The sequence below is a fragment of the Nannobrachium achirus genome (genome assembly GCF_963921795.1).
Source record: "Nannobrachium achirus genome assembly, chromosome: 20".
Classification (NCBI taxonomy): Eukaryota; Metazoa; Chordata; class Actinopteri; order Myctophiformes; family Myctophidae; genus Nannobrachium; species Nannobrachium achirus.
In genome coordinates this window covers 8373639-8445727 of record NC_137827.1, presented here as the reverse complement: position 1 = coordinate 8445727, position 72089 = coordinate 8373639, and the positions used below count along the sequence as shown (strand labels likewise).

The 72089-nt window shown below is 43.2% G+C and overlaps 3 protein-coding genes across 3 annotated transcripts; all 3 read left to right on the top strand.

The window, feature by feature from the left end:
* Positions 1-9399: 9399 nt before the first annotated feature.
* LOC308305902 (CD166 antigen homolog) lies at positions 9400-13013 on the top strand (the record flags this gene model as incomplete). The annotated part of the gene is made up of 2 exons (XM_080750798.1): positions 9400-9431; positions 11999-13013. The coding sequence occupies 2 exons, from the start codon at positions 9400-9402 to the stop codon at positions 13011-13013; spliced, it is 1047 nt and encodes a 348-aa protein (XP_080606924.1).
* A 12416-nt stretch (positions 13014-25429) lies between these two features.
* On the top strand, positions 25430-43665 carry LOC308305775 (RING finger protein 17-like). The gene is made up of 9 exons (XM_080750645.1): positions 25430-25599; positions 28686-28997; positions 30077-30275; positions 30432-30579; positions 30913-31025; positions 31467-31557; positions 32333-32460; positions 40978-41045; positions 42322-43665. The coding sequence occupies exons 2-8, from the start codon at positions 28715-28717 to the stop codon at positions 41012-41014; spliced, it is 999 nt and encodes a 332-aa protein (XP_080606771.1). The 5' UTR covers positions 25430-25599; positions 28686-28714; the 3' UTR covers positions 41015-41045; positions 42322-43665.
* A 14664-nt stretch (positions 43666-58329) lies between these two features.
* On the top strand, positions 58330-63414 carry fam241a (family with sequence similarity 241 member A). Its single transcript, XM_080751390.1, has 2 exons — positions 58330-58538; positions 61788-63414. The coding sequence occupies exons 1-2, from the start codon at positions 58428-58430 to the stop codon at positions 62145-62147; spliced, it is 471 nt and encodes a 156-aa protein (XP_080607516.1). The 5' UTR covers positions 58330-58427; the 3' UTR covers positions 62148-63414.
* The last annotated feature ends 8675 nt before the right edge of the window (positions 63415-72089 follow it).

Sequence of the window (72089 nt, the reverse complement as noted above, 5' to 3'; positions counted from 1 at the left end):
CAGGGGGCGCTCTATGGAGAATTGAACGCTTCAATGTTGACCAAAGGGTTCCAGTGTGAAGGCAACGAGTCTGTTCTCCTGGACTGTAGAACCTCAGACTCAACTAGAAACACCTGCTCACCTGACAAGACTGTTGGACTCACCTGCTCAGGTAATAATAGTTAAAGAGTGCAATGTTCTATTCCTCCCAATAAATGGTCATTAAAAACACATTCCAAGCCACGGGGAGCCCCTTAATATTAAAACCGTACTATATCGGACTTCCTGGGGGGGGGGGGGGGGGGGGGGGGGTCTCAGCCGCTCGTCTTTTCCCGTATTTTCCCGTATTTACCGAAATAAATGATTTTCATCCAAAAATCGGCGATCGTCTAACCTTCCCTAGTCACCACTCGTGCATCGATAGCTCATGGCTGGTCTGACATGAAGCAGAAGTGATGTCATGGCCCTTTCCTTCTCCAAGGCACCTTCCCCCATTCGGTTACTGTCTGTACATGAGTGCTTCTACTGCAGCCGTGCTGGGGGCTATGCTAGCGAAACTTTTCAGTTCTACTCTTGAGTCACACGTGGATTATTTGAGGGGACATTTACGTGAACGGATCGCGCACGCGAAACGCACAGGGACATGATGCGTCAGCCGAATCTCCCACTCTAAGCCAATGCAGATTGAGAATTTCACTGGGAACTGGGGTGAGTAAAACAACCCGGATCGCGGCATGATAATGGGGGATGAAGACCACGTGATATAGCACTGGATGTCTGGTAAAATGAATGCGGTTCAGATCATAATATAATAATAGAAATTTCACGGCTAATCTACCAACAACCATTCTATTTCGGACGGCAAAGAGTTAAGTAATATTATATAAAGATCAAATTGGCTAAAACACGATGATCAGGTATTATGGTTATACTAGGAGGAAGATTTGTTTCCAAAAAAGTGTAAAGTAAGTGTTAAAATTGTGTTTTTATGTGGCCACACCCACCAGTTCAGTAAGTATGCCTGGTTGTCAGTAGGGTTGTTACGATACAATTACCTTCCTTGCCGATACGATATCCGATATCCAAATTCTGCTTATCAACCGATACCGATACAGATACCAGAAAGCCACCGACCGGAAGTCAAGGGTTGACGTTCCTCTACTTGACACATGCTATGCTTTGACTGTTCACTATCTGCTTGTTACAGTCTCTCTTCACATGTCTCGTCGGTCAGACAGTCACAGGGACTATAGTATTGAACCATGGCACACGCAACATGCAGGCGTTTTTATGTATGTATAAAGAGTTAAATAGTCGCAACGTTTTATTTTTTATTTTTTTTATCCTACTGGAAAAGAACACTTAATTAGCTTTGACTGTGTGTGTGTGTGTGTGTGTGTGTGTGTGTGTGTGTGTGTGTGTGTGTGTGTGTGTGTGTGTGTGTGTGTGTGTGTGTGTGTGTGTGTGTGTGTGTGTGTGTGTGTGTCTGTCTGTCTGTCTGTCTGTCTGTCTGTCTGTCTGTCTGTGTGTGTTAGAGAGAGAGAGAGAGAGAGAGAGAAAGAGATAGAGAAGGAGAGAGGGCGACGCTGCGCTGCTGTTGGTGTTTTTTAGACAGATATCTTGGGTTGTTTATACAGCTAACTAAAGACTGTTGTGTCCAGACTCCTCACACAAACGTGCACTTGTACATTTGAGCCACAATAAAGCAAACTCCACATGGCCAACGTTGCCTTTACTTGCCAAAGTGTCAACTCCTTACCCCTGTATTCAGGGGTGTCACACCACATTCTGGGTCCTTGGTTTCAAGGCCCCCCACCTAGGGCCCAAGTAACCCAGTCCCACTCTCCCCTCTCTTGTGACGCCCCTGCCTGTATTGGATCGGTGGATAGACTGGCACACTCGCTGATTCCGATATGACCAAATAAGGCCATATCGGGCACTTTCCCGAAACCGGTATCTCTAGTTGTCAGGTGGGTGGTGACCCAGCTGAAGTTAGCCACACCCACAGTGTTGGGTGTATGGTAAAAGGGGAGGGGATTTGTTTATGATGTCATTAAATCTATGTTTTGTTTTGTTTTGTTTTTTTGTTTTTAGTTTTTTTTGACTGGGCCTTTTTTCAGTGGCTTTCAGCTTTCAGAAAGACATTTTAAATACACAGGGAAGGCAAATTTGCACATTATAACCACACCCGGTGATGTTAACTTCATAGACACAACCTCTTTAACTTTACAGTATGTTAACCCATTACAAAGACTTTTGCAGTGGCTATTCAAAAATAGCAGTTATACAAGCTCAGAGTGTGTCACTTCGTGCCGTGCTGTGAGCTTGTAGGTCTGCTATTTCTGAAAATCTTGAAAGTTTGAGAACTGGAACGTAAATGAAATGCTCCTCTGTGCAGACCCTGTCAGGTTGGTGGGAGGAACCAGTAACTGTACTGGTACACTGGAGATGAAACACCAAGGAGATTGGGGACTAGAGTGGAGACCAGTGGATGATTCTGACTGGACCCTGAAGTCATCATCTGTAGTGTGCAGACAGCTGGACTGTGGCTCTGCTGTTTCAACCAAAAGGAGTTCTGGTTCTACAAATCAACCTTTATTGAGGATTGTATCTTCATGTGTTGGATTTGAATCTTCTCTGAAGGCGTGTGTAACAACAATGACTTATACTTATACTTCAACTCACAGACTGGAGGTGGTCTGTTCAGGTAACATAAACAATGACTCTGTCTGTCTGTCTGTCTGTCTGTCTGTCTGTCTGTCTGTCTGTCTGTCTGTCTCTTTCTCTCTCTCTCTGATCCAAATCTGAGAAGTGTCTGCAATGTATCAGCCTGAGCCTTACCTGAGACCCAACACCAAGTCAGTATGATCTCTCTCTGATGTGTGCAGCCACGCAAAGTTGATACACACACTATAGTATGTTCGGGTACACACAAACACAGACAGAACACACATATGCTACTGAGAGTTCAACTTGATATAGTTTCAACATAATAACTACAAGCATCACCTACAAAAATGCTCACACATGGTTAGGCAACCGAGTCCTGACTGTCCATTACAGAGACACATGAGCAATAACTTTCCATGCCATAGATAATAATCCAGCAGCAAATAAGTAAATAAACAAGTGCCACAAACACAAATGCAAAAGCATATTCAGTGACTGTACATTGAGACAAAGAGGCATAAGCATGCCATGAAGAACAAAGCCATGATACTGGTCCAGGAGTAGGGATGGGGCCCGAAAACCGGGTCCATTACAAACCCGGTTCTGAATTTATCGAGACCCGAGTATCAATAAGCTTCTGCTTGTCGAGCCTGTTATCGGGTAGGCTAAGCGTCATAACGTCACGTCGGGGACGGGAGGTAGGCTACATTGCGAAAATAGCAGATCTACAAGCTCACAACGCGGTGCGAGCAGACGCTGCGTGAGCTTGTTGATTGGGTATTTTTTTGTTGCATGACGCCGTCGTACTAAGCGTTCTAAATTACACTTTTAAAGTGACAGTACACATTTAGTTTCTTCAGATATTTTCCAAAAATAAAAAGGTTACTTGCCTTCTGTCTTCTTCTTAAAACAAAGAAAAGATAATGGAAAAAATAGATATGCATTACTGTAAGAAAAGAAAAAAGACATGGAAATGTCAGCCTATAGTTTATATTATATTCCTAAATATACAATTTATATTAGTTTTACAGTAGGCTAGTTTTAATAATGTATGAATAGTACTGTAAAACTATACTATATACATATACTATATATAATATATTTAATAAAGCTTCAGAATTGATAGTGTCTCATGTCTTTCCACAAAATAACAGAAAAAGCTCAATAGTGGGCTCGATAAAAGCCCGGTTCGATAAGCATGATCGATAAGGTGCTTATTATCAATAAAGATTAACGAGCTCCATCCCTAGTAACAACAACAAACGTCATAATAACAATAAGAATAACCACAATACTAATCAAAATAACCAGAATAATAATCATAATACTAATAAAAACGTTGACAACGACTTTCTTTAATGTGAAGAAGAATGTTTCAAATATCATATCCCTAAAAATATAAATATTCATTAAATTGTTTAGGCCTACATGTGTTGTTTGGGCATCATTTACTGTTTATTTTGCATCATAATAGCTGAGGACATTGTTTTATCACCCAGCAACAGATTTTCTCACCCATCAACAGGATTCAGATGAGATGAGAGTTACTAACATAATGCAGAAGTTTTCTCTTTCGTTGTCAATGAAAGGAGATCAATGAGTCTGAGCCATGATGATGATAAAAAATAATAACAACATTGTGTTTGTGTTTGTGTGTGTGTGTGTGTGTGTGTGTGTGTGTGTGTGTGTGTGTGTGTGTGTGTGTGTGTGTGTGTGTGTGTGTGTGTGTGTGTGTGGTGGTGGTCTCTCTCTCTATCTCTCCAGAGTCAGTGAGGTTGGTGAATGGGACTGGTTTGTGTTCAGGCAGAGTGGAGGTGAAGTCTAATCAGTCGTGGCTCTCAGTGTGTGAAGATGACTTTGACCAGCAGGATGCAGAGGTGGTCTGTAGGCAGCTTGGCTGTGGGGCTCCTTCAGTCCTCCAGGGGGCGCTCTATGGAGAAGTGAACACTTCAGTGTGGACCAAAGAGTTCCAGTGTGAAGGCAACGAGTCTGTTCTCCTGGACTGTAGAACCTCAACCTCAACTAGAAACACCTGCTCATCTGACAAGACTGTTGGAGTTACCTGCTCAGGTGAAATTAATAATAATCATAACAGCAATCTCAGGTAAAAGCCTTCTGGTACTTGTTGTTCTTCATGTTATTCAACTTTTCCTTGCATTTGAAAGTGCTGGTACATTCTTCCCATGAAGTCAACATGTAGTATCCAGGCACTGTCTTACTCAGGGCCTGTAGTGTCAGTTAGTTTGAACACATGCATTGTGCTGTTATGCATGCCAGTGCCGCCTGATTATGGTTCCCACTTGGAAAGATGGATGGAAACGGTATAGAGCGCTCGTTTTCACCAGCGTCAGCGTTAGAGTTGGGGTTAGTGTTAGGGTTAAGGTTAGGTTTCGGTTTTGGTGCACTTCTGCGCGGCCCAAGTGACTACAATGGAGTGCACCCTACCTCTGGTTTAGCCAATCACAAGCTTCAAAAATGAGTCCGGGGCGTGGTTATCCATCTTTCCCAGTGGGATCCATAATCACGTGCCAGTGCCATGGTTGATGTACATGGAGAGAGTTTGATCCTGCTGGCTTGGTAGAGGAGGATAATTTACCGTCACATTTGTTGAAGTTAAGTCAAAGGACCACACACCACTGCTTTCATGCACGGGGGAGAGGACAGACTTCAGTGAAGACTTATGAGGGGGGGGGGGGGGGGGGGGGGGTGGCCTGTAGCCTTGGATAAAGGCGTTTTATAAATGAATCTTTTTTTTGTCTTGTGTTTTCTCTGCACAGAGCCTGATGACGTCAGTTTGGTGGCAGGAACCAGTAACTGTACTGGTGTACTGGAGGTGAAACACCAGGGAGACTGGAGACCAGTGGACTTTATTTATGGCTGGAACCTGAAGTCATCATCTGTAGTGTGCAGACAGCTGGACTGTGGCTCTGCTGTTTCAACACAAAGGACTTCTGGTTCTACAGTTCAACCAGTATGGAAGATTCCATCTTCCTGTCTTGGAAGTGAATCTTCAGTGAAGGAGTGTGGAACAAAGTCATCTCATAACTCCACTGAGACACTGGAGGTGTTCTGTTTGGGTAAAACATTTACTCAATGACTTAAAAAACTTTGAGCTCTTGCAAGAATTATCTTTAACTACATAAATGTTGAACTTTCTCTCTCTCTCTCTCTCTCTCTCTCTCTCTCTCTCTCTCTCTCTCTCTCTCTCTCCAGAGTCAGTGAGGTTGGTGAATGGGACCAGTTTGTGTTCAGGCAGAGTGGAGGTGAAGTCTAATCAGTCGTGGGTCACAGTGTGTGAAGATGACTTTGACCAGCAAGATGCAGAGGTGGTCTGTAGGGAGCTTGGCTGTGGGGCTCCTTCAGTCCTCCAGGGGGCGCTCTATGGAGAAGTGAACGCTTCAATGTGGACCGAAGAGTTCCAGTGTGAAGGCAACGAGTCTGTTCTCCTGGACTGTAGAACCTCAGACTCAACTAGAAACACCTGCTCACCTGACAAGGCTGTTGGACTCACCTGCTCAGGTAATCATAATCCGTAATAATCATAATGTGCGGTCTTGGGAGTGATAACGCGTTGTTCACACTCACCATGTGTTAAACACAGTGTAGGCAGAGGGAATAGATAATCATCATCTGTTAACAGAACACCATCCATTTACATGGAGGCAGAACTGCAACTGAACGTTTTGAGCTCACAAGACATCTCTGGTCTAAATGGCTTGTTTCTCTCTTGTCTCTACACAGAGCCTGATGATGTCAGGTTGGTGGGAGGAACCAGTAACTGTACTGGTATACTGGAGATGAAACACCAGGGAGACTGGAGACCAGTGGATGGTCAGTCTGACTGGAACCTGAAGTCATCATCTGTAGTGTGCAGACAGCTGGACTGTGGCTCTGATGTTTCAACACAAAGGAGTTCTGGTTCTACACTTCAACCTGTATGGTGGATTACAACTGAATGTGTTGGATCTGAGTCTTCACTAAGGGAGTGTGGAACAAAGATGTCTCTTAATTCCACTGTCAGATTGGAGGTGATCTGTTCAGGTAACTGTCTGTCTGTCTGTGTCTGTCGGTCTTTCTGTCAAGCTAATGAACTACTTGCCTAATTACTGTAGGTAGTGATTCACTTAAGTTTCAGTTTTCATGTAGGTGACACACGGGGGCCTTCCTCCAGTCACGTGGGGGCAATCAAGGCCCAGCGTTTAAGGCCCACCCCCATTCGACCAAGATTGGAGGAAGGCCCCACTCTATCATTGCTTTTTTCTCCTCACAGGAGATAAGGCTGAAGTCCAAATATGGACCAAACACTATAGTAACTAGTTCTATTAGAACATAGACCCATTTTGTTATTATTTGAATTAAATGAAAACCCTTACCCTGCCTTTAACCTACCTATCTACATCAATAACTACTAAAAAGCACACTCACAATGTACTACTATGCTTGTTTTCTTTTGCAGAAATATGTTTGTGACATTGTCATAGTGAGGACAGTCTAGATAGAAGGAATTGAGTCATTTATGTACAGCTGGTCTCTGGTCTGTTTCTATTGAACACAGTGTGTCCTCTTTGTCTGGACAGCTGGTCTCAGGTCTGACTGTTCATTGAGTCTGTATGTTGTAAAGGATGTCCTCAGTTTAGGATCAGACACAATGGTGAAGTTGAACACAGAAACTGACTTTCTGTGTTTAATTTGACGTCTTGTTACCACTTTACAATATGTTGGATCTCTAATTTTAGTTCAATCTCATTGGCTACTTATTTAATTTTAAATATGCTGTATCATCCAACCTTTTGTTACAGATCTGCTGTTTAAGCCAAACATCAGCGTATCCCCCACTATAAATGGGGTTTCTGGGGGGCAGCAGCAGGGGCAGCAGGTGTGGGAAGGTTCCAACTTCACCGTCAGCTGTTACATCCAGCCACAGCATGCAGGAGGCCTCTTCCACCTCACCTTCACTGGATCCAACACAACACACAACCACACCCAGCCAGCTGTCAATCACTCTGCCAACTTCCTGTATTCTGAAGCAGACCACACCCACCAAGGGAATTACAGCTGTGCTTATCACATCGATGTCGTTATAAATCACACCAATGTGTTTTCTCATCATTTCTCCTCTGAGAGCGAGATCCTCTCTCTCACGGTCACAGGTAAACCTCCGTGAAATTACTTTTCTACTCACAATATGAAACTCAACCAGGACATAATATCAAATAAATGTTGTCTTACATGATACAAGTGATGTTTTTATTCCAACATATTTCTCTCACAGTTCCTCGTCTGACATCTGACATCAGAGTTAGAGTCAGACTTACAGTCTCAGTGGTGTTGGTGCTGTTGATGTTGGTGGTGTTGTTAATATACGCCCTCTATCGTCTCTGGAAGGTAATACATCTTTATTCAATACAAGACTGGAATGTAAATGACAGTTAAAACAGAGTTCAATTGTCTTCATACAACAAACAATAGAGAGATAGGAGGATTCTCAACCACAGTGACGCACATGGCCAATAAAATACTTTTTTTTTTCAGGTCACTGTTTGGATTTGCATAGTGAAATCCTTCCTGGGTATTGTTTGTGAACATTAATCATTGAACTACCTTAACGGGCCACCGGTTTATAAATATGAGTCATGCTTTTATTTGTATTGGTTTGATTGGCCACGTTTCTTCTTCTTCTTCTTCTTCCTCTTCCTCTTTCTAGGGACACATACTGTTTTTATTTAAGCAAACCAGATGTGATTGAGTGACCTAATGTCGGGTGTTTCTATGTTTCTCCAGGCCATCACAAGACACAATGCAGGAGAGGGAAACATTGCTAGGGTTCATTATAATGTAAGAAGGGAGAACGTTGAGATAGTTTATTATGATGATGTTGGTCCTGATGCTGAAGATGAACCCAGTGAAGAGGAAGACTACCATCTGTATGAGGAGATAGATGAACAAAGAGTTGCTGAAGAGGCAGAATATCAGTATGAGGAGATAGATGAACAAGCAGTTGTTGAAGCTGGTCCTAGTTAAGAGACCACCAGTATGAGGAGATAGATGATGATGATGATGATGATGAACAAAGAGTTGCTGAAGCTGGTCCTAGTTAAGAGACCACCAGTATGAGGAGATAGATGATGATGATGATGATGATGAACAAAGAGTTGCTGAAGCTGGTCCTAGTTAAGAGACCACCAGTATGAGGAGATAGATGATGATGATGATGATGATGAACAAAGAGTTGCTGAAGCTGGACCCGGTGAAGAGACAGGAGTCCAGGAAACAGAGTTGTAATGCCTCATTCACACATGCAGCTTCAGCTCTAAGGACTGGACTCATGTTTCAATGCAATGTCCACGCACACGAGTGTTTCCTGCTTTCCCGGACACCACAACGCTAGACAATAAAAAGCATGGCTTCAAAATGGATAAAAGCTGAACTTTGATGCTATTTTGAGGCTAGTGAACTACAGTAGCATCCAGCAAATCACTGCCCCCCTCTTCCCCCATTTCTCCTCTCATTACAGAGACAGAACAATGTTCTCTGGTCTGTGGAAGAAGCGGTGAACACATTAAAACCTGGAAATATGTCTCCACATTTTTTTTTTTTTTTTACTTATCATTTTGCTGCTTCTTACTTTGAAGGGATGAATTTTCCTTGCTGCCGTGCTGCTTCCTCCATAGGTTTTTGCGCCGATGGATTTTCACTTTACTTTCTTCAACGTTTACCCCATCTAGTTACGTGTGTAAACATGAAGGTGTCATGGCCGCCACCATCCGAGCGCAGACTGTGCTGTAAACACGCCAGCCTTGGGATCAAAATGTATTTTTTTGAGTAAACAAAGTCTCTTTATGGGAAGATCAATGGATTTGCTATGGAAGAGCTTCACTTCGCTGCACGCCCAACGTGCGTTGTAAACAAATCGCGGACATTACCGATGCGGAATGTACAGCCGAGTACAGTAAGTAATAATACTTTTAATGTATTTACAGTAACAGTGACGAGGTGGTTTGTCAACGGCATCATGATATTAACCCTTTCATTGACGAGCTGACATGTCAACGGCAGCATAAGTGTTAATGTGTGTACATAGAATGATATATTATATTATTCCCTATCGAATCTCTTAGTTTCACCAACATTGTTCCTCTGAAGCAGTTTGTTTCATCTTACGTATTGAGATTATACAAATCAATAGTGGCACTTCTTTCAGTTATGATCATAGTGTAAATAAAAGGGTTTTGTTTAAGATGATTTGTGAGCCCTTAATATATAAAGCTTTTTTCCTTTTTTAATATATATTTAGTATTATTGTTCTTGTTGTGTTGTATTGCGTTATATAGGCCTATGTGTAAACCCTCTAGGGGGGGCAGGTGGGTGAAGTAGGGTCAGGGGTTTTAATAACAAATAAACCCTCTTGATTCTTCTATTTTGAACCTCATGTAACTTATTGTTTTGAAATTGAACTGAAAGTTGTTAAGGTCCATTATGGAAGAGTCTATAGGACCATGAAATATCCTTTGTTTTCTAAAGTCACAAGTTAAACAGTTGAACTGATGACATTATGTAACATTTATTTCTTTGTATGTTGAGAAATAAAAACAAAAGTCCTTGATGGAAATGAAAGATTGTTCTCTCCTCAATGTGATGTGTGTAATAGAGGAAGCTGTCATTTGTTAACACAAACACATCCAACAGCCTTTCAATGGTTTCATACCAGCAGCAGGAGACACACAACAAGCGTGTGACAGTTGAACATATTCAACGGGATGTATTAGTGTTTGATCAAGATCATTTGTGAGTCAGTCCCATGTTTGAGTCTTTTCTCCACTGACTCCTATTGCCTTATAAAGCAGAGGTGTGAGATGATTAGACTGTGGAACCGCCTGACCCAACTGCCAGAAGGGAGGCTTACAAAAATTGTATTTAATTGGAATAGAACAGGTAACTATCCATGGATAAGAGAAGTTTCTTTAATTTTTTCAATTTCTGATTTAAATTTATATTTCATGAATAATCTCCAATGTAATATAAATACGGTTAAATATAAATTGTCAATATTACACCAGGATCAATGGAGGGTGGATACCTGTAAAAAAGCAAAGTTAAGAAATTATATTCAATTTAAAGATGACTATATAACGGAATCCTATGTTTTATTTAACTTAAAGAGAGGACAGCGGTCCCTCTGTGCCCAGTTGAGAACTGGTGCATTACCTCTGGCAGTTGAGGTGGGTAGGTATACTGGTATTCCTGAGGAGCAACGTTTGTGTGTTCTTTGTGATCTGGGAGTTGTGGAGGATGAGTTTCATTTTGTTTTTCACTGTCCGCTGTATCATGTCTTGAGAAATGTCTTATTTGAAAAAATGCAAGCCAAGAATCCAGATTTGTTTTGGATGTCTGAATGTTCCATGATACGCTGGCTGTTCACTAAGGAAGTTTTTGTTTTAGCAAAATTCATAGAGAAGGCATGGCAGTTGCGTTGGAGAACATTGTATCCGTAAATAACGGCATGGACAATCATTACGTTTTTCTTTTGCATGTTTATGGTTTATCTTGGTGTATGTATGTACTATGTTTGTGAGTGTCTTGTAAGCCCGTACGGGCTGGGCATCGTTTGGTGCAGGACACTTTAATAAAAACCTCTATCTATCTATCTATCTACCTATAGGCTCCATCACAGCTGTAGGTTTAAACTACAATTTCACAGTGCACTATCGCTCAGTGTGTTGTGAGCTTGTAGATCGGCTATTCTCATCGAATGTTCACCCCAGAATAGGGACACCACAGTTCATGAGGCTAATTTGTGTTCACATTAGTCTAGAGTCTGCTCCTGTGGAGTGTTTTACTAGTGTCATCAGTTGACTTCTTGATCCTCAAAAAGATATAAACATGTTAGATAGATACCTTTATTATCCCAAGGGGGATAACTACCGTTGTTCCCTGTTGAGCATTTCACAGCACATTTCCTGGGGCACACATGTTATGCATGTCTTATTTTTTTCACTCTAAAAAAAAAACGCCTGCAATGTAGTGCATTTTTATTTTGTTTATTTTCTGTTTATCTCGTTGCTGAGTGAGGTCAGCAGACAAAGTGACGTGAGTGAGATGTAAAAACCTGGGTGAAATGTGCCAATCTCAACAGGAAACAACGGTAGATGTTCTTTCAGTTAGAAAATGATGAGAATGTTGGGGATGATGGCCATTGAGGTCCCCGTAATTGCTGGACTTTAAGCCACACCTGAATATAAGCCGCACCAGCTAAATGTATTAAAACCAACGTATACATATACAGGCCACACTTGACTACAAGCCGCAGGTGTCCTTCCTGCTTCCTCACTTCACACTGACGGGTCAACAGGGAGGACGTAGGCGCCTGTTTCACCTGTCTGTCCAACCACCTGCTGGGTCCAGTGGAGTCCGAGCCATTGGCCTTTCCTGTTCATTATCCAACAGAGGCGGTGAGTCTAGCGGTGACACCTGCATGGTGCATCACAGAAGGGGACAATGTGACGCTGAAGTGCCATGGAGACGGAAATCCTCCTCCCAGTAGCTACAACTTCCACCTCAAGGACCAGACGGTTTTAGTGGAGAATTCTGACAGTTACACCTTGACGGCCGTCACACGAGACAACGATGGAGAGTACAAGTGTTCGCTGGTTGACAACGAGGAAATGGAAGCTTCACAGAGCATTGCTGTTAGCTATTTGGACCTGAGACTGAGCCCCACAGGGAAGGTTGTGAAGACGGTAACGGAGCCCCTGGTGGTGAAGATGGAGATGACTGCTTCAGGCCATGCCAAAGTGTCCTGGACCAAGGACGGTGAGAAGACAGAAGCACCCCAGTTCAGAAAGCTGACCTACGCACATGCAGGCATGTATGAATGTGAAGTCTCCATGGCCGGCCTAACACGTCACCAGTCCTTTAAACTGGTGGTTGAAGGCTCGCCAGTGATCACCAGTCTGACCCAAAACGGTGCCCAGCTGGCCTGCGAGGCAGAAGGAGTGCCCGAACCCGTCTTCAGGTGGAACGTCAACGCCACAAGCGAGTACAGCTCCTACGACACAAAGAACGGCAGGGCCACCAACAAGATCACCGTGGACCCCAGAGTAAACCTAACCTCTGTTACTTGCAGTGCGAGCAACGAGCTGGGAAAGGCTTTCAGGACCATCCCTGTGTCCTCCTTTGATGACACTGTCAGGCTCATAGCTGTCAGCGTGGTGCTGGGAGGGTTGCTCATGGCTGTGCCTCTAGTTGCTGTCCTGGGTCTGCTCTACTGGCTCCTCATGAAGAACAGAAGATCCAGGACCATCCCATGTGGAGGTCGGGGTCCGTGTAGAAACAACGAGGCTCCTGTGTGCATCTGGGACGTGTGACCAGCCAGTGATCAGTCATACAGTGTTGGGACACATGGTGATGGGGACAATTTAGTATTATTATTTTAAAAGAATTTCAGAAAAAAATCCATACATTGCATAAAAAAAATAAAAAAAGATTGTCGGACTACCTTGTATCTCCATATTTCAATGTTTAATTATCGTCATGCCTACAGTGTAATACTACAGTGTCAAACAAAAGTAACAAAAATAGCTGATCTACAAGCTCACAATGCTTTGAGAAGTGACACGTTATTGTGAGCTTGTGGATCCATTTTATTTTTACTTTATTAATTTTTATTTATTGAATATTTCCCATTCTTTACTTATTGAAGTCATATGAAATAAATAATGCCCATCCTCAGTAAGGGCCATGAGGATATTGCAAATGCAAATAATTGTCAAAATACTAAGATGTTAAAGATAAGATATTATTTGAGTCTTAAGGCATATAAGGCCAGGGATCCTTTTAAGTGGTCAGATCCCACTCCCTAATATATATAATGCATTCATATCTATACTATAATTTTGCGAATGTCTGAGTGAGTGAGTGTCTGTCTGTCTGTCTCAGCGTTTCTCCTCGGTGGCTGGAGCAATTGATCTGAAATCGCATCACCATCAGCATATGAACACACCTGACATAACTGTGAAGCCCGTTTGTCACTTTCACAAATCGTATGCTGTATAATAGCATTTTTAGTGTGGTGTGTGCAGGCGGGCAGGCGGGCGGGGGGGTTCTGGCCCTGTTACAGATGTTGTCCAAAATCATGCAGATCGGTACACAGTATCTCTGTAGCCGTAAAAATGGAACGGGTATTTCTTACATTGATGCTCCTACATATTAGCATGCAAGCACCAGTTAAAGTTACTTTCCATCCCTCATATACTGTGTGCACAGTGCACATCCCATAATCCACACACTGCACATCATTTCGGAGCTCATATCTTTGAACGGGTAAGGGCTATTACTATAAACAACTACATATTCTCTGATGACCCAAATGCATCCTGGGAAATATGCAAATGTAGATTCAGCAGACATGCCCCCAGCGTCCAGGGCTGAGTGAACATACATGTATTTTCACTCTTTTTGAAGATTCATTTTCAAAATGTGACATTTCTGTGTCATTCAAATGTACTGTGCCTCTGTACTGTCCCCTCTGACTAAGTCTGTCAGTGACCAGAGTCTAACAACACTTCCACACAGTTTGGTCTCATGCAACTGATGGTGAAAGTAATTATGCATTAGTAGGATCTTCTGGAGACTGTATTACAGTGCTTTTTAGTTTTTTGGACACCTGGCTCTTGTTCTTTGTCCTTGGAAGTGAGTTCATTTTTCGTCTTTTACCGTCCTTGTTTACAGTCAATCCTTCCCTCAGCACAGGCGGAGGAGGGGTGAGTGTTTTGTTCATGAGGGTGGATGTTCTGATGCGCTTGAGGAGCCGACTCATCCCTGTCGAGTTGGAGGTGGAGGGAGCAGCAGACGCAGTAGGCTTGGGCTTTCTGTTTTTCTTTGGTTTTCTGTTTTTCAGTGGGTTTCTAGCCGGGGTTTTCTGCGATTGGACCGTCGGAGAGGGGGATGCAGCTGGAGTCTTCTTTGATTGGACCGTCTGGGAGGGGGATCCAGCAGGAGTCTTCTGTGATTGGACCGTCGGGGAAGGGGATCCAGCTGGAGTCTTCAGTGATTGGACTGTTGGGCTGGGGGATGCAGCTGGAGTCTTCAGTGATTGGACTGTTGGGGTGGGTGATCTAGCTGGAGTCTTCAGTGATTGGACGGTTGGGGTGGGGGATCTAGTTGGAGTCTGTAGTGATTGTACTGTTGGGGTGGGGGATCTAGCTGGAGTCTTCAGTGATTGGACGGTTGGGGTGGCGGATCTAGTTGGAGTCTTCAGTGATTGGACGGTTGGGGCGGGGGACTCTGTGATGACTCCCACCACCTTCAGGCTAACGGGAGCCTCTGCTCTTCCTGCCATGTTGCGAGCATGACAGCGGTACTCTCCTGCGTCCTCGTACGTCAGTCCGTTCAGACTGACGATGGACCAGCGCACCCCCACTCCTGGAGACTCCTGCATGACTGAAAGACAACAAACGTTAGTGATGTGTCGTTCATGAGTGATTCGGTTCATAAGAATCAAAATCATTAGCGAGACTTGTGAACGATTCGCTCAAATCCCTGTAATGTGTCGTTCACACTTTCTTTCACACCCCTGCCCCGCACAGTTCGGGAGGGCAGGCTGTACTCGTGACGTAATAAAAACGCTCCCGCGATTGTGTTTTTCATGGGACGATCGCGCTATAACGGTGAACGTGAACGAATCGTTTGAACGGATCATTACCGTTGAACGTGAACGAAATAATTTGTTAACTGAAATGAACGGGATTGCCCATCACTAAAAAACATGACAACTACAGATCCTCGGAAACCCAGGCTTATTTTGTCGAACAAGCCTGGGCAAGCCCCCCTATAACTACGCTGGTTTGTGACATTTTAATTGTATAAATAAATGTAGCCGTTCAGATATCTTATTTTCAGTATTGTTCATGTGAACTGGTTTGTTTAGGCGTATCCATTATAATTATAAAATCGCTATGATTTATCACTCGTTCAAAGCGGACAGCAGCAGGAGTCATGTCAGCCTCCACGTCATTTCGAGACGCCGGAGGACCGGCAAGATCCGCCGGGCAGCATAGAATGTGCCGCGTTAGGTTAGACTACTACTACAGAGGGGATATCCGACCATTTCAAATAGGCCTGCCATTGGCTCTTCAGTCCAAGCCTTGTCGTGCAGAAAGGGGGGGCATTTGCCAGGTGTGAATTGATAACTTGCTTTCATCCACTGTCTGCCTGTATGTTCTCAATGTGCTTTCTTCTACTATTTGACAATTTGGCCAATGTTTGACCAGTTTTTATATAGGCCTAGTACAGATTGTTGATTTCTTTTGATGTAGTAATGGTCTTTTTCATTTATTTTCTTGTTACTTTTTTGTCATCTAAAGTCCTGACACCCCGCAGGTGAGAACCACTAGAATAGAAGGTAAAATACTGACTAGAAGATAAGTAACAATACTGACTAGAAGCATATACTGTAACAATACTGGCTAGAAGGATATAACCACCATACTGACTAGAATGATATGTAAGGGTACGTAAGGGCGCAGAACAGGAAAAGCACTTACATATTTCCAGTTGCTTGGGTAGCTGTTGGGAGTCCTCTATAGTGTCTGCTTGCTGGCAGCAATCTGTGTGGAGGAATTGAACATAATATAGGATAGGTTATATTGAAAATCATCATCATATCCGGTAACATTTAAACCCTCTATTGGTAAAACGTATAATATACTGTACTTACTTGATACATCTCTTTGCCAAAAAATAGCCGATCTACAAGCTCACAACGCGTCGCATTGCTATGCGTTGTGAGCTTGTAGATCGGCTATTTAAAATAGCCGATTGTTCCCAAGAATAATGGATGTTGGGGATATTTTGATTGTCGGGATAATATCGTACATCACGATGTCTTTGGTCACAATAATCGTGATATGACATTTTCATATGGTCCCATCGCTAGGCGGTAACTAATACTAACGGGTATAGACAGAGGTCTTGCTCCAGGTCAGGGTGGGTGTAGGGTAACCTGTACTAACGGGTATAGACATAGTGGGTGTTGGGTAACCTGTACTAACGGGTATAGACATAGTGGGTGTAGGGTAACCTGTACTAACGGGTATAGACATAGTGGTAGTGGGGTAACCTGTACTAACGGGTATAGACATAGTGGGTGTAGGGTAACCTGTACTAACGGGTATAGACATAGTGGGTGTAGGGTAACCAGTACTAACGGGTATAGACATAGTGGGTGTAGGGTAACCTGTACTAACGGGTATAGACATAGTGGGTGTTGGGTAACCTGTACTAACGGGTATATACATAGTGGGTGTAGGGTAACCTGTACTAACGGGTATAGACATAGTGGGTGTAGGGTAACCTGTACTAACGGGTATAGACATAGTGGGTGTAGGGTAACCTGTACTAACGGGTATAGACATAATGGGGTAACCTGTACTAACGGGTATAGACAGAGTGGGGTAACCTGTACTAACGGGTATAGACATAGTGGGTGTAGGGTAACCTGTACTAACGGGTATAGACATAGTGGGTGTAGGGTAACCTGTACTAACGGGTATAGACGGAGGTCTTGCTCCAGGTCAGGGTGGGTGTAGGGTAACCTGTACTAACGGGTATAGACATAGTGGGTGTAGGGTAACCTGTACTAACGGGTATAGACATAGTGGGTGTAGGGTAACCTGTACTAACGGGTATAGACATAGTGGGTGTGGGGTAACCAGTACTAACGGGTATAGACTGAGGTCTTGCTCCAGGTCAGGGTGGGTGTAGGGTAACCTGTACTAACGGGTAGAGTGGGGTAACCTGTACTAACGGGTATAGACATAGTGGGTGTAGGGTAACCTGTACTAACGGGTATAGACATAGTGGGTGTGGGGTAACCAGTACTAACGGGTATAGACAGAGGTCTTGCTCCAGGTCAGGGTGGGTGTAGGGTAACCTGTACTAACGGGTATAGACATAGTGGGTGTAGGGTAACCTGTACTAACGGGTATAGACAGAGTGGGGTAACCAGTACTAACGGGTATAGACATAGTGGGTGTAGGGTAACCTGTACTAACGGGTATAGACATAGTGGGTGTAGGGTAACCTGTACTAACGGGTATAGACATAGTGGGTGTAGGGTAACCTGTACTAACGGGTATAGACAGAGGTCTTGCTCCAGGTCAGGGTGGGTGTAGGGTAACCAGTACTAACGGGTATAGACATAGTGGGTGTAGGGTAACCAGTACTAACGGGTATAGACAGAGTGGGTGTAGGGTAACCTGTACTAACGGGTATAGACAGAGTGGGTGTAGGGTAACCTGTACTAACGGGTATAGACAGAGGTCTTGCTCCAGGTCAGGGTGGGTGTAGGGTAACCTGTACTAACGGGTATAGACAGAGTGGGTGTAGGGTAACCTGTACTAACGGGTATAGACATAGTGGGTGTAGGGTAACCTGTACTAACGGGTATAGACAGAGGTCTTGCTCCAGGTCAGGGTGGGTGTAGGGTAACCTGTACTAACGGGTATATACATAGTGGGTGTAGGGTAACCTGTACTAACGGGTATAGACATAGTGGGTGTAGGGTAACCTGTACTAACGGGTATAGACAGAGGTCTTGCTCCAGGTCAGGGTGGGTGTAGGGTAACCAGTACTAACGGGTATAGACATAGTGGGTGTAGGGTAACCAGTACTAACGGGTATAGACAGAGTGGGTGTAGGGTAACCTGTACTAACGGGTATAGACAGAGTGGGTGTAGGGTAACCTGTACTAACGGGTATAGACAGAGGTCTTGCTCCAGGTCAGGGTGGGTGTAGGGTAACCTGTACTAACGGGTATAGACAGAGTGGGTGTAGGGTAACCTGTACTAACGGGTATAGACAGAGTGGGTGTAGGGTAACCTGTACTAACGGGTATAGACATAGTGGGTGTAGGGTAACCAGTACTAACGGGTATAGACATAGTGGGTGTAGGGTAACCAGTACTAACGGGTATAGACATAGTGTGTGTAGGGTAACCTGTACTAACGGGTATAGACATAGTGGGTGTAGGGTAACCAGTACTAACGGGTATAGACGGAGGTCTTGCTCCAGGTCAGGGTGGGTGTAGGGTAACCTGTACTAACGGGTATAGACAGAGTGGGTGTAGGGTAACCTGTACTAACGGGTATAGACAGAGTGGGTGTAGGGTAACCTGTACTAACGGGTATAGACATAGTGGGTGTAGGGTAACCTGTACTAACAGGTATAGATAGAGTGGGGTAACCTATACTAACGGGTATAGATAGAGTGGGGTAACCTATACTAACGGGTATAGATAGAGTGGGGTAACCTGTACTAACAGGTATAGATAGAGTGGGGTAACCTATACTAACGGGTATAGACGGAGGTCTTGCTCCAGGTCAGGGTGGGTGTAGGGTAACCCGTGGCGTCACATCGTAGGATGACGTTGCTGCCCAGCGGGGAGGTGACCCTGGTGGCGGCGGGCCGGACGGACGGCCTCGTGCAACGGAGGCGATCGGCCTGGGTCAACAGAGAGCCTGCTGGCTGCCCCGGGGTCCTAATGCAGGTCAGCCGCCGGTCCATGAGGACCACGGGGCTTCCCGGGGTCATGGACAGGGTCGTCACCGTGGCGATCTGGCAGTCACACGACCAGGGGTTGTCGTGAAGACCTGGGGTATGGAATATGGTGATGGGGACTGGATTAGACACTGGAAAGAATGTAGTTAAGGGGAAGACCACCCATTTTCAATATTGAACTATATCATTAATATACCTTAGAGGAGTTGTGTGGAAATACAAAAAAAGCTCCCCCGTTTCTGTGTTGCCTAGAACTGGAGGATTGATTTTGGGGTTTGTATTGTAAAGTACACCGTTGTACCTTTTTGTTATTATTGAAAATGGGTGGTCTTCCCCTTTAAGAGTTGTTCTTAGTGTCTAAACTACACCGTCAATTTTGGATTCATTAGCTTTTAGCTAGCTTGTTTTTATTGTTGATATTATCAAACTTAAAACATATCAGTATTAGTCCCTATTTCCCCAAAGGATATATATTTTTGTTTTAATTTAATTCAGTCTGACCAGAAGCAGGAATAAAAGGGATACCAAAAGCAGAGGTGCATGTGGACCCCTCCTATCCAGTAAATGGAACACCTGGCTTGATGCACCCAGCAGTTCATTCACATCACTGTACAGTGTACACAGAGCCCTGCACCTTAAAGGGTTACTTCACCTCTGGGACAACCAGATCTTATTTTATTGTTGTTTGGGACACGATCAACACAATCCTGAGTAATTTTTGGTGTTCAATCTGTGTTTTGAGATATTTTAGTATTTCAGCATGACTAGTGATGCATGTTGCATCATATGATGCATTTTGCATCATCATGCTGCATCATACGATGCAGTTCATTCTAATGTCTTCCTAACTCACTATACCCAGAACCCTGCACATTAATGTACCCAGCAGGTCATTCACATCACTGTACCCAGAACCCTGCACATTAATGTACCCAGCAGGTCATTCACATCACTGTACCCAGAACCCTGCACATTAATGTACCCAGAACCCTGCACATTAATGTACCTAGCAGGTCATTCACATCACTGTACCCAGAACCCTGCACATTAATGTACCTAGCAGGTCATTCACATCACTGTACCCAGAACCCTGCACATTAATGTACCCAGAACCCTGCACATTAATGTACCCAGAACCCTGTACATTAGTGTACCCAGCACTTCATTCACATCACTAGTGTACCCAGAACCCTGCGCTGGAGCAGCTCTGCTTGCCCTGGGGCTTGAGGGAACCACAGGTCCAACATCTCTGCTGGTAGACTGGTTAACCTGGAGAGAGGAGAGGAGAGGAGAGGAGAGGAGAGGAGAGGAGAGGAGAGGAGAGGAGAGGAGTGGAGTGGAGTGGAGTGGAGTGGAGTGGAGAAGGCCTTTACATCAAATGGGTGTATGTCTACACCTACTGGTATAAAGAGGTACTACATGGAGAGAAAGGCCAATTTTACCATTATGATAGAACATGACATATTTGTGTTAACTTACTGATCTATGAACCAAATCAAATCCAAATGAATTTAGAAAAGAATACATAATTTATGGTGTATTTTGAACATATTTATATAAAAACTGCACGTAGGCCTACTGAACTCATGTTTTGGCTCAGGGAACCAGACGTGCCATTTGAGACCTCACACGCCCTGCCATTGGCGATTCATTCATTCTTTTCAATTCAAGCTCTTAAATGGCACTGATATGATAAGTTACTTGTCAGTATTCTGTTCCTGACAAGTCCTGTATAGCCCTATCACTGCATATTTGTATTATTTTGTCATATTTGTCATTCTGTCCTATTGTCTTGTTTGTAATATTCTTTTCATTATATGTATGTGGCACAATCTGTGGCACAAGTCCCAATACATCAACACACTGCTTGCACCAGTATAAGTCAGAGACAAATAAAAACTCATGAATCTTGAATATGCCTACAGTCCTTTTACACACACTTCCACACACGTAGACCTACCTATTGCTGGACAGGTCCAGGTAGGTGACGTTGCGGAGGAAGCGAGCGGCACGCGCAGGCAGAGCAGTCAGCTGGTTGTCGGGGACGTGCAGAGAATGTTAGAGATGCAGGGGCTGACATTTCTAAAAAAAGCCTTTGAAATATTGAAAATAGCAGACCTCCAAGTTGCGACGCGTTGTGTTGTGAGCTTGGAGGTTGGCTATTTTCGGTGCTTGATACCACACTGAAATAAGCATTATCAAGTCAATACTGGAGATGTGTCGTATATAGGCCTACAACATGGATTTCTACACAGAGAGGGCAATTCTTTCAACATAAGGTGCTGCATTCAAGTTCAGGAGAGTTTGGACATGGCAATTCTCTTGAATGCTGAGGGCATTTGCATTTCTTTCACCATAGTAAAAACTGCATTCATGGTCTGGAGAGGGCACTTTTTACCATTCTGGCTAGCCATCGTCACGAAAAGGGACCGCCCACTTGTCCCTTTTCTGTGAAGCGTAGCGACTCTGAGGCTGTCTCCAGGGGCGTCACACCAAACTCTGGGCCCTGGGTACAAGGATTCACTGCGGGCCCCCATGAATGTTAACTATTGAAAAATAGCAGATATACAAGCTCACAGCACGGCACCGAGTGCCGCGCTGCGAGCTTGTAGATCTGCTATTTTTGAAAAATCGTGAAAATGTGTGCCAAGAAACCTATGTTTCCATGTCAGTGATGCTCAAACTTTTTCATGTGAAGGACCCCCCCCCCCCCCATCTCAAAATATTTAGTTCCAGGGACCCCCCAGAAGCCAAATTTGAGTTACAAATGTTCACTTAAAAAATACATGTATTCAAAGATTTGCGCACATTTTCACGACTTTTCAAAAATAGATCTACAAGCTCGCAGCGCGGCACTCGGTGCCACGCTGTGAGCTTGTATATCTGCTATTTTTAAATAGCTAAAGTTACTAGGGCCCCTCCACCTTGGGCCCCAGTAACTCAGTCCCACTTTCCTACCCCTTGTGACGCCCCTGGCTGTCTCGAGAGATTATTTTTTACAGACAGGTAAAAGGGCTGGGGCTCAAGCCTCCTTAGATGTCCAAGGGCTCTATTTTGATTGTCTTAAGTTCCGGCTCTTATGCCTTAATTTAAAGGCATGTCCATACTGTCTCTGACCACCAAACCTTTCGTTGGAAAAGGTCCGGTTCAACTACAAAATGACGTCACTCGCATCTTCTGAAAAGCATTACGCCGAATTAGAGTTTGTAAATCTGCACGTCTGAAAGTCAGAACTCTCAGACGAAAAGTTCGATGGTTTGAGACAGTATGGGCAGGCCTTTAAGTTAAGGCATATGAGCTGATACTCAGAATACAGCCCTATATGTGTGCTGTGCAGTGTGCACGTGCCTGGTTGTTGTGCAGGGCCAGGGTGCGCAGAGCGGGCGTGGCCCTCAGGGCCTCCCAGGGGAAGCTGGACAGCAGGTTCCCGTCCAGACGCAGCTCTCGGAGGGCCGTCAGGTTGAGGAGGCTGCCGCGGCGGAGCGACCGCACGGAGCTGTAGCTCAGCCACAGGTGCTGCAGCCGGCTGAGCTGGGAGAAGGCTGCCCGGGGCACCCTGGAGATGGAGGTCTTCTCCAGCCGCAGCTTGACGGTGTCGGCGGGGACGTCGGCGGGGACGCTCACGATGCCAGGGCCACGGCATCGCACCCACCTGACAACACATTCAACACAACCAGGTTTAGACTCTAAAGCAGTGAATCCATACGTTTTTTTTGCCCCATTTTTGCCAAGGACCCCCAGTTTAATATGCATTAGAACACGGACCCCTATTTTCTAAAGGCTATATTTGGATTTATTTATTGTTATTATCATTATCATTTTTTTTTCTTGCCCCAAGATTCAAGACAGTGTACATATAGTGGTTCCTGTGTAAATAAGCCGTAAAGCTTACTAGGATCTCCTTTTAGTTGACCTTGTACCAGTGATTTGTGCTGTAATGAAACTGTACTTTTTCCTATTGCAGGAACTTCTAATACATTCTTCAATCAATCAGTGTGCAGGATCTGTCCCTTTTTAGGCATGTGGACATTCCTTTTGTCATATGCACCCTGTTGTTAACTCCTAGGTGTGTGGCAGCCTTCAGACTGAGACAACGATTGCACAAAGTCCAGTGTTGAATGCCAGAAAACAACTTAAACAATTTGATTATTCCTCTCAGTTATGTGCGTGACAATTAACCGTGGCTCAAATTGACGGTGACATCATGGTGACACGGCAGTCCTCCTATACCCATGGACGTGCTGGGCCCCTGATTCAGCCCGGGAAAAAGAGTTGGAGAGGCCCTCATTGCGCGCTATAGAGAGAGATCTCTCTCTATAGCGCTGCTGCTACTCAAAGATTTGTGACAAAGTGACAAGCCAGTGGGCCAATTACATGAGTTATATTTCGTTGTTGTCGACTCGGGTGGAAACCTTGTAGGCCTACTGTATGTCCAAAATCGTTTGTTTTGTATTTATCATTTTAAAAATGATTTAAACTAGTGAAAACAGCTGATCTACAAGCACAGGCGTTACTTTTGTGCAACGGCCTTGTATGATGAAGCAGGGCTTTGCTTTACGAAAAAAGTTACAAATTTGAAACTTGGAGATACGAGGTTTCTGCTCGACAGTGACACAGTGACGATTTACTTTGTTGGCCGCCCAGCCCCCAAAAGGCTAATGGCCGGCCTGGACCGGCCGGGAATGAACCGGCCATTCGGGAGTTGTCCCGCTTTTCCCAATGGCCAGCATGTCCCTGCTCCTACCTGAGGTCTCCATCTGTCCCGTTGATTCCATAGACACACACACACAACGACGGACAACAGTGGGCCGCCAACAAGCTGCACTGCAACACATAGATGAAAACCAACAGCTTCATCCTCTCAGCACGCAGCAGCATCTCTCTGCTTCTCCATCTCTGTTCCCAGACACTCACGGTCCTGTACTGTACGTCTATCCATGCAGCGCTTTGACATTCTAGCGGCCGCGACACATGCAGAGTGAAACCGAAGCCCAGATTAGCTGGGATTATGTCAGTTACAAGCTAGGGTTTATCCTGCGCCTCTCTGCCAGAACAGAAGAATTACAACATCAAGAGGTTGGGTATGCATGGGGCCCTCCATATGCATGGCATGAAATACACCAGTGATTCTCAACCTTTTGAACTTCAAGGCCTCCCGGCTGGATACGCATTAGATCAGACGTTCCCAAACTGTTTTTGCTCGAGACCCAAAGGAGAAATTAGATGTTCACACGGGACCCAAACTAGTGAAAGTGTTAGATCTACAAGCTAGATCTGCTATTTTCACTACTGCTAATTAAACAATTTTTTTTCATGGACATTATTAGATTTGCACATTATGAAATACATTTGGAAAGAAATTATAAAAAATAGTTTTTCATTGATGAAAACATGATTTATTTTGTTGCACAGTAGGCTACATTTTAGATGGGTGGTCAGTGGACAGATAGCCTACTAATTTTGGGGACTTCTTTGACATGAGAATGTTTGAGACCCACTGATTTAAACAACATCAGAAAACAGACCATTTAGAAACAAGCCTAAAAAAATATCATTATCAGTAAAAGATTATCATTAATCAGTAAAAGTATCCATACTGCAATGTAGAAACACTCTGTTAGAAGTAGAAGTATGTACTTGAGTAAAAGTACAAAAGTATTGTCATCAAAATGTACCAAAATGTACCAAATGTTTGAAAATAGCTGACAACGCATAGCGATGCGAAGCGTTGTCAGCTTGTAGATCGGCTATTTTCAAATAGCCTATAGGTATAAAATAGGGCTAAAGTGATTAGTGTGTGATTTATAATATTATATCTGCAAAGTAACTAGTTACTAATGTTTTCAAATAAATGCAGTGGAGTAAAAGTACAATATTTGGATCCAAGATGTAGTGGAGTAGCCTAGAAGTAAAAGTATTGGAAATTGGAAATAGTCAAGTAAAGTACAAATATCTCAAAATTGTACTTACATAAATAAATAATGATAAATAAGTAATAAAGTAAATGTACTTGGTTATTAGACTGCAAGCAACCACAAAAAAAAAAAAAAAAAAAAAAATCCAAAGTCGCTTATAACAAACACATATGGCAACCCTGAGCGTGACGTAGGCCAAGCAGTCACGTGACCAGACCCCTGTGCTGACGTGCTGACCAAGGAAGTAAAGTCACTCTCAGTGATCGGTTGTGATTTGGAGGATAAAGTTCCAGTCTGGTTTAATGTTCATATTTCATACTGTTGGCGTTGTAACAACAACAGTGCAGAGTTATTAGCAGACAACATGTCCGCCACGCTGGCTCATCATCATCATCACAACCATAACCATCATCATCATCATCATGGTCGTTTGGAACAGTTTGAAGCAGGGACTGGGAGCCAACAACACAACGCACAGCAGGTAGGATACAGCATGTAAACAAACACACCTTCGTGCGTGGCAGTGCTCAAGCGACATAGAGTTGAAGGTGGGCGATAATATGGAAAAATACAACATCACGATATTTGTCCAAGCTTTATCTCATCACGGTTCTTCTTCATGTTGGTTTTTATGGTTATTTTCAAGCTACTTAACAGCACCTACAAGCAGTAGTGTAAAGTAACTACGTAATTATTAATAAGTACAATTTTGAGGTATTGAGTATTAACCAATTTCCATTACTTTTACTTCTACTCCACTATATCTCAGATCCAAATATTGTACTTTTACTCCACTATGTTTATTTGAAAACTTTAGTTACTAGTTAGTTACTATGCTGATATAAATTATAATATTATAAAACATACATTAATCACTTTTGTCCTATTCTATACCTTGGCTCATGGTACAGCTTTGATCTCACACAGTTTCAGGACCCCCTGATCTTTGTATTATTCCGTGGATCCTCATTTCGTAACAATCATAATAAGTCATCTTTTTGGTCAAATTGACATCTCTGCCTAACTAACTCTCTACTCTCCTAACAAACACTGCTGCTTCAGTCAGTGAGCCAGCCTTATCCTTGAATGCTTCTTGTTGTTTACATTCCAAAATCACTTTAAGTCAACTTTTTTGTTGTTGTTGTTGTTGAATGTAACAAGCAGAAAATAGGCAGAAGATGAATCAGCAATGTTAGGAGTTTGGCAGAAATAAATGAAGGCAGGTAAACATGACATGAGGCAAGTGATTGCATAAGTCAACGAGAAGCGCCATTGGATAACTGTAAAGATAACTATCTTTAATAGTTTTATAGGCCTTGTGCTAGGGCTGGGCAATATGGTGATAAATATTGTTGAGACAATACTCAATGCACGATATGCCTTTTCAGAGATATATCGTATATATTGTGATACAATGAGGGAGCCTTTATAAAAAAATTCCTGTAGAATTGTTAATACAGAGATTCATTGCAAAATTCATTTAAACCTACATTTTTGTCTAAATCAGTAGTTCTCAAACTTTAAAATGTCAAAAAATGTCAAATGTCAAAATGTCAAAATGACAAATGGACCATTTGGTTTCATCTGTATACTGTCAGAGTTACATACTTGTAAGGATCAATTTACACGTCCAAAAGGAACCCAGAGAGTCCCTGGACCCCACTTTGAGGACCACTGTTCTAAATGGTCTGTTACTCCTTTTTCTTTTAGTTTTTGTTACCTCGTGGTTGTACTTGAAAAATAACCATAAAAACTAACATGAAAAAGAATCGTGATAAGATTGTGTATCGTGATACTGCTTGGGAAAATATCATGATATTGTATTTTTTCCATATCGCCCACCCCTACCTTGTGCTCAGTGTGAATGGCCCTTTAGGCAACTTAGTATCTTCACTTGTAGAGGTTCTGTTCTGTGCCAGTCTGCCAGCAACTCCTATTTCAGTCTTTACATTTAGACTAGCCCTTACCCGTTCAAAGATATGAGCTCCGAAATGATGTGCAGTGTGTGGGTTATGGGATGTGCTCTGTGCACACGGTATATGAGGGATGGAAAGTAACTTTAACTGGTGCTTGCATGATAATATGTAGGAGCATCAATGTAAGAAATACCCGTTTCGTTTAATGGCTACAGAGATACTGTGTACCGATCTGCATGATTTTTGGACAACATCTGTAACAGGGCCAGACAGGTTATGTCAGGTGTGTTCATATGCTAATGGTGATGCGATTTCAGATCAATTGCTCCAGCCACTGAGTAGAAACGCTGTGACAGACAGACAGACAGACACTCAGACAGACATTTGGAAAATGATATGTTTGATGAGTGCATAATTCTACAACTCTACTTACTAGGTGGAGAGAGAAACCTAGGATCTGCATAGTCATTCTATACATTCTGTCATTGGGTTTTGGGCTGTAGTGACACTATCCACTTTCATCCTGGCCTACCTTTTCTGTACAATCATAGACACAAAAGGTGTCATAGACTCAAATGCCCCTGTGGCCTTGCCTACATTGGCCAAACAAAGAGACCACTAAAAATAAGAATTGGTGAACATAAAACGGCCATTTATTCGCACAAAGAATTTGGATTATGCAATAGCTAGGCACTATATACAAGCCAACCATGGCTCCCCAGCCTCCCTCAAGTTCTGGGGCATTGAGAAAATTGCAGCCCCACAACGAGGAGGTGATGTAATAAAACTAGACCAGGTCACCTGGTTGTGCCAGACCCGCAATGAAAACTAGTATGGCACTGAACTAACACATGAACACACAGGATTTTATAGTCTCAGCAACAAAGCGTAGTGAGCTTGTAGATCGGCTGTTTTCACTAGTATGGCACTGAACTAACACATGAACACACAGGATTTTATAGTCTCAGCAACAAAGCGTAGTGAGCTTGTAGATCGGCTGTTTTGACTAGTATGGCACTGAACTAACACATGAACACACAGGATTTTATAGGCTGAGCAGCTGGAAATGTTTGTGAGCTTGTAGATGGGCTGTTTTCACTAGTATGGCTGTGGGGCAAATGTTTTGCAGCACTGAACTAACACATGAACACACAGGAATTTATAGTCTCAGCAGCTCGTCAGCCAACTCAACTCAGCTGGTCCCGTACAGGTGACGGCACTCAAGGCAATCAGCCGAGCAAGGGAAGGGAGGGGCAGATGAGCAGTCAGAGGCAAACACAGGCACACTGAGGAAAAGAGGGACACTGAGGAAAAGAGGGACCGACCGACCGACCGACAGACCGACATGCTGTGATAACTTTAGATGCATTGTGAGCTTATAGATCTGCTATTTTCAAAATACTTTTATTATATTTGAAAAGGGACATTCTGCCAAAGTACCTCTGAGAGTGGATTCCCCACTGCCAATGTGTTTCAATGAGAATGGAGCATTCTTTTTTTTTTTTTTTTTTTTTGCAGTTTGTAAACTACATCTTGCAAAATTGGCATGGGTGTTTGAATTTGTAAGCTATATTTAGTAGATATGTAGTACGTCTTGGCCAAGTGGTTTGGTTTTAAATTTGCGGTTCTCTCCCCATCTCTCTTTCATCAGGCCGCTGCTGCCGCAGATCCTATCATTTCATGGACGTAATGCCTTGGGAGCCACTTGTTCTTGCCGTTTCTGTGTGGGCTGCTCTGTATGGCGTTTATTTGACCCTGCGTGCGGTGAACAACAGCTTCAGACGGGTGGTGGAGTGGAGTGGATGGACGATGGACGTGGCATTTTACATATGCTTTGTTTTAGCAGCCAGTTATACTGTATGTGTATTTGTGAAAACAATCCGCACAGTACAAAAAAAACTGTCCACGCACACCAGCAGCTCCGAAGAGTTGGATCCTCTCTCTCTAACCCCACATGGCAACGGTAGGTTCCGTATACTCTGCAATACTCTGTATTTGGTATGGTATGGTTATAAGGTTTACAAAAACCATCGCAAACAAGTTGGGCTCGCCCCCTAGTGGTCTGTTTGCGATGAATCAAATATTCGATATGTATATGGTTGAAACCCCAAATAATTGATAAAAGAGAATTTTCAATGGATTCTGTTACTATTGGGTATGATAAACAACATACTAAAACATCTGGAACCACCAGATTCACCAGAGTGTGTCTCTGTAGTTTACATGTTTTAAAACCTCCACTGGCTGTCTGTCCGTCCGTCCGTCACACGTCACAATTTTGCCCAAGGACCCCCGGAGCTCCAGGGACCTGGGGGACCCCCAGGTGTAAAAAATGACCAAATGTGCTAAAATGACCAAATGACCACCCCAACGGGGCTGCTCACGGGGAATTCCCGGGGACCACCGACTCCTGGTGCTCCAGAACGGATGCAAAAGTGGTAACGCCCCCAGTGGAGGACCCCCTCCACTGCAGCTCACACAAAATGCCGTAACTCGGGCTAGGAGCGTCCGGGAGAGCCGGGGCCGGTACCTATTCGTCCGCCAAGGCGGTGCGGAGACCCCACCCCTCATTTCTCACATGGCCCTCTTCTAGCGCCACCTTCAGGCCGATTTTTAAAACACATTTTTGGCCACTGCTCCTACAAGTTTAAAATCACGCAAATCGCTACACAGTATGTCTACACTCATCTCATCAAGATGAATCTGTCCCATATAGTGCCACCTTCAGGCCGATTTTTACAAACACATTTTTGGACACTTCTCCTACACATGTTGGCCTAAAATCACACTGTGACCTGACGGGCGCTTATCTCCCGATTTGGGAGTCTTTACATGTTTTAAAAGCCATGGTTAATCCTACTCTATAATTAAGGAGAGCAGTCAGTCAGTCACAAAATGGATTATCTATTCACTCGCTTCAGCGACTGATCTCAAACTTAACATGGCATTGGCCATTAGCATTAGACACACGATGACGGAGCCCGAATTTCATTTTTCCCAAAATCAAGCTATTTTTTTGTGTTTCTTCACTCTACACTCTAGGCTCTACAGCGGCTACCCCCATGGGATCTGTAGCCTCAAGCGAAGGAAGCTTCTCAGACGATTCCCAGGATGATGTGGGTTTCCAGCGCAATCTAGAGCTCCCTGCCTCCCTCGACGATCTAAAAGTCAGGGTCACTCTCGTCAACTCTCCTGGGAGCTTCTACGTCCAGCTCACCCAGAACGATATGCTGCTCAAAAGGTGAGTGGTATCAAAGGTATTTTATTTGTCTTGTGTTCTTGCCGTCCGTCTTATATTGTGCACTCGACGGTTATGTCTGTTATGTCCACTTTGTCTTGTATTGTCTGTCTCTCTGTGGGGGATGACACACTTTGACACGCATTTTATTCTAACCAGGTTGAATGAGATGTTGAAGCAGAAGTACGGTTCTATGGAGCCCCAGAATGTCCAGTGGGAGGCAGACATGCACGTTGCTGTCCTGATCAATGGGCTCTGGGAGAGAGGACAGATCTGCGACACTGTTGCATCCACCAACATGGCTGAGGTATCCGTGATCTTCAGCCCACTATTAAACTGTTTAACACACTGTCAGGGTTAGGGATTTGATTTCTGATTTTCCTTGAAGACACTTGGGTAAAGAAATGAGACGAGCAAAGGTTCTGAGGCCAGTTTTTGTTAATTTGACAAAAGCAAAGACGAATGTCTGATATCTTTTCATACAAATTTGTTATCTAACTACTTGTTCTTGATTTGAAGTTGTATTAAGTTATGTGAGATACATTCTACTGGTAGTATGAACTAATCTAAATCATAATGGAAAGGAATCGATATGCAGATATTACTAATGTCTGTATCTCTCTCTGGTGGCTGTTTTTAGGTGAGACGATGTGACTTTGGCAACAGAGTCTCTGTGCACTTCAGCAACCTGAGGCCCCTACAGGATTCCCTGGTTGGTTCCCTGGCATTAGAGTGTGCTCTGCGTGACATCAGGTCAGTGGACAGAAACTTTACATGTATACTCGCATGAACTCAATGTGCTTTATAGGAGTCACATAAAGAATGACATAAATACTTTCTGTAATCAGCACATGGAACCAGTACTTACACCTTACCTTTGGGTGTGCGTAAGTTTTGATGATCTGGGTTAGAGGTGAGGATCAGTGTTGCAATGTAAATCCAGGTTGGGCTAAAAGGTCAAGGAGTGAAGCTGAGATTTTGTCCAGTCATATAGAACCTCTGGTGTTGCTGCAATGGGATGACAAGTTATTCCAACTAATATGGAAACCGGAATTGGTCTGTCAATGAATACAAAATTACAATGCCTTTGTTCTCTCTCTCTCTCTCTCTCTCTCTCTTACAATGCCTTTTCTCTCTCTCTCTCTCTCTCTCTCTCTCTCTCTCTCTCTCTCTCTCTCTCTCCCCGTCCTGCAGGCCAGCTGGAGGTAGCTCTACCTGGACCGCCACCGCCTGTGACTTAATGTCCGAATATGTGACTGGAGATGTGGCCACCATGACCATAAAGGTCTGCCTCTCTCCCTACAGCAGTGGTTCTCAACTTTTTCAGGCTGCGACCCCCCAAAAAAAAAATATATATATATATATTTTTTTTAACTGGGGACCCCCCACCCTGACAAGCACTAAGAGTTGAGGCGTTACATTTTGTATAACTTAAATAATATTATATCCAAATCATATCCTAACAACTACTTGTATGTAGTGGAGGGAAACATTTGGAGAATGGAGATGCAGGTTGTCAGAACCATGGAAAACCGATGCCTTACTAGTTTGTAATTGTACCTTTTTAATTTATATGCCATCACACGATGTGTCACTTGCTAAAAATAACTGATCTGCAAGCTAACAAAGTGATGTGTTTGCTCGTCAGTCGTGATTAATGGGGGGGAAAGACAACAGAAAAATCTCTAAATTCACAGTAGGGTGCAGATTCTAGCACGTTTTTATAACTGATAGTAAATTATAAAAAATGTCCTTAATATCAGTGTAGGAAAAAACATTCAGTGATCATCCCCTCAATTGGCGATGTATACGGCCTGATCGGTAATCTGCACACGTTTAAGTTTATGGGTGGGTTCTTTTTAAGACTCATGTTACCACCCCAGAGAACCATATCCCCCCATCCTCTAGTTTTTATTTTGAAGACTGTTTTGCAATGATTATTTAATTTATTCTGGTCGATCAATTTGACAACTGGGCCGAATTTGAAACTGATGAATAGTGTATGTCTATGAAATTGTTGTGATTGTTTTCATGTTTGTTTTGTTTCGTGTGTTGTGTAGGAGGCGGATCTGACAGAGCAGCAACCCGTCCCCGTCTCTCTGTCCTGCAACAAGAGAGGAGAAAATGTCTGCATCGCAGCTGTCCTGGTCAGCGAGGGCCTCGCACAGGAGAGGAAGCAAAGGTGGAGGTGGGTGGGTGTGTGTGTGTGTGTGTGTGTGTGTGTGTGTGTGTGTGTGTGTGTGTGTGTGTGTGTGTGTGTGTGTGTGTGTGTGTGTGTGTGATTTTCATAAGACCGTGGTCTCCCAAGTTTGTAGGATTTTAAATGAAAATAAATAACAGTTCATCTCCAGTTTGTGTTTACCATGATACCAAGGGTTGTAAACATGACGTCACTTTGCGATATGTGTGACGGTTTAGCCAATAGTCTATAAATGTTTTAAATGTTTTTTTCTGGTTCCGCCAATACAATTTGACACAATTAGTTCAGATTCCTGACCGAAAAACTTGATTTGGCAAGAGGTAACATTACTCTGGAATGATCAACCATAAACACAGCTTTGGTCTTGTTTTCATTGGTTGGAAATTCATCATTGATTATAACTAATGCTGGAGGTATTTGTTCCTCACGACGTGTGAGCCGTGAAATATTTGAATAACTGAGCAGGGCCCAGCCCGAATCTGCCATGGGCAAGTTTTCTTTGCAATGTCAGATTTGTCTGGCCATGCGAGGCTACTATACTGTTGGTGTGGCAAGTTTAGTGACTACATGGCAACATGAATAATGGGCTGTGTGGCCCCCTGTGTGGCGATCTGTCACTCTGCCACCGTTGTTTTTAACTGTCACCGAACCTGTCACTCAAGTCACAACGCGCACACCCATGTTCAAGCTCATCCACTCACCCGCATCATTCAACGTGCTGGTCCGTCCCATTTTATGAATGGAATCGGCGCGAGTCAGTGCTGCTGCTGGAGGACGAGGCTATGGTGAACAGAGCCGAGGCTGCGTTGACTGCCGACAAGGACAGTGTTAGCGCGTCTGTTTGTAGCGTTAGCTGTCAGTTATAGGGGCGATTGCGTGCGATACGAGCGTCCACGGAGGAGAATCTGCTGTGAGCCTGCACGGATGTCTTCCCCTGCACGATCGCCCATCATCGCTGGCTGGACGAGCTAACAGCGCTGCTACATCTACTTTGTCACACACGGAGCCTGCGGTGTGTGTGTGTGTGTGTGCGTGCGTGGCTGCGTGCTACAGCTATACAGCTACAAGGTGTTTCCACTCCAGTGCGTTGCTGCGGAGCGGCGACCGCGTGAACGCATGTCTCGATGGCCAGGATTCCGTGAACAGAGCATACAATACATACAGGTCGGTCTGAACTAACACATTGTTCCACGAAGAGGAAAACTGAAGGGAATTTATTTTCTTTATTAAAGGGAAAGTTGAGTTTTCGTTTTTCATTGATTTTTGTGGATCCCTTAAAGGAGAACTTTGAGTTTGATTTCTATGATTTTCTTTTGTGGGGAATATTTGCTACTTTGCTCTGACGTGGAACTGAACTGAACTGCCTTATCTCTGACCCCCCTCTGACTTTAATACAAACCCCTCAAACTGGTACTGTTGTGTGTGTGGTCTCATTATTATTCCCATTGTTGTGCATATGATTTTCTGCTGTGTTTATGGTTTCTGGTACATTCAAAAGGTTTATGGTTTCAAAAAGGGTATACTTCTGGGTTTGAACAAGGGTGCATACTTTATATGTGTGTACGCTTTGTAGCGTTTGTTATTATTTGTATTTTCTTTATTGTCAGGCTAAGCCTGACTGGCACCCCGCACGTCAATTTCAGAGCGTCTAACAAACCGCTACATAAAAATTGGCACCCCAGATCAGACGAAGCATTTAAAACAAACAAAGGAGGAAACCTACAACAAAACCGTTCAAAACCTTGTCAAACAAAGGAACCGCAAAAACGCATTTTCACCTTGTGGGAAACTTATTGCAATAAACCAACAAACCCAGCACACCAACAACCTAACAAACCGATGAACAAAACTACAAACAAAGTCAACCAAACAATTTGTGGAATTTCAAAATGGCGTCTCTCATGGATTCTGTGGATGACAATACCTATAATATCTCACTGTTTGACCCCCTGGTACCCTCACCTATGAGGGTTACACAACCAATTGGATCTGCTAATCAGCCGGGAAGGAATGAGCTACTCAATATCATTCAACCAACTCACAATACAAGCCATCCCTCATTACAGGACATGGAAATGAGAATGCAGGCTCTCTCTCTTCAAACCCCAGGGGGGGCTACTACCGCTAAAGTAGCGAGGCCCTTGCTGTTCGAACCTCTCTCTTTTCCGCCACAAGAGGGGGCTACTGTCCCTGGATCAGAGAGGCCTTTGCTTGTTCAACCCATCTCTTTTCCGTCACAAGAGGGGGCTACTGTCCCTAGATCAGCGAGCCCTCCCCTTTCCAATCCTTTCCCTTCCAGGTCATCCGAGGGGGCTACTGGCCTTGCATCCGTGCCCCTCTCTCCTGGGAATCCGTTCTCTGGTGCCTACTCTGGTACCCCCCAAGAGGGGCCTCTTCCTGGCACATCCCGACCAATACCGATTACATCCAGGGAAAACAGCAGATCCACTCAGTATTCTCCAGTCGCAGAAGCGCCACTTAGCCACCAGGAGATGGAGAAAATGCTGACAGCCTTTTCCAATAAAATCACCACTCAATATGACAATAAACTGGTCTCTCTCAATCAGGCAATAACCCGACAATTTGATTTCATGAGGAACCAAATGGACAGTTCATTAAACTGGCGTCTGAAAGCCCTGCACACTGATCTGCTCAAAAGCTTAATGGATGGCCTTAAACCCATGACTCAGACTGTACGTCATCTCCAGAGTGACGTACTGCAAATGAGTAGCCAGAGCATGGACCAGGACAATGGGAGAGCTCAGACACTGAATATGACTTCCCTGCCTAAGTCAGGGATCACAGACCACAGACCACAGACCTCAGTACAGACCACACCTGTGACAAGTGGGAATGTCCCGACCATGGCGGTGGAGGAGCCACCATTTGCGAAAGGGAGGCTGCCACACTTACAGTCTACCATGAATTGTGGTACAACGGATCGTAATTTCATTCCTTCAGCTGAGGTGTCCCATCAAACCCATCATACCGAACTGAGGGGTAGGTATGTGGGGAAAATTCCCATAAAATTACAGTTCCCCTGTTTCGGACGGATGGAGGACAGCCAGGACCCTCTGCTGTACCTTGAGAAGTGTCATGACTTCTTGGCCCTAAACGCATTGAGCGATGAGGAACTGCTCGCTACTCTGCGTAATGTGCTCCACGGCACATCCAGGGACTGGTGGGATGTGTTGCGACTCAATACCCATACCTGGGCTGAATTTCAGGAGAAGTTCCTCTCTGCTTTCCTTGCCGAGGACTATGAGGACGAGTTGGCAGAGCGAGTGAGATCACGGGTGCAAGGAGAGGATGAAAGCATCCGTGATTTTGCCTACATGTATCGTGCCTTGTGCTTGAGATGGAAATCCACAATGACAGAGGCAGCCATTGTTAAATTACTTCTCAAAAACATTGACCCCCGGCTGGCCAGTCAGCTTCGGGGACGAGTGGGAACAGTGGATGAGTTGGTGCGTCTGGGACAGCAGCTGGAGAAAGACAAGCAAAGCCAGGATCTGTATAATCAGAGGGCAAAACGATTAACTAAACCTGGATCTGGAGATGGAACCCAGCTGTCTAAGCCACCTCAACCTTCCTCTCAGTCAAAACCAGCCACCACCCCAGCCACCACCCCAACTCAGATCTTTTGCTGGAGATGTAAAGGGAGCCATGCTCCACGGTCATGCCCACAATGGCAGCCGAGACAGAATACTCCAAATACCAATCAAGGTCGTGCAGAGCAGCCATGGGAGAAAAAAACAGCTGTGAACATGTCTATGAAGGCCTCATCCCCTACGAGTGTTCACACCCATCCAACTGTGACCTCACAGACCTTGACTCCTACTTCTACCTTCAACCCTACTTCCTCAGCCTTTGGCAGTCCAGTTCCCCAGCAGTTAATTGTACCATTAACCATCGGCCAATGGCAAGGAAGTGCTATTGTGGACACCGGGTCCTCTTACACCCTCCTTAATGAGCGGCTATGGGAGATCATCAAGAGGCCAACGGATAAGCTCAATTCTTGGACTGGGGGCCCTCTGTACTTAGCCGATGGGGAAGGGAAGCTACCCCTTGGATGGACTGAGGTGGAACTATGCCTACAGGGGAAAACATGGATCCTTTCTGTGGTGGTTCTCTCACCTCAGACCCTTGCCTTTCCAGTGGTCTTGGGTCTAGACTTCACCTTCTACAGTGGGCTGCAAATGGATATTTCTGGTGGAACTTACTGGTTCAGACTTGACGAGAAAGCCAGATATTACTTTGTCAACTACCGCTCAGCGCCCCAGGTTGGAGGTAAGCCAAAACCTCATGTTGCCTTCTTCTCTGCCCTAGAACCCAGGGGTATGGAACTCCCATCTTCGTCAGATGTGTCACAACTGCTGACTGCTGTTCAGGAGTCACACCTGGAGACTGACTTGCAAGACCAGCTGTTGGAGCAACTCCACCGTAACACCGATGTGTGCACTACTCGGATTGGACGTACTGGCATACTGAAACACCCTATTTATTTGAACCAAGGCGTCCCCATTAAACAGAAGCCATATCGAGTGTCTCCTCCTAAATTGCAAGTCATGAAGGAGTTGATTGATGACATGCTGAGGGATAACGTGATTGAACCCTCCAACTCTCCTTGGGCGTCTCCAGTGGTGTTGATTCCAAAAAAGACAGGAAAACCTCGCTTCTGTGTGGATTACCGGAAGTTAAATGCTGACACCCACACAGATGCCTATCCTTTGCCGACCATCCAGGATATCCTCGAGAGTCTGTCTGGAGCTGCTGTGTTCACTTCATTGGACCTGAACAGTGGTTACTGGCAGGTGGAGATGGATCCTGAAGCAAAGGATAAGACTGCTTTCGTCTGTGCACATGGGCTCTTTCAATTTAAGGTCATGCCATTCGGGTTGAAAAATGCCCCAGCAACCTTTCAGCGGTTAATGGAAACGGCCCTGAAGGACCTGAAAGGGAACATCTGCTTCGTCTATCTCGACGATATCATTATTTATTCTTCATCATGGGAACAACACTTCTACGACATCCAAGCAGTACTCGATAAGCTCACAGAAGCTGGACTGACCGTCAACATGAAGAAGAGTAAGTTTTGTAGGACTACTCTGAAGTTTCTCGGACACATTGTGTCCTCTGCCGGTGTCCATGTTGACCCAGAGAAAACCGAGGCTGTTCAATCATTCCCTGCACCCACGAACCTGAAAGCTGCCCAGCGTTTCTTGGGAATGGCCGGGTGGTATCATCGCTTCGTGCCTAACTTCTCGCAAATAGCCGACCCAATCAATGCCTTGAAGAGGAAAGGGGTGAAATTCAAATGGTCTCCTCAATGTCAGGAGGCATTTGAGGAGCTGAAGGAACATCTTGTGCTCCCACCGATATTGGGCCACCCCAACTTCCACCTTCCTTTTCTTGTGTACACTGACGCCAGCGAGGTAGGCTTGGGAGCTGTATTGGTGCAGAGGACAGGCCTGGGAACCGAAGAAGTGTTGGCTTTTGCCAGCAGAAGTTTAAATTCTGCGGAACGAAACTACTCTGCCACAGAGCTCGAGTGCTTGGCCGTAGTCTGGGCCCTGGAGAAATGGCGGAACTATTTGGAAGGACGGCTATTCACAGTGGTGACCGATCACTCTTCATTGGTGTGGGTCTTTAAAACCACCAAGCCAAGTACCCGACTGATCCGGTGGGCGTTGAGACTACAAGAGTTCACGTTCACTGTGGAGTACCGTAAGGGTAAATATAATACTGTCCCGGATGCCCTATCCAGAGCACCACTGAACCAGGACGACAATCCTCCGGCCATCTGTGCCACAGTGTTGTCCACAAAACCAGCGTCACTGCCAGAGCTTCCTCTCTCCATTCAGACCATATGGGAGGCCCAGCAGAAGGACCCTGAGTGTCAGGCTCACTATCAGAACATTCTGGAGAATGAAAAGGGAGAGGTGACTGTAAATACAACTACCACTCTTACCATCTTGGAAGATATGATCTACCGCATTGTACAGTCACCTCACAGGACCTTATATCAACTTTACATCCCTGTTACTCTGCGACCTCTTCTCCTGGAACTGTTCCATCAGGACCCCTTATGTGGCCATCTCGGTAGGTATAAGACCTACAGGAGGATGAAAGCTCTCGTTTACTGGCCCAGGCTCAGTTTTGACGTGAAGGAACATGTCAGGAACTGTCAAGTCTGCCAGTTATACAAACCGGAAAGCCGAAAAATGGCTGGAAAGCTGCAACAGACCCAGGTACATCGTGCCTGGGAAATGTTGGGAGTTGATTTGATGGGCCCATTCCCCATGAGCTCTAACAGGAACGCCTACATCCTTGTGTTCGTGGACTATTACACAAAGTGGGTGGAACTCTTTGCTCTCCGTAAAGCCACGGCCACAAAGGTTTCCCAGATCTTCACGCAGGAGATTTTGACTCGTTGGGGGGTCCCAGATTACATTTTGTCTGATCGTGGCTCACAGTTCATTGCTGGAGTGTTTCAAGAGACCTGCAAAATCTGGAAGGTGTCCCAGAAGCTCACAAGTGCGTACCATCCGCAAACTAATCTGACGGAGAGAGTGAACCGCACATTAAAGACCATGATCGCTTCGTTTGTTGGCAATAACCACAAACACTGGGACAAATATCTTCCCGAGTTCAGGTTTGCCCTGAATTCAGCAGTTCATGAGTCCACCGGAGTAACACCAGCGGAACTCAACCTCAACAGACCACTTCGAGGACCCTTAGATGTGCTGCTGCAGCCACGGGATGTACCACCTACATCTCCTTCCTACTCAAAGGTCGCCCAACTAGAGGAACTGAACTTGTTTGTCTCCGAAAACCTCACTAAGGCTCGTCGACGGCAAAAGCGGAACTACGATAAGCATCGACGAGACATGGAGGTGGAAGAGAATGCTCGGGTCTGGTTACGGTCTCATCCATGGTCAAAAGCAGAAAAATCATTTGCTGCTAAGTTGGCTCCTAAATGGCTTGGGCCGTACAGAGTAGTTCGTCAGGTCGGACCTGTGAACTACGAAGTAGTGCAGGAGGACTCCGGAGAAGACCTGCGAGTGGTGAATGTGGCTAGGCTCAAGCCATGCTATCCCACTGCCAAGGAAGTGGATGAACAGCAGAGGCAGAGAATTGTTCGGACCTTTGAAGAGGAGAGCGAGGATGAGGACTTCCTCGGATTCCCTGATTCGGGACAGGTTCCAATGGCAAAGGCTCCTGGGAGGAAGGACAAAAATGTCATGGATCCGGATACGTCCGCATCTGACATCTCATTCTCCCAGTCCCTGATGGTCAAGGATGAAGAGGAGGAGGCTCGAAACAGAGTGCTCAACATCTTTCTGGAAGAAAGTGATGAAGAGGAGTTTAAAGGATTTTAAGCCTTACCTGTGGGTCGGCTTTTTCTAAGGGGGGGGGAGTGTGGCGATCTGTCACTCTGCCACCGTTGTTTTTAACTGTCACCGAACCTGTCACTCAAGTCACAACGCGCACACCCATGTTCAAGCTCATCCACTCACCCGCATCATTCAACGTGCTGGTCCGTCCCATTTTATGAATGGAATCGGCGCGAGTCAGTGCTGCTGCTGGAGGACGAGGCTATGGTGAACAGAGCCGAGGCTGCGTTGACTGCCGACAAGGACAGTGTTAGCGCGTCTGTTTGTAGCGTTAGCTGTCAGTTATAGGGGCGATTGCGTGCGATACGAGCGTCCACGGAGGAGAATCTGCTGTGAGCCTGCACGGATGTCTTCCCCTGCACGATCGCCCATCATCGCTGGCTGGACGAGCTAACAGCGCTGCTACATCTACTTTGTCACACACGGAGCCTGCGGTGTGTGTGTGTGTGTGTGCGTGCGTGGCTGCGTGCTACAGCTATACAGCTACAAGGTGTTTCCACTCCAGTGCGTTGCTGCGGAGCGGCGACCGCGTGAACGCATGTCTCGATGGCCAGGATTCCGTGAACAGAGCATACAATACATACAGGTCGGTCTGAACTAACACATTGTTCCACGAAGAGGAAAACTGAAGGGAATTTATTTTCTTTATTAAAGGGAAAGTTGAGTTTTCGTTTTTCATTGATTTTTGTGGATCCCTTAAAGGAGAACTTTGAGTTTGATTTCTATGATTTTCTTTTGTGGGGAATATTTGCTACTTTGCTCTGACGTGGAACTGAACTGAACTGCCTTATCTCTGACCCCCCTCTGACTTTAATACAAACCCCTCAAACTGGTACTGTTGTGTGTGTGGTCTCATTATTATTCCCATTGTTGTGCATATGATTTTCTGCTGTGTTTATGGTTTCTGGTACATTCAAAAGGTTTATGGTTTCAAAAAGGGTATACTTCTGGGTTTGAACAAGGGTGCATACTTTATATGTGTGTACGCTTTGTAGCGTTTGTTATTATTTGTATTTTCTTTATTGTCAGGCTAAGCCTGACTGGCACCCCGCACGTCAATTTCAGAGCGTCTAACAAACCGCTACACCTGTTTCATGTGTATTTCCAGAAAGACTTACACGTTGGTGAAGATTGATGAAGATTGATGAAGAACCACGGACTGATCCACAAAACCTGGTGCGTTTGGTTTGCGTGAAAGACAAAATATTTTCCCTAGCACGAGACAGCTTACTCGATGCTGTCATTATTCACTTTCACACACACACACACACACACACACACACACACACACACACACACACACACACACACACACAAACAACTGTTACTGTGTTACTGTGGAGACGTTTGCTTGTATTTGTCTTTGAGACATGTTTTGTAGTGTTTTAGAAATTTTACTTAAAAAGAATAAGGTTTTAGGATCCCGGGCAATGGGATTTACAGTATATATCCTAGAACCCGCAGGGACACTCAGCCGTATTAGTGGTTGTTGTTGGTTGTCAGGGAGATATCACAACCAATGCATTTTCAAATCAGATCCACAAACACAATAAAAGTCATGCTCCACTCCTCAGTCTGGAGTGGCCACATAGAAGAACGCCTTGGTTATAGACATAGTGGAGGACAGATGTGATCTGGGATTGTTAACCTACAGTACGTATACACCTCTAGAACAATACTGTAAGGTACTGTACAGTAGAGTGTCTTATTTGTCGGGTTGGAAGCGAGCCCACACTGTTTCGAAGGAACAGTATTTCTAGTTATTATTATTATTTTTTTATTCCAAATCCTCAAAGATTAGGAGGACAGTATGAGTCACCAGAACCAAGGACGGGTGTTTTCAATTAATCTAACATGGTTAAAGAGGTGGTGCCATAGTTTTGTACTTTTTCTGTTTTGTATGTGTCTATGGAGTTGACATTACTCTAATAGACTCACAGGCGTGGTTATAGTGTGAAGATTTGTCTTCCCTGTGTATTTTTGTTTCTTCCTGAAAGCTGAAAGAAAGGCCCAGTCGGAAAACACAGATTTAATGACATCATATAATCATCCCCTCCCCTTTTACCATTCACCCAACACTGTGGGGTGTGGCTAACTCAGCTGGGTCACCACCCACCATGACATCCATGCATACTTAATGATCTGGGGGTGTGGCCACATAAAAACCCAATTTAAACTCTTTCTGTATACTTTTTTGGAAAAAATCTTCCTCCTAGTATAATCATAATACCTGATAATCTTGTTTTAGAGGGGGGGAAATCATGGCACCGCCTCTTTAAAATGGAGTTTGAGGTTTGTATAGGAAGGGGGGTCTGATGAAATGAATATCAACTATCTAAATACTGAATCAACCAACTTAAAAACTCTCCTGGATGCTCCTATAAGTGTACAAGAGCGTATAGTTTTGTGCTGTGACGTGGTGTTCTCTCTGTCATCGCTTGCTCTTCAACAGGGATGCTTCCTTGAGTCGTGGATAGAGGAATGGATATCCGGGGCCCTCTCTTCCTCCTCCTCCCTGGCTTTTGAGACCACGTCTCAACACATGCTGGGAGGGTGCTGTGTGCAATGCACTTAACCAACATCTATCAACTTTTAAAACCCATGGCCACAAGGGGGCAGGGTAGAGAGCTACAGGTGTTAAGTCTCCCTGAGCATGCAGACTAATGGACAGGTCACTTTTTTTCTCCTTCTTTTCTTTGTAGCAATTTATTCCAAATGGGAAAAGAGACTTTTAAAGCTCACTTTTGTATTTAAGTTGTAATTGACGTTTTAGTATTTAGGTTGGAATTCTTTTAAATGTGGGGTTTTCTTGGGTTTTCCTGTCCTCTGCGTGAGCTCTCTGTACTGTACATAGAATTATTAATTATATTTACTGATGATGATGGCAGCTTAATCCTTTAGCCACCAGTGTCGAACTGATCTTAATTTTGGTCAAATGTATGCGATGCCTAATAGTATTTCACAATGCACTGATAGTGTTTTTTTTTGCAAATGGTGTTTCTCCTACCGAAAGAAGAATGTATTAGGTCACACGTGAGCGCTTTTAAAACCCATGGCCACAAGGGGGCAGGGTAGAGAGCTACAGGTGTTAAGTCTCCCTGAGCATGCAGACTAATGGACAGGTCACTTTTTTTCTCCTTCTTTTCTTTGTAGCAATTTATTCCAAATGGGAAAAGAGACTTTTAAAGCTCACTTTTGTATTTAAGTTGTAATTGACGTTTTAGTATTTAGGTTGGAATTCTTTTAAATGTGGGGTTTTCTTGGGTTTTCCTGTCCTCTGCGTGAGCTCTCTGTACTGTACATAGAATTATTAATTATATTTACTGATGATGATGGCAGCTTAATCCTTTAGCCACCAGTGTCGAACTGATCTTAATTTTGGTCAAATGTATGCGATGCCTAATAGTATTTCACAATGCACTGATAGTGTTTTTTTTTGCAAATGGTGTTTCTCCTACCGAAAGAAGAATGTATTAGGTCACACGTGAGCGCTTTTAAAACCCATGGCCACAAGGGGGCAGGGTAGAGAGCTACAGGTGTTAAGTCTCCCTGAGCATGCAGACTAATGGACAGGTCACTTTTTTTCTCCTTCTTTTCTTTGTAGCAATTTATTCCAAATGGGAAAAGAGACTTTTAAAGCTCACTTTTGTATTTAAGTTGTAATTGACGTTTTAGTATTTAGGTTGGAATTCTTTTAAATGTGGGGTTTTCTTGGGTTTTCCTGTCCTCTGCGTGAGCTCTCTGTACTGTACATAGAATTATTAATTATATTTACTGATGATGATGGCAGCTTAATCCTTTAGCCACCAGTGTCGAACTGATCTTAATGTTGGTCAAATGTATGCCAAATAGTATTTCACAATGCACTGATAGTGTTTCTTTTGCAAATGGTGTTTCTCCTACCGAAAGAAGAATGTATTAGGTCACACGTGAGGAAAATCACTGTACCTTTTCACAATTAGCTGTTGGTTCATTTTATATACATAATTTGTCCTAATGGACTAGTATGGAGCTTTTGTCTCCACTTTCATCAAATTCACTAAGAGTTGAGGCATTACATTTTGAAGATATTCACACACAATTTCTTGTTTCTCATTTGTTTGTTTCCGTTTGTTCACTTTAAAGGAGCTATAGTCAACTTTTTCTTGAAAAACGGATGCTAAAATAAAAATAATGTTTCGAAAATATTTTATAAAAAAATAAGCTTCATATATGTGTTTCAATTAAAAAATGACCACAAAAAGTGGAAAAATAATGATAAAATAATCATTTTGGTCTTTTGTTTACATTTACAGGGCCCGTAAATGTAAACAAAGGGCCAAAATGATTATTTTATCATTATATTTCCGCTTTTTGTGGTCATTTTTTAATTGAAACACATATATGAAGTTTATTTTTTTATAAAATATTTTCGAAACATTATTTTTATTTTAGCATCCGTTTTTCAAGAAAAAGTTGACTATAGCTCCTTCAAATAATTCATTTTGTTTGAAATTTTGCACTTGCATTTTAGAATTTTGCACTGTATGTACAATTTTGAAGGGCCAATTTTTTATATTTCCAGTTTTAAGACAAAAGTGTATTTTATAGGTCCAAAGTTCAATTCATTTTTTGTCCTGGCTGCAAAGATGCTATTTTTGCTATCTGGCATCTAGAGTTGCAATAACGACCCTTGATAGCCCATTCATCCAAACGGAAAAGTCAGATCTGATTGTATTAAACAATGTTAAGCTCACCAACATTGCAGCTGAATGGAAAGCTTGGATTATCCTCTTTGTTTCATAAAAGTCCAGCGTAGATATTTTATGAAGTACTTTCTGTCAATAAATTCCGTGCCAGGTGATTATTAAGTGTCAAGAGTTCTTAAGCACTCGTTTTCAATAACGAAATGTATTGACAAAGTAGATCATAAAAGAAACTTGGCTAGGATAATTCAAGCTTTCCACTGTTGGTGAGTTTTAATACAATCAGATCAGACTTTTCTGTTTGGATGAATGGGCTGTCAAGGCAAGGGTTTGTATTGAAACTCTAGGTGCCAGATAGCATCTAAGAGTTGCTTGCGGCCAGCTTGTTCTGCTGTATATGGTGTGCAGGGTTCCTTTTAAAGGGATATTCCACTTATCCACAGTTTTTAATTTGCCTGATTCAATATTTAGATTTGATATTCATTTTCAGACATTCCCCATCCAGGGTCCATTCCTATACAAACCCATTGTAAGTTTGGGTTACAATGTATAGGCATGGGCCCTGGATGGGGAGTGTCTGATAAAATGAATATCAAATATCTAGATATTGAATCAAGCAACTTAAAATCTGCTCAGGGTTAAAAATGACCACGTTTTTATTTTTTAAAGTGGAATACCCTTTACTGGTCTAATGGTTCCAACTTCTATATTTTGAGACTGATAGTTTGAGACTGTAATTCATACAGTATGACATGATGTTGTTCAGAGATTGATGTGTCCTCTCTCACTTGAAGTTGGGTGCACCTGTTTATTGTCGGAAGTTAAATAAAAAAATGTATGTTGAATTTCAACCATGATTATTTGTGAATGAGGCGTTTTGAGTATTGAGTACACAGGACCCCAATGGAAACAAGCCATAGTAGGCTTTCTTGTAAAGATCTTTTTAGCAGACATTTTATTGTACTGTACTTCCCTGTACCTGTCTCTGCAAAGTGTAAAGTATTCAATCAATCAATCAATCAAATATCTTCATAACTGCGTAAGCATAGCACAAAAATAGGTCAAACCTGAGGCCAGAGATGGAGATACATCTTAATCTAGATCTCGATCAGAGGTTCACTTTTCCCATGTCAAGTACTCCCAAATTGACACTTATTAGCCCACAGACTCAAAAAGATATGCCAGGGACCCTCATATAAGAGAAGATCTTTTCAGCTCTAGCAGTGAATTTCGACCATTTTAATTTCACGGACCCCCAGTTTGACATGTAGCTTAGGCTACGGACCCCCAGTTAAAGGACAACTTTGTTTTTTTACAACAAGGGTTCATATTTTAGATTGTAATTAGAGAAAAGAAAAAGTGAGTGTTAAAAGGTTTTCATTTGCTTCGTTCTACTGTTTTATGGTGTTTACCGTACTAAAATGTGGGGCATGCGTACGCATGGGGGCATGCGTATATACAAGTGGCTAAATATGTCTTTTTAGACACAATACGCCAGCAGTTTCCTTATTGCTATTTACAGTAACACTTCTAGCCCCCATAAGTCACATCCAACCATGAAAGGTTGCCTTGTATCTTGGGAATGGGCTTATTCTGTGTAAAATGACATATTTAGCCACTTGTACGCATGCCCCCAACCACTGAAATAGGAATCTCTAAAACAATAGAAAGAAGTAAATGAAATCATTGTAACACTCATCTTTTCTATTCTTTAATTACAATCTAAAATATGAACCCTTGTTGTAAAAAACTAAAGTTGTCCTTTAATGGCATTTCTATCTCATGGGACCCCAATTTGTATTGTAAAATCAATGTTAATTTAACTGTGGGTCTTTAACTCTCTGAGTTACAGACCCATAATAAGGGTCCATTTGGTTCCGAACTATCATTTAGCTTGGCCCCGCGGCGTACACAGAGTCGGCGCCTATGCTTGGGACCCCCTGGAACTCCCTCAAGGACCACACTTTGAGAACCAATGATCTATCACTTCTCCTTAGTGCCCTGCCCTCTAATGGCCGTTATGGCTTACTGCATTGCCGTGCTTAATGATGGCATTGACACAGGACTCAAGAAAGAATTTCATCAAGAGACCGCGTTTAAGTTATTACATATTGCAATACAAGTTCTCAAAAGTCTATTTTAGACTACGTGACGCACGTGTAGTCTTTATTTAAACGTAGGCTGTTTTAAACTAAGTTCATTTTCATCCGCTTCACCTGACCATTGGCACCGCAAGTAACACGCGTAAAAGTAAAAAGCACACGAGAAAGAAACCGGCTACTCATAAACTCACACATCAAAACACATGTGCGTAAAATAAGAAATGCCGACTATACCTCCCTTTTTCCGTAAAAGTAAGTGTTTTAAAGGAGTAGTTCACCCCCAGAATGACTTTTTTTCTATTGATTACTCATGCCATGGAGAGTAGAGTTAAATAATATTTTTTGGTTTTTATCACATTCCTAAGACAAAACAAATGAAATGCCATTAGAGTCCCCAAGGCTTGGGGCCCAAGCCAGAAATAATGGCGACTCCCTGGAAAATACAGATGCTTGTCAATATTGTCTTAACCTCTGACTGTGTGTGTGTGTGTGTGTGTGTGTGTGTGTGTGTGTGTGTGTGTGTGTGTGTGTGTGTGTGTGTGTGTGTGTGTGTGTGTGTGGGTGGGTGGGGGGGGTGGTGGGGGGGTCTATGTATATATATATATATATATATCCTATATATATATATGACTGTTTTCTTTTTGTATTTTAAAGGAGCTATAATCAACTTTTTCGTGAAAAACTGATGCTAAAATAAAAATTAAGTTTCGAAAATATTTTATAAAAAAAAAATAAGCTTCATATATGTGTTTCTGTTCAAAAATGTCCACAAAAAGCGTAAAATAATGATCAAATCATCATTTTGGCCGGGATCGATGTTTACATCCCTCTTCTATTCTTTTATATGGTTGATATGGAGCTGCACTAAAAAGAATAATCATTTCATAATTGTAGGTGTTAAAGAGATTACATATGAGATTATGGATATTAATTGTTGAATTAAAATAAAATAAGACACCCACAGTCCCTGACACAAATCAGCAGAGATTAAGACACACACATTAAAAAACATCACTCAGACACTCCAAGTGTTTTCTCAAAGTGAAGTTTCATTTGTAGCACACTAGAGGTTCGCGGCCCTTCGGGCCGCTCACATCTAGAGTCCACGCCCGCTTCTTTACTAAAAAACTTTTTTTTTTCAAAAAGAAAAAGTTTTTTGAAAAAAGAAATAATAATAATAATAAAAAAATAATAATAATGATGATTATAGTAATGATGATCAAGTAGTGGTAGTAATGGTGTCAATAGAAAAGATTACAAAATAATCAATTGATATCTAGTCCATATTTGATTTAGACACTATATAAACTTACCATTTATTTGTATTTTATTTGTTGTCTTGTGTTTTCTCTGTACAGAGCCTGATGACGTCAGGTTGGAGGGAGGAACCAGTAACTGTACTGGTGTACTGGAGGTGAAACACCAGGGAGACTGGAGACCAGTGGACTTTATTTATGGCTGGAACCTGAAGTCATCATCTGTAGTGTGTAGACAGCTGGACTGTGGCTCTGCTGTTTCAACACAAAGGACTTCTGGTTCAACAGTTCAACCAGCATGGAAGATTCCATCTTCCTGTCTTGGAAATGAATCTTCAGTGAAGGAGTGTGGAACAAAGTCGTCTCATAACTCCATTGAGAGACTGGAGGTGTTCTGTTTGTGTAAAACACATATAGTCTAGGACCTGGGTAAGATATGTATGCGCTTAACTTAGGAGAGAATTTCTCAACTGTTCTAGACTAATATGACCCCTGGGAACAACGTAAGAACTTTGCGAAATTCTCTATCCGGGGCGAAATACCCAAAAATGACCACGCCCTTTTGAAAATGACCACAACTTCCAACATGGCTTTATCTTCTAAACCGTTGGAGCTACACATTTTCTTAAGTGCTCAACATGTTCAGAATACCTATGTTTAGGGGGTCATATACGTGTGTAACATTTCTAATTTCGATAGTTTATGACAAAACAACTAAGAAACGGTAAAAACGGTCAACTTCTTATTGTCCAGGGCCTTAGGGAACCCAGAGCATGCTCTAATGATTTAGGAAGGGTGCCCAGCGACTCTTCGGGGTCATCATTGTGGCCAAATCCAATATGGCCGCCGTCTCAAAACAGTTTTGGCTATAACTACCAGATGAGCTACAAATGTAAACTTGGTGTCTATTTCATGTTTTTGAAGCGGTGACGCTTCCAATAGGCCTATACAGAATTGTCTGTTGCCGACCGTCGTCTCACCAGTCACCAGTATGAACAGGATCTGCGCATGCGCGGGCGAGAGAGAGAGAGAGAGAGAGAGATGGGGAGAGAGAGAGAGAGAGCCAGACAGAGCGAGCGATGCTGATTTCTAAACCGAAAGTGAAACTTACAAACGGCACGGAGAAAACAGACAGAGAGAGAGAGAGAGAGAGAGAGAGAGAGAGAGACAGTCCACGCATGCACTTGTGTGATCAGTGCCGTTATCACACAAAACGAGCTGCACACAAAACATAGAATAAAATCAGATCTGGAACTGCTCAAATTCACCGCTTCACTATTCGAACCGAGGTTAGATTTTTTTGACCATTAGAAACATGTTGGAATGCTTGTCTTTATGTCTGGGTGTATCTCAACATATTTCAAAGATGACGTGTATCTGAAAATGTATTTTACTGTACCTTACTTAATCTTTGCCACCTTTTAGCAAACATTGTGTCTATTATATGCTTCTTGAGCATTGGAAACACAAAGGTAGAGCACTAGAGCACTCTTATTACTAGTAAGATGCCTCAGGGCGACAAGCGACCTCACCCTAAAGGGCGAGGTCGCGCCATGTCTTGGCCATCTGGCCACTGATGTCTTGGCCATCTGGCCACTGATGTATATCGACCAGTTACCCATATATGGAGACCTGTGTACTTTATATGGAGATATGCTGTGAGAGCCCAAACATGCTTACTCAGTTATTTGTTATGTGAAAGTCCTATGATGTCTATGACATCTGACATCATACCCTTTTATGCCCATAGATGGAGATCCCTGTCTGTAGAACCAGCCACACAGATATGGGCTGCTTGACCATCTGTCTTGGCCATATATGGATCGTTAGTGTGGTATGTGGCCGATGTGGCCTCCATATACTGTATGGGCATGGGTATGAGCATTCCCATATGAAGTCCTGTGAAGTCCTTATTATGTTGCCTGGTTAATAAACCAGACTGCACTCAACACCACCCCCTGCGGTAGTGAAGTGTGTGATAGAGGCTGGCACCGCCAGGCAACTTATTATGGGCTTAATATTGATGACATCAGGGAACTCCATATATGGGCATAAAAGGGACTCTGTTTGTGTGACATCACACTGAAGCCAGGCTGTGACGTCAGAGCAGCAAAGCCATTCTGTTAGAGTGGTTCCTCTGCACAGTGATGTCAGAGAATTATGTCAGAGCGGCAAACCCATAGACCGTAAAAAAGTGTACACGTCCAGATGTCCACACCTCCAGATGGATGGAGTTAGCATGTGCTGTTTCACATACTACACTACGACCTTCATGACATCATCGTGATACATTATTACATGTATCATTATGTAACATAAAGTTTCATCCAGATTGAGTGTAGAGTTCTAGGAGTGAGTTAAAACTGGAGATAACAAACAACCTATGTGTCATAAACTATCGAAATTAGAAATGTTACACACGTATATGCCCCCCTAAACATTGGTATTCTGAACATGTTGAGCACTTCAGAAAATGTGTAGCTCCAACGGTTTAGAAGATAAAGCCATGTTGGAAGTTGTGGTCATTTTTAAAAGGGCGTGGTCATTTTGGGGTATTTCGCCCCGGATAGAGAATTTCGCAAAGTTCTGACGTTGTTCCCAGGGGTCATATTAGTCTAGAACAGTTGAGAAATTCTCTCCTAAGTTAAGCGCATACATATCTTACCCAGGTCCTCTACTAATACTCAATGACTTAAAAATAGATTCATAATAATGATTTCTTTGTTAAAACTTTGATCTCTTGCAAGAATTATCTTTAATAATAATCTCTCTCTCTCTCTCTCTCTCTCTCTCTCTCTCTCTCTCTCTCTCTCTCTCTCTCTCTCTCTCTCTCTCTCTCCAGAGTCAGTGAGGTTGGTGAATGGTCCTGGTTTGTGGTCCTGGAGGTGAAGTCTAATCAGTCGTGGGTCTCAGTGTGTGAAGATGACTTTGACCAGCAGGATGCAGAGGTGGTCTGTAGGGAGCTTGGCTGTGGGCCTCCTTCTGTTCTCCAGGGGGCGCTCTATGGAGAAGTGAACGCTTCAATGTGGACCAAAGAGTTCCAGTGTGAAGGCAACAAGTCTCTTCTCCTGGACTGTAGAACCTCAAACTCAACTAGAAACACCTGCTCACCTGACAAGGCTGTTGGACTCACCTGCTCAGGTAATCATAATCATAATTGCGACCGTAGGTCGCAGATTAGTATCAAAACCTCCACCGGCCGGCCGTCCGTCCGTCGGTCGGTCGGTCGGTCGGTCGGTCGGTCGGTCACACGTCACACCTTTGCCCTGCTCGCATCACACCACATGTGTACACAAACCTTTGTGTACGATGCTGTGGCAACAGTCTGTTGTTGCTGGTCTGTTAGTGTACGATAGCAACCACCTTAGCAACCATGGTTTTACCCTAGCAACCAACTGTTTACCCTAACAACCAATTGTTTACCATAGCAACCATGATGAGGTCACGATGAGTCATCTATGCCCAAATATAGATTTCTAGGTCAGATGGCCCATGGAGTTTGTGATGTCAAACCTAGCAACCCAATATAAACAAACCTGATGTCAGACCTGAAGTATCCTTTTATACCCATATATGGAGATACAGAGATCTCCATATATGGGCATATTAGAAAGCCCATATATGGGCATATACGGATGACATCAGGGATATCCATATATGGGCATAAAAGGGACAAGGGCTTACAGTTAAGAGATCTCCATATATGGGCATATCAGAAAGCCCATATATGTTCATATACTGATGACATCAGGAATATCCATATATGGGCATAAAAGGGACAAGGACTTACAGTTAAGAGATCTCCATATATGGGCATAAAGGGACAAGGACTGTTACAGTAGATATAGAGATGTCCATATATGGGGATAAAGGAACAAGGACTGACAAACACTGAGATCTCCATATAACCTATGGGAATATAAGGGACGAGGACAATGCGTAGCATTGTGAGCTTGTAGACCTATTTTCTAAATATTGTTGTACATTAAAAACTTGAAATGGGTCGTTCTACATAGTACTTGGGATTTGTTGATGTACATGTTCACATAGAGTGTAATAATTGGTAAAACAAACTTTTGGCCTATTTGTATCTCCCGATTAGGGAGTCTTACTGGTAATCGTAATGTGCCGTCTTGGGAGTGATAACGCGTTGTTCACACTCACCATGTGTTAAACACAGTGTAGGCAGAGGGAATAGATAATCATCATCTGTTAACAGAACACCGCCATCCATTAACATGGAGGCAGAACTGAACGCTTTGAGCTCACAAGACATCTCTGGTCTAAATGGTTTGTTACTCTCTTGTCTCTACACAGAGCCTGATGATGTCAGGTTGGTGGGAGGAACCAGTAACTGTACTGGTATACTGGAGATGAAACACCAGGAAGACTGGAGACCAGTGGATGGTCAGTCTGACTGGAACCTGAAGTCATCATCTGTAGTGTGCAGACAGCTGGACTGTGGCTCTGATGTTTCAACACAAAGGAGTTCTGGTTCTACACTTCAACCTGTTTGGTGGATTACAACTGACTGCGTTGGATCCGAGTCTTCACTAAGGGAGTGTGGAACAAAGATGTCTCATAATTCCACTGTCAGATTGGAGGTGATCTGTTCAGGTAACTGTCTGTCTGTCTGTCTGTCTGTCTGTCTGTCTGTCTGTCTGTCTGTCTGTCTGTCTGTCTGTCTGTCTGTCTGTCTGTCTGTCTGCGTCTGTCGGTCTTTCTGTGCACCTAACTTGCCTACTTAAAGGTAAGTGATTTCACTTAAGTTTCACTTTCAGTTTTCATGTAGGTGACAGGCGGGGGCCTTCCTCCAATCATGATCAAGTGGGGGCAGGCCTTGGTGTGTGTAAGGCCCACCCCCACTCGACCAAGATTGGAGGAGAACTTGTCACCCAACAGTTTTTAAAATTGCTTTTTTCTCCTCACAGGAGATAAGGCTGAAGTCCAAAGATGGACTCTATATTAACCAGTACTATCAGAACATAGACCCATTGTGTTGTTATTTGAATTAAATGAAAACCCTTACCCTACCTTTAACCTACCTATTTACATCAATAACCACTAAAAAGCACCCTCACCATATACTATAAGCAATAAGCATACACTTGAACTATGTTTGTGACATTTTCATAGTGAGGACAGTCTAGAACAGGGGTGGTCAACTTTGATGATGGAGAGGGCCACTATATTTCCACACTCACTCCAGCGGACCGCATGTGGCCCCCGGCCGCCAGTTGCCCATGTATGGTCTTAAGGAAGTAGGTCCTCTCTGGACAGCTGGTCTCAGGTCTGTTTCTATTGAACACAGTGTGTCCTCTTTGTCTGGACAGCTGGTCTCAGGTCTGTTTCTATTGAACACAGTGTGTCCTCTTTGTCTGGACAGCTGGTCTCAGGTCTGTTTCTTTGTCCAGACTCTGTTCATTGAGTCTGTAGGTTGTAAAGGTTGTCCACAGTATCAGGCACAATGGTGAAGTTGAACACAGAAACTGACTTTCTGTGTTTAATTTGACGTCTTGTTACCACTTTACAATATGTTGGATCTCTAATTTTAGTGCAATCTCATTGGCAGGGACGGACTGGGACTAAAATTCAGCCCTGGCATCTTGGCCAGACCAGCCCCCACAACCAGCGCGCGCCAAGATACTCTACCGGTCATGGGCGGCACAAAATGGTAACACACAACTACACAATCCATAAATTGTTTAAGTTAGCATACAGTTTAGTGCCAAAATGTGTCAGAACTTTGGCTATTTTTTATTTTTTTACACCAGCCCCCCAGCCCCCTAGCCTACCAAATGCCCTGTATGACAGATGGCCAGCCCGCCCCTCTTCAGGAGAGATGATCAGAGGAGCAGAGTTTTTACCACCAGCATTAAGACATGGACTGAAGTATGGATAGAGTTTCTCAGTGAAGGTGCAGCCAGTGAAAGAGTAGAGGTGAACTCTGGCCTCCACATCATAAAAGGAGACCAGACCCTCCTCATAATCCACAAACACTCCCACTTTCTGGACCACCTCTCTGACAGGGAGGACAGCATGAGGTTCAGAACCAGCCCAGTACTTATTTCCATTTCTCAACATTCCTATAGACCAGTAACCATTGTTGGGGCACAGTGTGATGATTCCCTTCCTGTTGATGGACTCTCTGGCCACTCCTAAAGTCCAGGCAGTCTTCCCTCTAACCTGAACCTCAAAGTAAAACCTTCCTGAGGAGAAGCTTTGTTTTCCTAAGACACAGACACATTGAGAGAATCTCTCTTTGTTCTCTGGCAGAGGAATCTGCCAGAGAATCTGCCAGTGAGTCATGGAAACATGACTCACTTGTTTTCCATCCTTAGACAGGATGAGTTTGGGATGTGCTGTATCAGGATCCAGAGTCACATCCACTTTGTATTGCTGCATCCTCCTCAGCTCATCATCATTACACAGATTATCCATCTCTTGACGGAGTGTCTTCTCCAGCTGAGCCACAGCTTTCCTGAGTTTCCTCACAGTCCCCTCACATGAAGATCGAGGGACGTTGATCTTTGTCCAGTCCTTGGTGGGTGGAGGAGTGTTGATGGATGTGGTGTTCTGGAGGAGGTGGTCTTCAGTGTGTGGCTGCTTCAGCTCAGAGATTCTCTTCTCTAACTGAGCGATTTCTAGTTGGAGCTCTTCAATGAAACCTTCAGCCCGTATCTCTGTTGTTTTCTGCTTCTCTTCAATGACATTAATGAGCTCAGCCTGGCTTCTCTCAATAGAGCTGATCAGAGCAGTGAAGACCTGCACACTGCCTGCTTTCTCTCTGTCTGCATTTTTCTTACTGAGCTCTACTGAGTGTTGGACCTCCTGAATCTTCACTTGTCTCTCCTGGACCATCTGCTGAACTTCAGCCACTGTCTTTCTTTCATATTCTTCTTTCAACTTGTGAACCCTGAACTGATCGGCCATCTCTGCGAGAACTTTATTAACAGCAAATTCAGGTCTCTTGTGGAAGGCTTTGCTACACAGTGGACACCTGCACTCATCCTTGGTGTTCCAGTAATGTGTGATGCAGGCGTTGCAGTAGTTGTGTCCACATGGAGTGGTGATTGGATCAGTGAACACATCCAGACAGATGGAACATCGGAGCTGCTCTTCAGACAGGAGTTTGCTGGCAGGAGCCATTTCTACGAATTGAGAATACAATTGTAGAAACGATAATAACTGGAACGAGGGCGTCCTTTTCAAGAGAGCGCAGTGGCTGTGTTTGATGACGAGGCTACAGTTCCAACGTTCCTTGGGTATCGTGTCAGCCTGGCGTTTCGCTCTAACAAGCTCAGCTCCTCTTCTAAGCGCTGAAGGTGTTTTGGAGGCTCAAGTGGTCTTCCAGCATTTGGTGATGGCCAGTAGGGAGAGTGATTCGTACCGGATGGTGTTCCCTCTGTCTGCGCTCTACTTTTATACCCAGGGCGCCTCAGTGCTTGCATCGTCACTGTGATGTCATCATGACGACGAGTTCCGTCAGCCATGCCCAAATAAGGAGGTCCATGCATGTCAGACTGGCCTCCATGTACACCAATCGATCGGCAATACTAGGTAAACATACAAACCAAAAACTAGAAATACTGTTCCTACGAAACAGTGTGGGCTCGCATGGAACACCATGTATGGTCTGTCAGTTGACGTCACAATGATGTCAGATACTCGGAGCAGGATCTCCATATATGGGCATAAAAGGCTGACACATCACTGTGACATCACAGTTGACGTCACAGTGATGTCAGATACTCAGAGCAGGGATCTCCATATATGGGCATAAAAGGGATTGTATTTATATGTTGTCAGACGACCAAATCCATATATGGCAGAGACAGATGGCGCGAGGTCGCTTTCGCCCTTGGGCGTCTTACTGGTCGTTATTTATATCAAGTCGCGCTTATTGGTGGTGACGTCACCAAGAACGCTGCTCCCTCATTGGCCCCGTTATTTTCAATGAACTAACCCACACCGGCGGCGTCAGACGCGCACAACCGCCAATCTGACGCCTCGTCTGCCGTGCCGATACGCCACTGTTCTATTTGTCCAGCGTTGCCGCGCGGTGAACATGTTCTCCCATGGTTCTCCCCACCGGGGGAAATGGATGTGCTGTGTGGCAGCGCACCGCATCCAGTTGGGGTTTACCGCGTGGTACTTCACGTGCGTCGATACCGCAACGCGATGCTGCGCAGCCGCCCGCGTTCAGTGTGTGCTCCCCTTTAGATAATCACCCGCGAGCGTCGGCAGGTTAGATAATCACCCGCAAGCATCAACAGGGTTAGATAATCACCCGCGTCCCGGTTACTTTTACCACTTCTTACCACCTCTACAACCGGGAAGCAAGAAGGGAACTGGATGTGCATGTCGGCAACCACCGCCTGGAGTTCCAGCAAGCCCCCAAGTACCTCGGCGTATGCTTGGACCGAACACTCTCATACAAGCAACATCTGGATGAAGTGAAGGCCAAAACAACAGCAAGGGTCTCGCTCATCCGACGCCTGGCAGGTTCAACTTGGGGAGCATCCCCCCAGACCCTACGCATATCTACTCAAGCCCTGGTCCTTCCCGTAGCAGAATACTGCGCCCCTGTCTGGAGCAGAAGTCCCCACGTCAACAAGGTCGACACTGTCATCAACAGCGCCCTCCGGACAGTAACTGGTTGTCTGAAACCCACCCCTGTGTCTCACCTGCCAGTCCTAGCTGGAATCGCCCCAGCCAATCTACGACGGGATGCGGCTACCCTCGCCCTGGCAAGAAAAGCCCAGAAGTACGACTGGCACATCCTGCACAAAGCCACAACAACACCGGCACCACCAGGCAGGCTCAAGTCTCGTCATCCCTACAACAAGGCAGCACAAGAGATGCTACAGTCTATCCCTGAGGACTTGTCCAGAGACGCCTGGCTTGCAGCATCCTGGAAACGATCATGGGAGATGGCTGGGCCCTCCCGTATGCAGCGATACATCCAGGACCCAGGAGGTGGTGTAAAAGGAGAAGATATGCCACGACACCTATGGACCTCGCTGAACCGTCTGCGCACTGGAGTCGGGCGCTTCAAGTCTTCTATGAAGAAGTGGGGCCTAACGGACAGTGCGGCATGCGAGTGTGGCGAGCCTGAACAGACTGCCGAGCACATAATCACCGGCTGCCCCCTATACAGCCCACCCTCAGAAGCTGGTCTTTTCGATTTAGGACCAGAGACGAGGGCGTGGCTGCAGGACACTGAGTTGGCCATCTGATGATACACGAAAGAAGGTTACTTTTACGGTTAGGTTTATGGTTAGAGTTAGGCATAGTTTTACTGAGGTTAGGATTAGGGTTTGGGTTAGAGTTTGGTGGTTGATCCAAAGGGTGTTCCACCTGATGACATGTTACCGTTTTGAGGATATAGCGATTTGGGAGAACATACGTTTGCCAGCTTTCAGCGAGCCCACCATCAACAATGTTCTCATGCAAATCTATGGAAACTGCAGCTACGCCTAAGACTGCACCACCGCTGTGACCGTTCACATACTAAACTGCAACCCATAAACAATTTCAAGGGGTGTCCTTGGGTGCACTTGCACCCCTGGCCACCAGGCCATGGCCATTATTATATATTTTTTTAACTTTTTTTTTGTAATGTAACTTTATTTTATAATTATCAAATAAAACAGTGATGTTGTTAACTTGGCAGACTTGGCAGGCACTATGGGTGGTCTGTGAGATTAACACCATGGCATTTTACAGATTGAGAAAGAACACGAAATTAAACTGCAGCAAATAATTGATCAGTATGCAAGTGCCAAAAACCGGAGGCTGCAGTTCATTGTGTACTAAGGATGATTGCTTGATTGCTTGATGGTTAACTTGATGTTTGGATTTATATGTCCTGTGCTGCCTCTGCCTGCAAAATATAAGTAAATGAATTTGCTCATGGTGTCTAGAAAAAGAAGCACCTGTTTTGCACTTTTTTTTTGTTTATATTGTGTTACATTTGGGTAAAAAATAAACTGCAGAAACCTGTTAAAACAACAGGACAAAACCGCTAAAAAGCTTTTTTTTCGCACACGCGTGCCAGCGCGCGTGCATGAGGTAACAGAAGTACTCGGTCTGTCTTGCACCCCCTGATAGAAGAGGCTAGAATCGCCTATGCTGCAACCTACGTACGCAATACTGTTACATGAACAGGAGACGATACTTTTTTACACCAGCCCCCCCAGCCCCCTAGCCTACCAGCCCACCGGGCAAATGCCCTGTATGCCAGATGGCCAGCCCGCCCCTGACTGCAAGCAACTACCCAAAAAAATATTAATAATAAATACATCCAAATTCGCTTATAACAAACACACATGGCAACCCTGAGCGTGACGTAGGCCAACCAGTCACATGACCAGACCCCTGCAGACCGAGGAAGTAAAGTCAGTCTCAGTGATCGGTTGTGATTTGGAGGATAAAGTTCCAGTCTGGTTTAATGTCCATATTTCATACTGTTGGCGTTGTAACAACAACAGTGCAGAGTTATTAGCAGACAACATGTCCGCCACGCTGGCTCATCATCATCACCACCATAACCATCATCATCATCATCATGGTCGTTCGGAACAGTTTGAAGCAGGGAGCAGCCAACAACACAACGCACAGCAGGTAGCACACTGCATGTAAACAAACACACCTTCGTAGGGGTGGGCGATACGTTATGGAAAAAAATACAATATCACGATATTTTTTGGTGGTTCTCAACCTGTGGGTCGGGAGTCGGGACCCTCAAGGGGGGGTCCCCAGATGATTAGCTTAATTTGCAATGTTTTCTCACTCAACAGTAAACAAACTAACATAAAGTTTAAGTGTATAGACTACTAGAGGGTATCTGCACATTTCTAAAGTGACAATTTAATAACCTTGTAATACCTCTAAAATTTAAACATTGTTAAACAAAGTTAAACATTGACCAAATTGTCAAATATGATAGGCAGAAATTGGGAAAATTGCTGATTGATTGCTCACGACGCCTCAACTTTTATTGCTCGTCAGGTTGGGGGGTCCCCAGTTAAAATAGGATTATTTTGGGGGTTGCGGGCTGAAAAGGTTGAGAACCACTGTCTTATCACGAATTTCACGATTCTTTCTTATGATGTTTTTATGGTTATTTTTCATGTTAATTAACAGTACAACCACCTACAAGGTATAATACAAACTAAAAGAAAAAGGAGTAACATACCATTTAGACCAGTGGTCCTTAATTCTAGCCCCTTTTCCACTTACATGGCCCAACACAACACCACACCACTCCACACACCGCCCACTTGTGCCAGATTTTCCACTACAAGGACCTGGGTAGAGTGGTGTGAAAGCGGTACTAAATGTGTTACTAAAAAGTTTCCAATCTAGAGTAGGTCTGACTGAGCTAGGCCAAACAAGGCCAAAGACTTCATAATGACTGATCACTCACTGCTTTTTCATTTAGACCACAATGATATAGTTATAATACATAATATTAGATTCTATTGTGTTATAACCACTATTATAATCTATTATAGTGTATTATAGTTACCATAATAATACATTAATACTTTATACTGTATTATAACCACAGTTATAATCCATTATAGTGTATTATAATTAGGATAGTTGTAATACAAATGTATATTGTATTATAATCACAGTTAAAAAGGTCGATTTTGTTTCTTACTGATAGGGGGTACTTTTGTGTAATGGAAAATTTAGATATTTGTATGTGGTGCGGTGTTGTGTAGTGTGGTGCTAAAGCTGCAGTCGAAAAGGGGCTAATGTGGGGTCCAGGGACTATCTGTGTTCCTTCTGGGAGGTCTAGATTTGACCCTTACAAGTATGTAACTCTTGACAGTGTACACATGGAACCAAATGGACCCTTAAGGGTCCATTTGGTTCAATTTGTATACTGTCAGAGTTAAGGGGAGACCTTGACATTTTAAAGTTTGAGAACTATTGATTTAGACCAAAATTCAGGTTTAAATGGATTCTGCAATGAATCTCTGTATTAACAGTTTTTTTTTATAAGGCTCACCCTCATTGTATTGTATCACGATACAGTATAGGCCTATATACAATATTTCTGAAAAGGCATATCGTTGAGACATTGTATCGTCTCAACTCTCAACAATATTTATCACCATATCGGCCACCCCCGTGGATGGTACAGCTTTGATCTCACACAGTTTCATGTCAAGGACCCCCTGATGTTTGTATTATTCCGTGGATCCTCATTTCTTAAAAATCATTAAGTCATCTTTTTGGTCAAATTCATTGACATCTCTGTCTAACTCTCTAGTACTCCCCTAACAAACACTGCTGCTTCAGTCAGTGAGCCTTATCCTTAGAATGCTTCTTGTTGTTTACATGCCAAAATCACTTTAAGTCAACTTTTTTGTTGTTGGTGTTGGATGTAACAAGCAGAAAATAGGCAGAACATGAATCAGCAATGTTAGGAGTTTGGCAGAAATAAATGAAGGCGGGTGAACATGACTTAGGCAAGTGATTGCATAAGTCAACGAGATGACTTGGCCGCAAATTGCAACACTAGATTTTTTTTATTCGGTTGAATCTAGCAATACCTCCCATAGGCAGCCAATGCATCAAAACAGTTCTTTGCCCTCTGATTGTATTAAACGACGTCAAACTCACCAATATTGGGGCTGTATGGAAAGCTTGGAGTATCCTCTTTCTATCTGTAAAGTGTTTGTTTCATAAAAATCCGCCGTAGACATGTTATGAGTTATATCTGTCAATAAATCCGAGCAGACATGTTTTTTTTTTCTAAGTGTTGAACTTCGGAAGCGCTCGTCTTCTATAACGCCATTCCCGCTGCCTCCTGCACTGGGCTATGTGACATTTAGAACCAGGTGGTACACAGGACCGCTGAGTGACTTCCCACAAGCGCTTCCAAACTCCAGCACTTAGGAAAAATAATCACCTGAACTGAATTTATTGACAGAAAGTAGCTCATAACATGTCTACGCTGGGTTTTTATGAAACAAACACTTTGCAGATAGAAAGAGGATACTCCAAGCTTTCCATTCAGCCCCAATATTGGTGAGTTTGACGTCGTTTAATACAATCAGATAGCAAAAAATCACACCCGTGTGAACTGAGCGGTGGTTTAACCACCAACCCACCAACCTTACCCACCTCCTCCTTTTTCATAATTTCTGCCTCAAATATTTGACAATTTGGCCATTGTTTAATTTGTCATGTTAGAGGCAATCAAAAGTCCTTAAATTGTCATTTTAGAAATGTGCAGATACTCTCTATACAATTAAACTTTATGCTGGTTTGTTTAGTTCTGTTGAGTGATAAAGCAATGTTGCACATTAAGTTAATCATCTGGGGCCCCCCAAAATAATTTGTGGACCCCCCCCTGGGGGTCCCGACCCACAGGCTGAGAACCACTGCATTACACAACCGCGGTATTGCGGTTATTGCCACAGACATATAAAGCTAGTCGCCTCCTTCGGCTAGGGGCCGTATGCATTGAGCAACCAAGGGAATCTCGTCGCTTCCGTGTTCATTGCTTCCGCGTGTGTCACACATACGGAAGTCGGTAAGCCAATCAGAGGCAGGTAGGGGCTGGTCTTTACGTATGCAGCCTATAAGAACAGCTGAGCAGCGCAACATCGGAACTGGCTCTGTTGAATTGAATTGTGGTCCTTGGAGAAGTCACGGAAAAGACACACTGTGATTGGCCAGTAGTCACTTTGACTGACAGCGTTCCCTTTGTTTTTTCAGGAAGTCCGGTCTAGAACTTTTGCACATCGCTCCAATTAACTGCAGAGGCGAACGAGGCATCTAGCTCTTTATATCTGTGGTTATTGCACCCAGCCCTAACACCAGACATGTTTTGTTTTTTTCTCTCCACAGGACGTCCGTAGCCAAACCAGGCCACAGCAGCCGCCTCCTCCTGCCGAGAGCAGCAGGGCCGTCCGGCGACCTGGGGCGCCGCTGCCGCGGGACCCCTCGGACCCCACGGCCCGCTGGCCCTACCTGGACGACCCCACCACCCGCGAGCAGCTCCTGGACGACTGCCAGCGCATGGGCACGCTGTTCGGCACGCTCAACAAGCTGCTGCGCGCCGCCGGCTTCTCCCAGATGTACTTTGGCGAGAAGATCGTGGAGCCGGTGGTGATCGTCTTCTTCTGGCTGCTGCTCTGGTTCCTGGGCATCCAGGCACTGGGCCTGGTGGGGACCCTCTGCATCATCATCATCTACATCCAGCCCTGAGTCCGGGGACGCCTCCACCACGTCCCATCAGGCCATATACCTTTGAGAAACGACGATAATATCCGATCGATCGTTGTGGGTTTTTTGGTACCGCGAGGAGAAGCGACGGTGGAGGAGACTTGTCTGAGGGGGGCTTGAGATTTTCATGTCAAATTTGGCCTTGGCTTAATCTCTGGTACTATAAGAGAAATATCGCACTGTGTTTGTTTTAATGGACGTCTTTTTCTATTCGGATCAGGTGAAAGTAACAAGATTATTATTATTTAATTTAAAGGCTACACATCTTTTATTCATCGAGAGATGAGAGAGCATGGTATCGATGGTAGCGAAATCGATTCAAAAAATTCAGCAGCGATCGTCATTTTTGACAACATTAATCCAGAAGTACTGTGCACCAGGGAGTGATGTCAAAACCGTTTTCACTGGATCTTTTACGGATTTCCGACGAAGACGTATGTGCTCTGGCAGAAAGCAGCGGGGCCTAGTATTGAGACCTGGGGTACTTAGAACATCTCACACAACATGTGAGATGTGGTAAAAGGCTGGCGAGGGAATTGATCTTGTAGAGTGGATGGCTTTATGCAAAGGGTTCTAGTTGGTGGTAGTTAGTGCCTGCAGCGCAGTGCTTGGTCTATGGTAAACAGGTTTCAAGCCTTACAGCAAATACCAATGCAAACAACCTATCAGCATGTGCTCTATAATCAATGTATTTAACTTATTTTTTTAAATTTTCTTTTTATCACATCTGAACACTGTTTGAATGATGCTAGGGCTGGGAAATAAGGTGGATAATATAACGATATATTGATAACATGATACAAGACGTGAGATTTTGGCTATGGTGATATGGAATGAGCGTTTTCTGGTTTTAATCACAATTTTATACTGAAAAAAAAAAAAAGGTTTAATTGCCGATCTACAAGCTCGCAACGTGTCACATCACAGCGTGTTGTGAGCTTTTAGATCTGCTATTTTAGAACACGTTTTAAAATCTAAATATATCATCTTCACAATTTCAAAATAGTGATTGTGTCCATGTGGCACATGCAGCCATAAAAAAAAATAAAAAAAAGCAGGCAGAGTATGGATAGGGTTTAATTTGTATACTGATTGATTGAATGATTGAAGACTTTATTAGAAGTTTGCATAGGAAAAGGTACAGTTTCATGATGGTACAGTTCACTGGTACAAAGTCAACTAAAAGGAGATCCTAGTAAGCACTTGGCTTATTTGCACAGGAAACCACTTAAGTATCTCATAACATTGAATGACAGATAGAATACAGTACTATGCAGTAGATATAGTCAGAAAAAATAAATATATATATATATATATATATATATATATATATATATATATATATATATACAGTAGATAATTACAAAGAAGGTTTAGGGTAAGGCTGGGCTAGATTTTTTATTTTATTTTAATTATTTTACCAGTTACGAACGGCTGCGGCCTGTTTGTAACTGGAATGATTGTGGGATTAGGGAAGTCTTTTCGGGGGAACACGGCTAAACTAAAGAATCAACTTCATTGTCACATCACAGGTTTACGGGTTCAAAAAGTGGATGAAATAACTTTTTGTTGTTCCCAGAAAGAAGGAAAAAAGAGAGAAAGAAAGATTGTGGGCAGGGGGGAGCCAGGGGAAAGAAAATGAAACGGTGAAAGAAAAGGTTCTCAGTCATTTGGAGTCTAATAGGAGTGTCTTCTATGGCAGCATGTCGTGCAAGAATGCATGTTCAAATCTCCCCAGAACATCGATTGCAGATATTTCATGAAAAGCAATGCGTAATTCTGCAGTTGCTTTAACCCATTTTTATGCTTTAACTATTGAAAAAAATAGCAGATCTACGAGCTCACAGTGCGCTATTCACAGATCTGCTATTTTTGAAAATGTTCGTAAATGTTTCCATATATATATTTTTTTTATTTTTATAAGTGAACATTTGTAACTCAAATATTTGCTTCTGGAGGGGTCCCTGATGCATAATATTTTGAGACGGGGGTCGGCGGCCACATACATATAATTCTAGGGGTCCTTGACATGAAAAGGTTTAAGAACCGCTGACGTAGAAACATAACGTTTTTCAAAAAAGAAAACAAAAAATTACGAATCAGGTCACAAAAATATTCAGACTTGCTAAAAAATTTCACATTTTTTTTTTTAAATAGCAGATATACAAGCTCGCAGCACTGCGAGCTTGTATATCTGCTATTTTTCAATAGTTAAAGCATAAAATAAGGGTCAAAGTATTGATGCCTTCCAGTTCCAGGTTTTAATGGGTTAACCGGTATGACTACCGGAACATCATAATTCTATGCTTTGTGCTTCTTATTTATGAAACAAAGCATTGGTTGTGTCAGTTTTTTATTCCCAGTCATGGAATTTGATTTGACTTGAAACCACGAGGAGAGGGGCTCAGGTCTCCTCTGTAAATAAATTTTCCATCCACCATGGCACACCTGAATGACACTACAGCAGTGGTTCTCAACCTGTGGGTCGGGGCCCCCAGGGGGGGTCCCCAAATTATTTTGGTGGGGTCTCCAATTGATAAACTTAATGTGCAACATTGTTTTCTCTCTCAACGGTAAACAAACCAACATAAAGTTAAGTGTATAGAGCAGGGGTTCCCAAACTTTTTGGGTTCAAGGCACCCCTATAAATGTATCTTTCATCCGAGGCACCCCTACATTATATTCATAATTTTCACTCCCAGCACCTTATATTTATAGCATATTTTAGTGATTATCTTGCAAGGAAAACGTTGAGATAATAGACATTTTGCTTAGAGCTGACCGAAAATAAAGTTGTTTAAAATGATACTAAATATATTTTTAGTGTCCAAATAAATTCTAACTATTATCAAATTATCTCATGGCACCCATGGACTGCTGTCACTGCACCCCAGGGTGCCCCGTCACCCACTTTGAAAACCCCTGGTATAGAGGGTATATTATGCACATTTCTAAAGTGATAATTTAAGGACTTTTTAATACTTCCAGAATGACAAATTAAACATTGGCCAAATTGTCAAATATTAAAGGCAGAAATTGTGAAAATATCCGAGCTACATGCTCACAACGCCTTGCAACTCGAGGCGTTGTGAGCATGTAGATCTGCTATTTTCACAATAGAACCGTGTTATACACAATGCAATGCCACAACTCTTAGTGCTCGTCAGGGTAGGAGGGTCCCCAGTTATGTTTTTTGGTGGTCGCGGCCCGAAAAGGTTGAGAACCACTGCTTTATAGTAGCTTAGATTTATGTCAGATATGTACCTCCATAAGATACAGTTTGTCACGAGGAAACCTGGACCCCAGTCTACACTGTAAAATCCTTAGTGTTTATTTAATTTCAGAACGGGTACACATCATGGTGTATTATTATTTTATGCTTTAACTACTGACAAATAGCAGATATCTGCGAGCTTGTAGATCTGCTATTTTTTTTATTCTATAAGTGTCTTTTGAATCCTTCTAAGGTTTTTTGAAAAACCTATGTTTCTATATGTCAGCAATCTGGCTATAGCCATCGTCAAAGAAAAGGTCCTTTTCACTTAACTGGAGCTCAGTTAGTCTGTTCTTGAGCAACTACTATGTCAGTGGTCCTCAAACCTTTTCATGTGAAGGACCCCTGTAAAAAAATATTCATACCTCAAAATATTATACCGGTAGTTCCAAGGACCACCCAGAAGCAAAATTTGAGTTACAAACGTTCGCTCTAAAAATACATATATTCAAAGATTTGCACACATTTTCACAACTTTAAAACTTGTATATCTGCTATTTTTCAATAGTTAAAGCATTCAATAATCCTAGGCCTAAATAGGTTAACTCGCATGGAACCAAATGGACCTGTTCTGTGGGTTCCGCTTGGGACCTTTGAGATCCCACATGTACTAAACAATGATTTTGACGATTTTTATTCACCAACATGTGTGAAATGACTGAGTTTGGTAAGGTTACAATATGAACATTCCTAATAAGGTTGATTTTACGATGATAACTGGATATTTCAAGTTATGGACTGTAATAATGAAAGATGCACTAATTGAAATTGTTTTGTTACAATAAGTGTTGAGTAGCTCAATATTCTGATTGTAATCAATGCTATATAAACTAGTGTTTGTTCAGTAACGGGAGTCTCCCCATCTCTCCAGCTCCTTAAAGGGGTACTGTCACCTAAAGGGCTACTGTCACTTTAAAAAGTCATCTTAAAATATGAGTTAATATTGTTATGATGTCATTGTGGGAATGCGCAATTATAAAATGAATTGACTGTACTTAGACTACTTACTCTACTGGTCAGTTGTTGTTGGGGGGGCGAGGGGCAGATTACACTGTGACATGAGTTTCAGACTATTTCAGACCGTTTTCAGAGAGACCACGAGACCTACTGTATGTATCATACTATTATAATTTCGGGGCGTGTCAGCGGGCCTTTAACCATTATTTTATGCTTTAACTATTGAAAAATAACAGATATACAAGCTCTGTGCCGTGCTGCGAGCTTGTACTGTGGAACTGCTATTTTTGAAAGATCATGAAAATGTGTGCAAGTCTTTGAATATCTTTGACCGGATCTTTGACCGACTTCTAAATCCTTCCTCTAATTCAGCTCTTCTCAAACTTTTTCATGTCAAGGACCCCCAAAATTACATTTATTTGGCCGCAGACCCCCCCATCTCAAAATATGTTGTTCCAGGGACCCCCCGGAAGCAGAGATTTAAGGTACAAAAGTTTGCTTTGAAAAATATATTGAAAAATGTGCACACATTTTCACAATTTTTCAAAAATAGCAGCTACATATCCTATTTTTCAATAGTTAAAGCATTCATTAAGTCTAGGCCTAAATGGGTTAAAGAGCTTTAGAGACGGTTACTGAACAATGATTAATCATAATATAGAGCGTTAACTTTAACTGAAAAAAGGTTTTGCTTCAACCAAAATATACCAAATATAATCTCTTTACACTACCTTTTTAAAGAATGGCTTTAACTTTAACTGCTTAAAAAGCATAGAACACAACTAATCAACCACCAACAGTATACATGGTTTACAGTATGATAATGTTGTCTGGAGGACTAGACAAGCATTGATTTGTGTTTGTACATCTGATATAATCAAATTACAAATTATACCCATGCTGATTCTAATGATTCATTCTGCTGATTGTAATTAGAAAAAAGAAAAGAGATGAGTGCTAAAATGTTTTCATTTACTGCTTTCTATCGTTCTATAGCTATTTTAGAGCGTTTGATTTCAGTGGTTGGGGGCATGTTTACAAGTGGCTAAATATGTATTTTTAGGCACAATAAGCCCATTCCCAATATGCACTACAATCATCTTGTCTTTTCTCTAACTACGACCTAAAATATGGACCCTTGTTGTAAAAAAAAAGGAAAAAAAAGTTCTCCTTTAGTAGTTTTCATTAGTTCAATATTTATAAAACCCATGGACTTGGCTTCCATATTTTGGGACAGAACTATTCAAAAAGTATTATGTGTTGTCTGCTTGCCGATTGGCTATACTGTATATCCCCTACTTTTGTGCGACACCTTTATACCACACAAAGTAGGACAATCATTTACAAGAAAACTTCAAAAGTTGAAATATGAAAATACAAGGTTTCTGCGCGACAGACAGCGACGATATGGTACCCAACATCCTTCCACTCATGGTTACAAACCAAAGGTGAATTATTGGAATGTCTTGTTTTATATAGAGTGCTGTTCCTACAGATGGCCGTAGGAGGGCAGCATTGCACTGAATGTGTGTTTCTCTCCTTCTCACCTCACCTGGCATAGAACACCAGCTTTTTTCATGTCAAAGACACCCAAATTGAGATGCACTTGGCTGCGGACCAGTGTTGATTTCGCCGACTAAAACTATGACGAAAAATGTTTGTCGACTGCGTTTTTCTTCACTGATAAAAACAAAATAAAAACTAAGCTGTGATGACTAGACTAAATATGTTGACAATGTCGTCAACAAAATAAAAACTAGACTAAAACGTTAGGGAGGGACTAGTGGTGAAGAACATTTTATGTTTGGTTGCTCTCAGGTGTTGCATGCTGAAAATAGCAGATGAGCTTGTAGCCTGCCAAAATACATTGAAGTTGACTAAATCAACTGTAGATTTAGTCGACTAAAATCTTATGATATTTAGTCGACTAAATTCTGACTAAAACTAAAAGAAATTGTATTCAAAAGACTATGACTAAAACTAAATCAAAATTTGCTGTCAAGAACAACACTGCTGCGGACCCCCATGTGAAAATACTTTGTGCCGGGGACTTACCAAATTAATGATAAAAAAAAAAGTATATTCTAAATATGTCAATATTGTGTTTCCATATTTGTTGAGGATAGCAGAAATCCAAGTTCACGGCACGTGGTTGAACTTGTAGATCTGCTATTTATGTACACATATGTATATAAATATTAAGTATATGGCTGAAAGATATTGTTTTAACTATCTTGATTGATTAGCTCTCAGAATGCTGAGGGTCCTCCCCCAAGAACTTAATCTTAACATAATATATCATCGTTGTCGGGGGGAAACCTCGTATCTCCAAGTTTCAAATGTGTATGTTCTTTCGCAAAGTAAAGCCCTGCTTCATCATTCAAGCCCGAAGTCACAGAAGTCGTGAAAACAGATCTACAAGCACACAACACCTCGCACCGCGAGGCTTTGTTTCACTAGTTTTCACTAGTTGTTTTCACTAGTTTAAATCATTTTAAAAATGATAAATGCAAAACCAACGGTTTTGGACATACAAGGTTTTCACCCGACAACAACGATATTTTTATGTGTTCTATTGAATTTTGCACCAGCGATTCGCCATGCAACTCCTTGCAACAAAACAGTCTTAGCTTTAAGCGCCCAATGCAGTGTCAATGACAATGGCCATTTAAATGAGCCATCAGTGTTAACATACAAAATAATTACTCAAAAGCACCTGAAGAGTTCTGTAGTGGGAGATGGTCCAGTAGATCAGACTCTCAGTGCTGAGGTTCCATGTTAGTCTTAATCTTAGTCCTCATAATATGTTTCTGTCGTACTTTGACATTTTCAAGGTTAAAATAGAAAAGAAGAACTCAAAAGCACTTGAAGAAATGTGGAGTGGCATATGGTGTAGCGCAGTGGTTCTCAACCTTTTCAGGCCGCGACCCCCAAAATAACCATATTTCAACTGGGGACCCCTCACCCTGACGAGCAGTTGAGGCATTACATTTTGTATAACACTCGTGTTGCGAGGCATTGTGAGCATGTAGATCAGCTATTTTCACAATATCTGCCTCTATATTTGACAATGTGTCTGATGTTTAATTTGTCATTTTAGAGGTATTAAAAAGTCCTTAAATTGTCACATTAGAATGTGTATTTACCCTCTATACACTTAAACTTTATGTTGGTTTGTTTACTGTTGAGTGAGAAAACAATGTTGCACATTAAGTGAATCATCTGGGGACCCCCCAAAATAATTTGGGGACCCCTGGGGGCCCCCGACCCACAGGTTGAGAACCACTGGCGTAGCGGACTGACGCCCAGTCTCTCATGGTTCAGAGGTTCTATGTTCAAATCCCAATCCATTTATTTGAACAGAAAAACATATTTTGCATCATTTTAAACTTGAAGTAGCCTACCGTTCACTGGTACAAGGTCAACTAAAAAGATACACCCGATTGTTTCAAGATCATATAACATTGAATGACAGAACACTGTACTTTAATTAAACACAATGCAAAAAACACCCTGTGCGCGTGTGTGTGTGTGTGTGTGTGTGTGTGTGTGCCAGAAAAAGTACAAAACTATGGCACCGCCTCTTTAAGCCAGGGGTCTTTAACGTTTTCAGGCCAAGGACCCCTTAGCTGAGAGAGAGATGAAGCAGGGACCCCTTAGCTGAGAGAGATGAAGCAGGGACTCCTTAATTGAGAGAGAGATGAAGCAGGGACCCCTTAGCTGAGAGAGAGATGAAGCATAACAGATAGTTTTGTTTGACAGCACAATCATCAGTGTATTTTGGATTAATGTCAATTTGTGTTTTCAGATCTTTAAAGAGGTGGTGCCATGATTTCCCCCCCTCTAAAACATGATTATCAGGTATTATGATTATACTAGGAGGAAGATTTTTTTCAAAAAAGTATACAGAAAGAGTTAAAATTGGGTTTTTATGTGGCCACACCCCCAGTTCATTAAGTATGCATGGATGGCATGGTGGGTGGTGACCCAGCTGGTATGGCCACACCCCACAGTATTGGGTGAATGGCAATTGGGGAGGAGTTGATACTAAGGGTGTCACAGTATCTGTGTTTTTTAACTGACTCTTTTGGCCACAAGGTGGCAGCCTCCAAGAGAAAACAAACAAATACTAAGAGAATACATCATTTAAAAAAAAAACACATCAGGGGGTCTAATGAAGTACTTTCAACCTCCTAGACCTATACACATGAAAAACAGAAAAAGTACAAAACTATGGCACCACCTCTTTAACCACTTGAACTGTCAATACTTAATAAACTAGACCTTTCACTCTGTACTTACTGTGCTCTTTTTCCCCTCTACACCAAATCTCTTTTCCAAAAAATAGCTGATCTACAAGCTCACAACGCCTCGCGCTGTGAGGCATTGTGAACTTGTAGATCTGCTATTTTTGGCTAAAGTTCAGAATATATGTACACTGGGGTTCAAGTGGTTAATATAAAATAGGAGAAAAAAAGGTTTCTATAACAAAAAAAAATAACAAAAGAAAATTGGAGGACCCCCTGTAGTAACTCTGAGGACTCCCTAGGGGTCCTGGACCCCCTGTTGAAGACCCATGGTATAAGCCACTGGTTCTCAAAGTGGATTCCAGGGATCTTGTGGGTTCCTTTAGAGGGGTCCAAATTGACCCATAGAGGTCTGTAACTCTGACAGCGTACAAATGGAACCAAATGGACCCTAACAGGCCCATTTGGTTCCATTTGTACTCTGTCAGAGTTAAGGGGAAGACCTTGAAATGTAAAAGTTTGAGAAACACTGGTATAAGCAATAAAAGACCCATATTTAATAATAACCACTAACGAAGAATAGTGTATTGTGTACACTGTGGGACTGGAGTTTATCCACATGTAATATACATTAAACATCTGGGGTAGAGAAACCGTCATTAGAACACGGAGGGTTCCCGAAGGGTTCCCAGTTCGATCCCGGGCTCCCCCAGAGTTGGTGTGGAAGAGTCCTTGAGCAAGACTCTGTACCCCTAAATGCTCCTGATGAGCAGGTTGGTGCCTTGCATGGTTTCCTCTGCCATCAGTGTGTGAATGGGTGAAATGTCATGCACAATCTCTGTACAGCTCCTTGGATAAAGATGGCGCTATATAAATGCACCATTCATTCTTTCATTCACCTTCCCAATCTGTCATTGGGTTGTAGATAAAATATTGAAAATAGCAGACCTCCAAGCTCACAACGCGTCGCGCTGCGATGCGTTGTGAGCTTGGAGGTCGGCTATCTTCGGTGCTTGTGATCCACAGTGAACTACGCATAATCAAGTGAATACTGGAGATGTGGCGTAACGGCATGGATTTCTACACCGAGGGCAATTCTTTCAACATAAGATGCTGCATTCAAGTTCAGGAGATTTTGGACAAAGCAATTCTCTTGAATGCTGCCTTCAGGTATGGCAGGGGTGTCCAAACCTTTTTCAAAGGGGGCCGCATTAGAAAATATGAAAACACCCAAGGGCCGACTATGTCTCCTGACAAAATGTACTTTCGGTTGGACCATAAAAAGTCACACATAGGTCTATGCATCGCAATTACAATTTTATTTAACTATCATCGTCATCAATATTTAATATCAATGTTTTTTTGTCAGGTGTGTGCTCTGAACAAAACACAAATAACTCGCATTACTAAATGTAACCAGACGTGCAAGGAAAAACATACAACAAA

What these genes read in the sequence shown, in the direction of transcription:
- LOC308305775 (XM_080750645.1), top strand. Translation starts at nt 28,715, where the DNA reads ATGGACGTAATGCCTTGGGAGCCACTTGTTCTTGCCGTTTCTGTGTGG. An exon ending in AACGATATGCTGCTCAAAAG is followed by an intron (nt 30,276 to 30,431) that starts GTGAGTGGTATC and finishes TATTCTAACCAG; the next exon opens with GTTGAATGAGATGTTGAAGC. An exon ending in TGTGCTCTGCGTGACATCAG is followed by an intron (nt 31,026 to 31,466) that starts GTCAGTGGACAG and finishes CCCGTCCTGCAG; the next exon opens with GCCAGCTGGAGGTAGCTCTA.
- fam241a (XM_080751390.1), top strand. Translation starts at nt 58,428, where the DNA reads ATGTCCGCCACGCTGGCTCATCATCATCACCACCATAACCATCATCAT. An exon ending in AACAACACAACGCACAGCAG is followed by an intron (nt 58,539 to 61,787) that starts GTAGCACACTGC and finishes TTCTCTCCACAG; the next exon opens with GACGTCCGTAGCCAAACCAG.